This window comes from Pteronotus mesoamericanus, unplaced genomic scaffold, assembly GCF_021234165.1.
Source record: "Pteronotus mesoamericanus isolate MK-2021 breed Mesoamerican mustached bat unplaced genomic scaffold, CSHL_Meso_final contig_2, whole genome shotgun sequence".
In the NCBI taxonomy this organism is placed as follows: domain Eukaryota; kingdom Metazoa; phylum Chordata; class Mammalia; order Chiroptera; family Mormoopidae; genus Pteronotus; species Pteronotus mesoamericanus.
Genome location: NW_026555084.1, coordinates 14,153,584 through 14,224,801, shown reverse-complemented (window position 1 = coordinate 14,224,801; position 71,218 = coordinate 14,153,584). Strand labels below are relative to the sequence as shown.

The following is a 71,218-nucleotide window of genomic DNA, read 5'->3' as shown; positions in this document are numbered from 1 at the left end:
CTTTCCTTTCCTTTCCTTTCCTTTCCTTTCCTTTCCTTTCCTTTCCTTTCCTTTCCTTTCCTTTTCTTTTCTTGCCTTATATTAGCAAAGACTTCCAGTACAATGCTGAAAATCGGTGGTAAAAGGGGACATTCTTGTCTTGTTCCTGATCTTAGCAGGAAAGCTTCAGATTTCTCACCATTAAGTATGATGTTATTTTTAGGGTTTTATTTTTTTAAAGCTATTCTCTATCAAGTGAGAATGTTGCCCTCTATCCCTAGTTTACTGAACGTTTTTTATCATGAATGGTGTTGGATTTTGTCAAATGGTTTTTCTGCATCTACTGGCATGATCATGTGATTTTTCTGTTTTAGGCTATTGATGTGATGGATTACATCAGTTGATTTTCAAATGTCGAACCAGCTTTGCATACCCAGAATACACCCTGCTTGGTTCTGGTATACAAATCCAACTTTTAAACATGTTGGATATGATTTGCCAATATTTGGTTGAGGATCTGTCGCACTGCGTGGCGGCTATAGGGGGCACACGGCTATAGGGGGCACGCGGCTATAGGGGGCACGCTGTCTCCGGGGAGCATCATAGAGAGCACAGCGTCCCCTGAACCTGAGGGAAACCGGCTGGGGCCAGCTGAGGTGGGAGCAGGGCTCTGAATCCCGCAGAGCCCGTCCCGGGGTTGTCACGGATGAGGGGGATAAACACAAAATGTCGCAAACACTTCTCTGTTTGCCGGGAGAGCAGACAGGGACACTTCCCTCCTACTGGAGAAGGCCGTGGCACGTCCCCCTAGTCGGGAAGGCCCCGTTGCCCTCTGTTCCAAGTCTTTTATTAAAAAACTTATCAGTGGGCTAGGTAACAGGAATGCATACATACACTCATTACATTAGCATGTTAAGTTTCACAGAGAATAGATATTTTGAAGAAAACAAGTGACAGGAATTCACTGATTTGCATGGGTCTGAGAGGAGACCAGTCTAAACAAAAGAGAATGAAGATAAGGGCAAGCGCCTTAATGATAAAAGGTAAGGGGGGTAAATAACGTAAATGTCCTTCTCAGCATGAGCTGACCAGAGATCTGAGGGAGGAACAGAGCACACTCTAAAGAATTTACTTTTAGGCCTGATTTCCCGGGATCCGCCAGACTTGATTTAGGGCTGTTTCCTGCACTGCTTCAAGCCTGAGCCCGGCCGGGGGTGGGGGTGGGAGAGTTGGGGGGTGGGAGGGGACCACCAAGAGATAAGGAGACTGCTTCTTGGCTGCAATGAGGACTCTGGCCATGTCCAAGCCAAGCCGAGAGGTGTGGGGGCCTTTTTGCCCCTTCTCTGTGTCCCCCAATTTCTTGTCTGCTGCCAATACTGACCAGGGCCTGTCTTAGGTAATTTATCTCCGTGCGAGGCAACTTACCTGTCATTGGCCACCGGCCCTCCGTGGCAAAGCAGAGAGGCAGGGGCTATGCCCCTGCCGGTGGCAGGGGGGCGGGGGGACAGGCCAAGTCTCCTCAGAAGCCTGCTTTCCCAAGGCCTCCTGAATATTTCCCGCCTTGGAGCCCTCTAGCCTGTCGGCAGGGTTACAGCTCCTGAAACCAGGCCGGGCGTTTTCCCAACAAGGATCTTTGCAACAAAAATGTGGAGATTTCAGCAAGTCCAGGTTGCTCCTCCAGGCTTTATCCTTCAACCGCTCCCTAGGGCCCTTCCTACCATACCAATGGCTTTTCTGGCCTCTCTAATTACTAGGAATGTAGAGGGAACCACAGCTTCTGTTTAGACCAAAATAGGAGCCAGGTACCCACAAATGGCGGCCTCGTGAAGGCTATTTCCAAACTGGACCCTGGGAGGGGCAGTGATGGAGCAGAGCAGGGGCCGGGTCTGAAGTGGGATGTGGCCTGCCTGATAGTCCTTTTACAAAGTGGTAGGATTCAGATACCTTCTCAAAAATGTAAATAGAGTGCAGCTTTGATTGAGCACCAACTACCTGCTGTGTGCTTTATGCACATCACTTGTGAAGTAGATGCCATGAGAGGAAAAGCAACCAGCCCAGGTTCCCTCCGTTCAAGGACCCTGTGCTCTCTGGACTCAGTCTGGCTTTCCCACGCTGAGCCGGGAAACCAGGATGCGTGGATCCGTGGGGCGCAGAGCTGCCTGCCCTTTGCCATCAACAGGGCATCAACACTATCAAAAGGGCATCAACAAAGAGGCCAATGATGGTGGCTGGTGACTCCAGCCCTGTCCCTGAGGAAGGGCCGAGGAGGGAATTTGGGGTATTCCTTGTGGGGTAGAGGGGCAGAGGGGAGGGGACAGGGGAAGCAGGTTTTGCCTTTGAGGAACCCCCATGGGGAAGGGCTAGGGGGATGGCCTGCCTGTCGGCACAATCCCTGACTCCCTAAGAAGTGCCACGGAGACAAAGGTGGGGTTAGCACCAGAACTGTCCCTCACAGGGCTGCCCAGGGTAGAGCAAGTAGCTCCTGGGGCTCCTCCTCAGGAATGGCGTGCAGGCTGAGACTTGGGGCCACCGACAGTGGGGATGTGCGCGTCGGGCTGGATGACCAGCTAGGTCTTCTTGTTTCCTAAGATGCTGTGATACTAACGATAGCCACGCTGAGCACACACTGTCTCACTTCAGTCTAAGGAGGTATAGTTTACATCTGTACCTTCTTAGGTTTCTCATCAAATTTACAGATGAGAAAACACGACCCCGGATGGTTAAGCCACTTGCCCAAGCTCACACAGCTTGCCCAGCCCAAGTAAAGGGCTGGGCTGGGACTGACCCCCTCTGTCTGCAGCGCCTGCACCCTTATCCAAGATGCAGCCTGCTTCTCGCTGCCTGCGGATCTCTTATTCCAAAAGGATTAGGATGCTAGGAACCCATGATAAAGAGGCCAATGGGAGATAACATCCTTTTTCCCAGAGCCTTTGATGTTTTATTTCCAGGCTCCAGTCTGCAGTCACGAGATGTGTAGGCCTTCTCCCTTAGGAAGCGGATTAGGAAACTTCTCTGCTGAAACTCTGTGGCCACAGCCCCTGAAGACATGGAATCTAAAAGCAGCTCTGCCGGCCACACCCCAGAAATTACAGACTTGGGTTTTTTAAGAGGCTGCCACTAATTAAAGGAGAATGCCACAAAGCAGGCCACGTCCCCAACAACCGCCGCTCCCCTCCCACACTGTGTCGCGCTCAAGGCTCTGTTTTTATTTTTCATAGTTTGCCATGGTTGAAAGGATCTAGATCTGGATTTTTCAAATTTCAGTTTTCAAACTTCAAATTGTATTTGGTCCTGCCCAGGTAGCTCAGTTGATTAAAGTGTCGTTCCCATATGCCAAGGCTGCGGGTTTGATTGATCCTGGGTCAGGGCGGGTGCAAGAATCGACCAATGAATGCATAAATAAGTAGAACAGCAAATAAATGTTTCTCTCTCTCTCTCAATCAATACATTTTTTCAAAAGCTTTACTTGTGGGGTGCCATCGTCAAGTGTTAGGCATGTGATGGATCTTATAAGTCACAGTAGTCACCTGGAGTAGGTAGTATTATGATCCCCATTTTACAATTGAGGAAACTGAGTTGCACAAAAGAATCAGCAACTTTTCCAAGGTTGCGTCGTTATCCAGTCATGGAAGCAGAATTTCAATACAGACCTGCTGAGCTGGAACATGGCTTAATATTGGGCTTGTGGAATGGGCTACTCCACTGTCTCATGGGGACCAGATAGGATGGAATGAGATTAATGCAAGGGCATGATAGACAAGCGCTCCCCAAATGGCGGTTACTACACGTCCATCAAATATTGCCTTAGTGCCTGTTCCGTGCGCTGAGGGAATGGATGCCTGACTTGGTCCTTGAAGACGAGTAAGACATGTGGACCAAAAGCTTTGCCACAACATGGAAGCTGGTGGGACAAGTGCTGTGAGGGCCAAGAGGAGGAATAAATTACTTCCAGTTGTGGAGAGGCTTCGTGGAGGCTGTGCTATGCAAGGGAGGGAAAACAATCCGCGCGTGGAGACAGGCCGAGGTGGGAAGGCATGTGGAGGGAACCGTTCTGTACACAGAAGGACAGCTTGAGCAGAGGGAAGACACCGGGCAGACCGCAGGAGCTGGCTGGGAAAGGTGGGCTGGGTCCGGTGCTGGGGAAGCACACAGCTGCTCCCATCCCACCCCCGCAGAGGCCCTCGCTCTGCTGTGCGACCTCCGCTGCCCCACGCACCGCCAGCTGGGCTGCGGGCAGGCGCGGGAGCTTCCCCAGCTCTCCGGGGCCTCAGCCGGAAACCTGGATTCCAGAGGCGGAGGGTGGCACAGAGAAGAGCCAAAGCAAAGGAGCTCGGACTGCTCACCCCAAGAGGCATCAGTGTCTCAACCCTCAGGCGTTCCCGATGGGCCGGCCAGCCTAAATCAGGTCTCCTGTGGAAGCCAATGGAAAACCTCCTCAAGTTCATAGTCCCAGAGCCCACAGAAACAGACTCCTCCCATGATGGGTAAATCCAGAGGACACTGCCATCTTGTGGCCAAGAATCCCAGACACCATGAAGGCTGGGAGAGTCCCCGTGCCCCGGAGGGACCTCAAAGGCAGAAATGCCTGGACTTGTTTAATAATTTCATAATGGAACGAAAATTATGCTGGCACCCAGTTTCCCGTCAAAACCAAGTCTTATTTCTGGCTGCCACGTTCCCTGAGGTGCAGGTATTGTGTATTGTGCAGCTGAGGAGCTGCCCCTGGGGGACATTAGGTGGCTGGTCCAAGGTCAGAGGTGGCCAAGTACAGAGCCAGGTTTTACCCCAAGGTCCCCAGTCACTGCCCAATAAACGTTAAGGGTTAAAGCAGTGATTCTCAACACGTGGTTGCCAAGACCTTTCAGAAGGTACATGAGGTAAAAACTATTTTCATAAGATACTGTCCAATGAAATTTCCAGAATCAACTTGCTATGCAATGACCTCACCTGGTCCTGATGGCTGGCGTGGTGCACATCTGTGTGCTCTTGTTTCAAAAACCCATGTTTTAATTTCAAATATGGTATGGCTCATACGTAACCAAAAGCCCTTCAAGATGTTCAATAATTTTTAAGAGTGTAAATGGGTCTTAGGATGAAAAAGTTTGAGAACTGCTGGTTTAAAGGAATACTTTAAACAATAAAGTTGCACAAACTGAAACATTCCCTTTGTTTTGACATAGATGAATCAAGTCTGTGCTTGTGAGGCCCTAATTTTTAGGTTGGTTGGAATCCTCATTTTTAGGCTGACTGAAATTATAATCAACATCTTTGATTAATAAAAACACAAAAAAATATGTGAACAGAGTATTTACTGAATGATTTCTAACTGGCAAGCACTACTGTAAGTGATTTACATGAGTTGCCTCATCTAATCCCCACAAAGGCCACTTGCAAGAGGTTCTATTGTCGCATTTTATCCTGTGGACACGGAGAAGTGAACTGGCCCAGCGGAGAGGTACTTGTGCTTGGACTCTATCCCAGGCAGTCTGTCTTCCCTGCCTCTTCCCATTCTTCTGTCTTAAGATTTGACATTCACTTGATAGGACAAAAGTTTTTCAAAATATGGACTCTAAGAAAATCATGAAAAGAAATATCACCAATCTAACGCAACACCTTCACTTTATAGATGAGGAAAAGTGAGGCCCAGAGGGGTTAAGTGACTTGCAAAAGATCATACAGCAAATAATCAAAATCCACTGGGCTTCTTACTTCCAGCTGGGAGCTCTGAGAACTCCAACCCAAATAAGCATTGCAATTATCTCCTTCCTAGCAACGTGTGAGTATCACAGCATAGCACGTAAGCAACTACATCAAGACTACATAAGAGACAACATCTCCAACAAAAGCAGTTCGACTTTATTGCAGGAAAGCTAAGGAGGAGCAGGGCAAGTGAGGGGTCTCTGCAGAAACTGCCAACGTTGAGCAGGATTGCCAGGTACCCATCTGTCTGGAGGGCAGGAGAGGATCAGAGGCCTGGAAGAGATGAGATGTTAGGTGGAACAAAGACGCCATCTGCTGTGCATGTGGAAGCATTGCAGAAGCAAGGGCTCACTAAGAGGAAGTTGTAGCGGGTGAGCTGGGAAACCCAGGTGCTGGAGACCTAAAAGCCCAGTGTCTAGCCCTGCATGCTGCTCCCAAGTCTGTTATTCTCAGCTTGACTGGAACCCATTAACCTTGCTAAGCCAATCACTGCTGAGGGCCTCTTCTGGGGAGCTCCCAGGGCTAGTGGGACAGGACTCCCTCTCCTGTTTCAACTTACGCTTGAATAATGAACAAGATCACGAGCAAACAAATCTGCCATGAGCCAGATGATCAAGGTGACTTTATAACCAATAAACATTCTAGCTCTGGTTCCCAAAACTGGATTGAAATCAGTCATTGGTTAGGGGGGTTTAAAACAGACTCAAAGACGAGATGTCGCCTGGGTGTGTAGGGCAAAGTACTTGACTGGTGATTCTCGCCCAGTGCATGCATCCGAATTTCAGGGAGCCCTCCCACACTGCACGCAGTTACTAAGATATATGCAGATAAAATTATAGGATGTCTAGAATGTTCTGTGGAACAATGAGGGGGTGGGGCCATAGATAAAACAGTGATAGCAGTGACTGGACAATTATTGGAGCTGGGTGATGAGTACATGGGGAATCATCTTTACTACTCCAGTTGTAGATAGGTGAATATTCCTATGATTTAAAAAAAGCTAAAATACATAAAAACTAGTATGATAATTATCCAGCCATAAAAGGGAATGAAGTACTGACCCATGATACCGCTGAAATGAATCTTGAAAACAGGATGCTTAAGTGTAAGAAGCCAGACACAAAAAGTCACCTACTGTATGACTCCTTTTTTAAAATTATATTTTATTGATTATGCTATTACAGTTGTCTTGATTTTCCCCCCTTTGCTCCCCTCCACCCAGCACCGCCCCCCCTACTCCCTCAGGCAATCTCCGCACCATTGTTCATGTCCATGGTCATGCATATAAATTCTTTGGCTACTCCATTTCCTATGCTTTACATCCCTTTGGCTATTTGGTAACTACCTATTTGTACTTCTTAATCCCCTCCCATCTGGCAACTATCAAAACATTCTCCATAAACATGATTCTATCTCTGGTATTCTTGGTTGCTTAGTTTGATTTTCAGATTCATTTGCTGATAAATATGTATTTTTTTGCCATTTTATTGTTCATAGTTTTGATCTTCTTTTTCTTGAATAAGTCCCTTTAATATTTCAGATAATAATGGTTTGGTGATGACGAACTCCTTTAGTTTTTTCTTGTCTGGGAAGCTCTTTATCTGCTCTTTGATTCTACATGATAGCTTGGCTGCAGAGAGCAATCTTGGCTGTAGGTCCCTGTTTCATGACTTTTGACTATTTCTTGCCAATCCCTTCTAGCCTGAAAAGTTTCTTCTGAGAAATCAGCTGACAATCTCAAGGGAATTCCCCTGTAAATAATTTCCTTTCTCTTGCTGCTTTTAAGATTCTCTCTTTATCATTAACCTTTGGCATTTTAATTATGATGTGTCTTGGAGTGGGCCTCTTTGCATCCATCTTGTTTGGGACTATCTGTTCTTCTTGGACTTGTATGTCTAGTTCCTTCACCAAATTAGCAAAGTTTTCTTTCATTATTTTTTCCAAATAGATTTCCTATTTCTTGCTCTTTCTCTTCTCCTTCTGGCACCCCTGTTTTGCCTGGGGCACCCTGCCTAAGCTATAAAGCAACCTGAGATGGCTGCTACTTGTGCTGGGCTTGGAGATTCCCAGGGGAAGCCAAGCCTCGAATCTAAGCTGGCTGTTGCTAGAGCTGGGCCTGGGGCTCACTGAGGCCAACTGTTGTTTACTTGATAGAATTTAATGAGTTGTAAAGTGAGCCAAGACAAGCCACATGGAAAAGTAGCTTGGGTGGGCCCATAAGTTGGGTGGGGCAGAGTCTCTGGGGATCTCCAAAGCAGGTCCAACAGTGTTAGCCAGGTTGGTGGAGTCTCAGATATGGCACCACCTTGCTGGCTCTGTGGGGGGAGGGTTTAGAAAAGGGACGATGTCCTCTTTTCACCTTGATGCCAGGCACTTCATTTCCTCCCTGTATATCACTGGTGCCTTTCAAGCTGCTACCCTGGTGCTGGGGCTCAGAGGGAGTGAGTCTGGTTAGGTGAGTCCATGTGTGGGTTCTTTAAGAGGAACTGCTTGGGGCTCCCGCAGCTTCTTCCACCAACTCAATTGTTGATGGGTTTTGCAGCCAGAAAATGTGGGGACTTATCTTCCTGGCACTGGAACCCTGGGCTGGGGGGCTGGCGTGGGGCTGGGATTCCTTGCTCCAAAGATATCCCTCCCAAATTTTTATTCATGACACATGGGTGAGGGACCAGCCTGTTCTGCATCTGTGCCCCTCCTACCAGTTTGGATGGATGTGGTTTCTTTTAATTCTGTAGTTGTCAGACTTCCATTTAACTCAATTTCTGATAGTTCTGCGTGATGGTGGTTCTATATTTTAGTTGTAATTTTGATGTGGTTGTGCGAAGAAGCAAGCCATGTCTGTCTACACTGTTGTCCTGACTGCAAGTATGACTCCTTTTCTATGAAAAGTCCAGAATAAGTGAATCCAGAGAGGCAAAGAGTAGATGTGCATGGTGGCAGGGTGGGGGGGGGGTCCCTGGGGAGGGCTTAATGGGGGTACAGGGAATTTTTCTGACATGATGAAACTTTTGAAACTAGGGAGAGGTGGTGATTGTACAACATTGTGAATATACTAAGTGTCCACGAATGGCACACTAGATGGTGGTTAATTTCATGTTATGTGAATTTCACCTCAATTTTAAAAAATACTATGAGACAAACATGAAACCAAGCTTGGTTTACAACCAGCAGGTATTACATTGTTAGTTAAGCAAAATTCACATGCCTAGGCCAGGAGATTCCAATTCTCTGTCTACATGGGAGCTCACCCATGTGTATAACCAGCTCAGGCAGGTTTCTCTCTTCCCTCCCTCCATCCATCCCCTCTCACCAGAGGGCTTTCCCCTCATCCTCCCACAAAACCCTAGTGATGCAGGAGTAAGTGCGAGCACTGGTCTGCAACATGCTGGAGCCCTCAGCCTCTCTGAGACAACCCTTCATTTTCAGAGGGATTTCACGGGAACCCCTGCCAGGCAGGGAAGCAGGGGAGAGGGTGGAGCCCCGTTTTTGCCGACGGAGAGACTGAGTCTCCAGCATGTAAGCTCAGGCATGCAATGAGGGCAGGGCTGTGATTCTGATTATTCATCCTGTGCTCATCCTGAACTTGAGTTGCATCCATGGATGGAAAGGGGATGAGGAAAACAGACACATCTGACATCTCATGATTTGCACGTGAGGTCATTATATACTCAGTCCACTGCCCTGGCTCAGACTCCAGCGGAACCTGTAGGAAGGGGGCTGTGCTCGCAGGGGACTGACATGGCCCAGCAGTCAGTCGTAAGCTGGCTGCCTCTGCCTGGGGGCCCTCCGCGGGCCCAGTCAGGGGACACTGCCATCAGCCACTGCAGACCCCCGATTCCGGAGGCCTCTCACCCTGCCTCTGCCGGGCGCCTGTGTGGGGCGTTAGTCACACCACGTCCCCTCTCCAGGCCTCACTGTCCTCCATTAGAGTGAGACCACAGGGATGTGGCAATCGCTGCAATTCCCACATCAAATGCACTGTATGGGCAGCGACAGCTGGGGGGAGGGCGGGGCGTGAAGGAGCCCGGCACAGAGGGAACACTGGGTGGGTGAGCGAGGCCTGCCCCGGTGCCCTAGGGAAGAGTGCAGGCACAGGGCCACTTGTCTGCCTCCTGGATTATGTAAAATCAGCGGGAATAGCCAGCTTAGACACCTGACCGTTTTGCACCAGTCAGAATGAACTCACCTGGTTGGTGCCCACAGGCAAGAGGCCAGGGCACAGGTGTTAGCTCTGATGGGACAGTCAACTGACCAAAGCAAGAGACACACAGTTCAGGGTCATATGCCCCAAATGTAAACTTGGCTGGTCACAAAATGCACCCACGTGTCATAAAAGGGGTCCTGGGAGACATTCCATAGTGCAGTCTCTACTCACAAGGGCTGTGAGGGCTCCCTGGACATGGGATTTGCATTAGATAATCAGCTATTCTGCCGCAGTGCTGGGGCCTCACCCACCTGCCCACTTTGGTCCATCCTGCGGGCCGGAGGTCCAGGCCCTCGCTATTTGGGGCCGACGTAGGTAACAGTCTTCCCTGTTTTCTTCAGGGTCTCCAGCAGAGCATCCACGCTGTGCTCAGAGTCGATGCAAACCTTCTTGTTGGGCAGGTCGATCTCAAACTGAATACCTGCAGGAAGAGGAAGTGGAGTGAGGGTGTGGGCCTCGGGAACAGAGACCCTCACCGTTAGAGCGAGAAAGAGCTCAGGCTCTGAAGTCCTTATTCACAACTACTCTTCCGCTCTTCTCTGGCCCAGGGATCAGGAAACTTCCCCGTAAGACTGTAGTGTGCTGACCCCTGCTCTAGATTTGCAAAAGCAATAGAGACAAAGCATTGAAAAAAAAGGGCAAACATTTCCGATAAAGTTGAAGGTATTAAGGCCCCTACTCTCTTCACCTTCTAGAGATCACCCCAAATACTGTGGCATCTACCCAGTCTTTTTCCCGATCAGACAAATGGAAAATAACTCCCCTAAATGGCATCATACTGCAGAAACAGGTCCCGCAATATTTCACGTTCCAATGGCCAGGATATCTTGCCATTTTAGCATACACAGACTTACTATACTCTTTTTTTTTAACAGCTACGCCACGATCCATAATGTGGATGTGCCGTACGCCTACCCAGTCCCCTGCGGAAGGACACTGAGGTTGCTTCCAGTTTCTCCCTCTCACCACAACAATGACATGGTCAACGTACCTGAACATATCTTGTAAAACCTGTGAAAACATTTCTGTACCGTGAATTCACAGAATGCAAATTGGGGGGCAACAGACTGGCACCTTTTCAATGTTAATTGATATTGCAAAATTGTCCTCTTCAAGGGCTGTGCCATTAAAAGCCCCCCAGCGGCACAAGGGAATACGCTGACTGGGTCTTACTGAGACAGCAGAACGCACAGGGAAGGCTCTTCATAGGTTCTAGATGTGGCTTCACCACTGACTTCTGGGTCCTGCCCATTACAGGCCTCAGATTCCCCATCTGTACTGAAGGAGTTGGGGTTGGCCAGCCCCTATGGTCTTTCCAAGTTCAAGTACACCGTTAGTCTGTGATTCCTCTGGCCCAGGACTGCTCATCTAGGGCCACAAGCAACTCGAAGCCCTTCTGACCCTTTTCGAGTGGGGAGAGTAGTGAAAGGCAGGGAGAAACCTGCCCAAGTTCAGGGCAGATCCCCCTGCATCAGGCAAGGGGCCTTAAAAAGCACATGGCACAAGGTTTAATCATAATGGCTGAATTTGTAGTGAATGGATACCTGGAGTGGGTGGGTGTTACAATGTATCCGTGCTGCACTCTGCCTTTTAGTCTCTGGGTTCAGGAGTGTCTCCCTCCTCTGGCATCATAGAGCTGGAAGGGGCTCTGGGACTATCTAACACAGTGGATTTCAAATTGTGTTCCTTGCAGCCCAGGTTTCTGGGAAGGTGTCTTCGAGCTGTTAAAAAGCAGTCCCACCCTTGTTTCATCCAGACAGTGCCACTCTCTACGTGAGGGGCTTCTGAGCAGAAGTCCACTCCAAGTATCCACGGCAAAAGCCGAAACAGACTGACTTTCCCACATGATAGCCGGGGAGACTCGGGCCTGTGGGGGAGCGGCCACAGTCATGTGACACGTCAGCAGCCAGGATCTTTCCACAATATCCTCATTCCACAGATGGAACGTGCAGCTCAGAAAACTGGTTTAAATGCTAATAAGATCACACCTAATGGGAACCCCTTGAAAATTCAGGGTTATTATTATACAGGGTTTAAAAAATAAAAATCTGCCCTGGCTGGTGTGCCTTGGTGGATTGAATGCAGGCCTGCGAACCAAAAGGTCTCTGGGTTGACTCCCAGTCAGGGCACGTGCCTGGGTTGCGGGCCAGGTCCCCAGCTGGGGGCATGCGAGAAGCAACTGATGGATATATCTCTTGAACATGGAGGTTTCACTTCCTATCTATCTCCCTCCCTCCCCGTCTCTCTGAAAATAAATTAAAAAAAGAAAAAAGAAAAGAAAATCTTAGAAAACTGACTGGCCCAGCACTACGAGAATTCTGACTGCAGCTCAGTCATTACCTCATGGAGCACCAGGGCCAGACCACAGCCCTTTCAGGGCCTCAGTTTCCCCAGCTCAGAGTTGAGGCGGCTAGAAGAGAATAATTGTTTTCTTTTTCTTTTTAACAGGATTTTTATTTATTTATTTTTAGAGAGGGGAAGGGGAGGAGAGAGGGAGAGAAACATCAGTGTGTGGTTGCCTCTCATGCACTCCCTACTGGGGACCTGGCCAGCAACCCAGGCATGTGCCCTGACTGGGAATTGAACCAGCGACCCTTTGGTTCACAGGCCATCACTCAATTCACTGAACCACACCAGCCAGGGCTAGTTTTCTAAATATATCCAAAAGAGGTGCCTTAGGAGTTCTACACATGACTGATTCAAATTGTTACATTTAAAACATATTAATGGAGATAATGATGCTATATCTCTCTGGAGGTTATCAACATGCTAACTAGTACTGACAGAGCTCTGGAACTAGACGGGAAGGCCAAATCCCAGCTCTGCCACTTACTGGCTGTGTGACCTCAGTCAAGTTACTTCTCTGAACTTCAGTGCCCTCCTGCTATAGTGGAGACAGTCAAAGAAGCTACCTAAACGGTTTTGAAAAATAAATGAAAAAACCACCAAGCAGAGTAATTGGCACATGTGAAGTACTCAATGCATATTAGTTTTACTGTTATTATCAGCTTAAACTCAAGCTTCTCCTGCTTCATGTCTGCATGCATTTGAACCTGACACAAAGTTTTTCGGTCTCCCCCCCCGCCCCCCCACAACTGAGGGCCACCTACTCACCTCCTAGCTTGTTGAGGACCCGAGTGACTGCATTAGAGCAGCCTTCACAAGTCATGTCTACAGAGAACTCGTGCTTCTGAAACAAACAAAGGGGACTGTGAGTCAAGTCCTGCAGAGAGGCCCACACCCCCCACCAGCAGGCAGCCCACTCAAGGGCCAAGACAAGGGGCAGAGACGCAGGGCGACTCCTGGCGGTCACAAGACACACAAGCTGTTTGGGGCCCCACTCTCTTCATCGGTAAAGTGGAGTAACGAAGGATTTCTCTACCTCACAGGCTGTGGTGTTAAATGAGATAATCCCTATAACTCCTTTAGCAGAGTCTGGCACGCAGTGAGTTGAATCAGCTGGGGAGCTAGTTTATAATGTTGGTTTCTAGTCTCACCTTCCAAATCCTGATTCTTAGGCCATGCGGCTATCTCAGCACCATCAGCTCTGGCAAGGGTGGACGCCCATCCTCTGAGCCATACTGATCTGGTGGTTTAATGCCTCAGAAGATCGCTTTCTGTATTACAGTCTCCGAGGAGCTTGCAAAAACTATAAGTTCTGACCAGCAAGTGTGGGCTGGGGCGTCTAGGATGGCTAGAAAGCTTCCCTGGTGATCCTGATATATCGTGACTACTGTTCATTTTTTAAAACTTTTTAAATTTTTTTATTTTTAAGTCATGTTTATTCTATTACAGTTTCTCAATTTTTCCCTTTGCCCTCCTCCACCCTTCCCACTCTGTCCCCTGCTCCCGCAGTCAATTCTCACTCTGTTGTCCATGTCCATCGGTCATTCATACATGTTCCTTGTCTAGTCCCTTCTCCTTTCCACCATTGTCCCCTTTCCCCAGCCCCTCTGGTCACTTTTAGTCTGCTCCATGTTTCCATGCCTGTGGTTTATTTTGTTCGTTAGTTTATTTTGTTGAATAGATTCCACTTATAGGTGAGATCATATGGTGTTTGTCTTTCACCGACTGGCTTATGTCACTGAGCATAATAGTCTCCAGTTCCATCCATGCTGTCGCAAGAGGTAGGAGTTCCTTCTCTTTCTTTCTTTCTTTTTTTAAATGCAGATTGATTTTATTTATGTTTTTAAATGTCAAAACCCATTATAAAATATTAAAAAATTTAAATCCATTATAAAGTCTCAGCAATTAAAACATGACTCTAGCACAGAAATAATCAGGTAGATTGATGAAATAAAATGAGTATTCTAAAAACAAATGTATATATCTAACAATGTAATATATGAGTAAATTGATATTTCAAATCAATGGCGAAATAAGGCTTATTCAACAAATAAGGTGCATGAACCACTATTACTTGAAATAAAACAAATATAGAGCCCTATTTCACATATTATAAAAAAAAATCAGGTGAGTTAAAAATCAATATGCAAAATCTAAGGAGTTTTAGGAGAAAATACAAAATAATATTTTTCTTACCCTGAAGTAAAATATTCAAACCCAAGAGCTATAAAGTAAAATATTGACAATATGACTATATTAAACATTTAAGACTATACAGTGATATTCATGTAAAAAGAGTTAAAGGACAAGTAATAGAATAGGAAAGTATTTGCAACACATCTAAAAAGGGTTAATAATTTGGGTTTCTTTTTTAGGGTAAAAATTCTACATTTAGTCAAAAAATGGATAAAGAATACCAAAAAGTCATTTAAAGCTTTTTAAAAATAATAGAAATAGGCAAGAAATATACAAAAACAGGTTTGGTTTCAACAAATAATAAAATAACAATTAATATAACACATCACTGTCACAATCAGATTAGTAAGTATTAAAAATACTGGTAATATCAAGTATTGGTGACTGTGAAAGGAACTGGGTATTCATAGACTCTTTTCCTTCATCTCCTTAAAGTAGTCCCTTTAGCATATTTTGCAATGCTGGGTTGATGGAGATGTATTCTTTTAGCTTTCTTTTGTCTGGGAAATGCCATATTTCGCCTTCCATTTTAATTGAGAGCCTTGCTGGGTAGAGCAGTCTCGGTTGCAGGCCTTTGCTTTTCATTACTTGGAATATTTCTTGCCATTCTCTTCTGGCTTGTAGTGTTTCTGTTGAGAAGTCAGCTGCTAGCTGTACCAGGGCTCCCTTATGTTACTTTCTCTTTCTCCCTTGCTGCCTTTAGGATTCTCTGTTCGTCTTTGATATTTGCCATTTTAATTGTGATATGTCTTGGAGTTGGCCTCATTGGGTTTCTCTTGAATAGGACCCTCTGTGCTTCCTGGACTTGTGTGACTTTTTCTCTCCTCAAATTAGGGAAGTTTTCCATCACTGCTTTTTCAAACAGGTTCTCTATTCCTTTCTCCTCATCTTCTTCTTCTGGTATCCCTATTATATGGATATTGTTACGTTTTCAGGTTGTCCTGAATTTCCTTAAATGCCCATTCATTCTTTTTGAGTCTTTTTTCATTTTCTTGCTCTTTCTGGGAGGCTTTTTCTACCTTATCCTCCAGCTCGCTGATTCGATCCTCTGCTTCATCTAGCCTGCTTTTGATTCCGTCTACTGTGTTCTTCAATTCAGAAATTTTATTCTTCATTTCCTTTCTTCTCTTATTGATAGTTTCTAGGTCCTTTTCCATGCTGATGTAGTTTGCAATAATCTGCTCAGTTTTCTGTAGTGTTTTGTAATTCTCACTGAGCTCACTGAGCTTTGTTAGAATCATTATTTTGAACTCAGTATCTGATCATTTACTTCCCTCTATTTCATTTAGTTTTCTTTCTGGGATTTCCTCCCTTCCTTTTGACTGGGGGGTGTTTCTTTTTCTCCCCATTATTTGTGAGACTCTTGTTTTTTGCTTCTGCTTCTTAAATTGATGTCTTGATTTCCTGATTTTGTGGTGTGTACATCTATGGGAGGAGACCATTGTTTTTTCTTTTTGTATCTGCCTCTCATGATGACAGATGTTGAACAGACTTAGCAGTCTGTTCGAGACTTTCTGGAATCCACTGTCTGTGGCTGTCTCCTTCAGCTGTTAATCTAGTCACTCTGCACTCAGCAGGCCTGCATAGACACCATAGGGTGGGGCAGGGTCCCTTCTGGGGGTGGGGTAATTTGGTCCTCTCCTGTTGCTCCTACTCAGGAGAATGGTCTGCCTGAGCCAGATGGCTGCTGCTGTATGGGGGATGAGTCAGCACCGGGATCCTGCCAGCTACTCTCTGTTCTCTCCCCAAAACCTCCATCTCCAGTCTCTCCTCAAGTGCCTCTAGATCACTCTGTGCCCCCTTTAGCCAGGGATCTACTATCTGTAGCTGCCACTCTGTACTCAGCCGTCAGGCTTTAGCACCACTGGGCCCGGGCAGAGTCCCTCCTGGGGGCGGGGCTATTGTGTCCTCTCGCATTGCTCCCGTTCAGGGGTGTGGTCTGCCTGAACAAGATGGCTGCTGCTGTATGGGGGATGAGTCAGCACTGGGATCCTGCCAGCTACTCTCTCAGATCTCTCTCCAAAGCCTCCTTCCCCAGTCTCTCTTCAGGCATCTCTAGCCCACTCTGCCCCCACCTTTGCCGGAGACCATGGTAAGTGGCTGCAAATAAAAATTTATGTGTTGGCCCTTTAAAAGGCTCTTTGTGTCTCTGGCAGAGAGCAACCCTGCCACTTTTCACAGCTGGTTGTTATCTGTGTACTTTTTGGGCTCTGGTGCCGTAGGCTGGAGATCCCCACTTATGGTTTAGACCCTGCTCTTCTCAAAGGGATCCAACTGGCCATTTCAATATCCTTCTGGTGCTGCTGCCTGCCTTCTTGAGTCTCTACCACACTCCTTACCAGTTAGGTTGTGCTAAAGCTGATTCTTCTGTCTGTCCAAGGTTATAAGGCTCCTCTCTCACTACTGTTCAGTTGTTCATTCCAGGTGATCTCTCCACAATTTAGTTGTAATTCCAGATTGGTCCTGGAAGGAGGTCAGTGTGACTTCCACTCACTCCTCTGCCATCTTGATTTCTCTATTGTGGCCACTGTTCTCATCCAAATGCTAATTCTCAGAGGCATCACCTAACTGCTAGAAAGGGAGTGGATTTGCATGCACTCCCAGGGAGTTCAAGGACAGATCAATAAGGGAACCCAGGCTCCTGGACGCTTCATGCAGGCTTGACATGCTACAGCCTGCAAGATATCTAATAAACTAAGCTCCCAGGAGACAGGGGCTTTGTTCAGTTCATTGCTGTATCCTCAAGACAGGCACACTTCAGAGATATTGTGAGTCCGATTCCAGAGCACCGCAATATAGTGGGTTTCTCCATAAAGCAAGCTGGTGCTTTATCATCTTTTGCTGGTGGAGTGTTTTGCTTTTAATTTGTTTAAAAAAAAACAAACCCAACACCCCACCCCCATTTGTGGAGGGCAACAAAGCTAACTGCAGATAAAACCAGGTACATCTGTACTTGTAACAGACCACATGGTTAGCAAATTCTAAGGTATTACTATTGGTCCTTTAAGAAAGTCTACTGACTCCTGGTCTAGAACAAACAACAGATGGTCAAGATTTGTCAGTGGTTTGCAAATCTATACCCATTCTAAGGTTTAAAGGGTTTGCAAGACTGATGTAAGACCTACATCTACTGTGTACCCACTATGTACTCAATGTTCTTTATCTGGTACCTGAGAGTCCTCTCCCAGCCTGGAAAGGGAGCTAGACACCTTATTTCACTCAGGGGTTAATTAAAATGCCCATAGTCACATGGTGAGCATGTGCTGAGGCTGGGATGTGAACCCAGGCTTTCCTGGCTCCTGGGACACCCTGCTGGTTCTGGACCAGCAAGCAGCACTGCCACGCCTGCAACCCTGACTCTCAGCAAGACCTCTGAGAGTGGGAACACCTTGTGAAGTAGCATGAGTTTTTGCTGCCCAAGGACCTAAAGTCAACAGACATCTGAAGCTTCCTGCTGTGCAGACTATAGACAGCAGGTTTCCTTCCAACTTCCACAGCACACAGGTCAGAAGCCAGAAGGTGGCTTCTGGGTGGTAAACATGACACTTCAGTGTTCTCCTCCTCTACCTCTGAGTTGAAAAAGTAAAGTAGGGGGTGGTGGAAAACCTACTTAACCAACAGAGTAAGCCATGCTCCACAGGGAATCCCAAGACTAGCCCACCAATGAACGCTTGACCTTGTGCAGTTCCAGCCCCTCAGAGCCTCTGCTCTGGGACCTCTAAAAACGGGTCCTTTAAAGTTGATGAAAAAGTCTGATCAAAATTGCACTCTTCCTTCACAGACTCTCAGACTTGGCAAGGCAGGAATGGAGTGGAGTCACCCTGTCCAGCTCCTCTCAGTCAAGGAATTCTTTCTCAGCTATCCAGGACAGTCAGTCTTTGAATTCCCTGAATAAGGGAGAGTTTTACTACTAATAGCATTTGAGAGACTTCTCCGTGCCAGCCATTGTCCTAAGCACCTTCTATGAATTACATTGGTTAATCATTATAACCCCATGAGTAAGTCATTATTATTATCCTTTCTTAACAAATGAGGAAGTTGAGTTTCACAGGTTAGGTCACTAAACGTGGCACAGCCAGCGAGTGGCAGGGCCTAGACCGGACATAGTCTCAAAAGCCTGAACTCTTCACCACTGCAGTCCTTGTTAACATGGGGTTTGAAATCTGCTTGCTGTAGTTCTCCCTTACTTGTCCTAGGTCTACACAATGGCTCCTATTCCTTGTGGACTCCCTATGGCAGTGGCTGTGCCGAATAATTTCCTGGCATTTGCCCAGTTCAAACTAACAACAGTCCTGGCAGGTCAGTTTTTATCCCCATTCTACAGATGAGGAAATCAAGGCAGGGAGAAGTAAAGCAGCTTAATCAAGGTCACCTGGTAGGCAAGCAGGGGCACAGATTTCCAGAAAGGTTTACGAGATTCCACGCGTCTGAGAAACCTCTCAGGAGACAGTCTTCCCCTTCCAGTTCTGATGGCAGGCCCTCTCCTAAATCCTCCTTCCTTCAGCTGTTCGTCTCGTGACCTGGCACCCAGTGCCCTCCTCACACCGATCATCCCCTCTGGAGGGTCTTTTGTTTGTCTAAATCCCCAGAAGTGAACAGAGGATAGTGATCCTCAAGCTGGCCTTCCTCCACTGCCACCCTGCGCCCCCAACAAAAGCCTGGTGGCCTCCGCTATCCAGTCTCGGTGTGATGAATGCCATCCACTAACACTATCATGGGCAGATTTGTTGAACTGGGAGGGCCGGTGCTGTCAAGTTCTTAGTCCATACTTCATGTGTCTGAGGCTGTGTCCCAAGGCATTTGGCAAGATCCAAGGAAAATGACACCTGCAATGTTTGTGGCTTGGCCCAGGGGACCTCTGGCTCACCTGTCAGCTTCCCCAAAGCTAGGATGCTAAGACACAGGGCACCTGTGAGACACCTCTGAGTACTCACTTGGAGCAGAATGGTGAGCTAGCCCCCTGCCCCCCCAGGGGAAAGTGCTAAAGGCCAGGACCCAATTGGGATGCAGCTGGGATCACAACTTCCTCCCAAGCCAACTGACTACTTTTGTCAGCACTTACCACGGGGTGGCCAGGCCAGGAGAGGCTGGGAGTCTGAAGATAAGGGAATTAGTCCTGGTTCCATCCACCTCCCAACAAGACCTTGTGTAAATTATGGGCTTTGGGGTTTTTTTTAATTTGCAGAAAGCTTGCTTCCTTCCTTCCTCCCTCCCTCCTTTCCTTTTTTAAAATTATAAGAGAAAATTTATTTAGACAGTTACAGAGCTGAGCCAGCTGGGCTTCCAAAACAAGTTACAGAAGCAAAAGAAGGGCCCTAGGAGCTTAGAAGAGAGGACAAAGATAACAAGCCTGGGGTGGGGAGGTGAAGAGGTAGGGAAAGGCGGGGGTGTGCTCCTGAGAGGGAAAGTGCACCAAAAGGCCTTAATTTCTTATCTACCAGATATTTGCAGTGAGACTGAGTGAGCTGCAAAGACTGGTGAAGACCTGCTCAGTTCTCCCCAAACTCTGCCTCTGAGCAAAAGGAGACTTTGGGCAGGTCCCTGAACCTCTCTGGGGCTCCTGGGTTCAGGTTCAGAAAGTGACTGGTAACCCACTGTCTCCATTCAGTGTCGCCCAGTACTTACCTGAAAGTCGGCCACAGTGGGCAGGGGAAGGGAAGAAAAACAGGGACCTCTGAAAACCCTCCCGGTCCACTAGGCCCTAGCCACCCCTCCCCCGCCCCTCTTTCAAGGCCAGCTCCGCAGAAGTGCACCCAGGCGGAAGGCGCAGGGACTAGGGAGTCCTAGTTCCCACTCGCCATCCACTCCCTGTGTGATCGCGGGCTCCTCTCTGCCCTGCCCTGGGTCTCAGTTTCCCCGTCTATGCAGGGCAGATCTGGGCCAGTCATCGCTGGAGGCCTTGCAGTTCCGATGTTCCAAAGCCTGACTTTTACCTAAAACCCGCTTTCACTATAGACTTTCCGGAGCTTCGCAGAAGCAGGGGCTGGGGTGGGGAGGGCTGAGAAGGGGCAATAGCTCCCGGCGCGGCCTGTGCCCTGGAAGAGCGACATCTGGCCAGGTAACTGTGCAGCCGAGGCTCAACCAGGGGGCCGCAGACCTACGCGGGGCAGGGGCGGTGTCCGGGCGGACACTTACCGGCATGGCTGAAGGGACCGTGGGTGGCGACGGTAGCGACGCTTCTCCTGGTTCTGAGCAGTGGCGCTGCCGGGTTTCCAGGCTTGCGCGCCCTGGGGAGCCGCCCCCGCAGGCCACGCCCCGCCCCCTCCGCCCAGCCGGGAGTGGGCCCCACCCACCCGACCCTAGGGCCGCCCGGTCACTCTGCCTTTTCCGGTGGGCGTGGCCTGGGACACACTCGCTTCCGAGCGAGGTGGTGCAACCTGCTGGGCTGGCCTGTACCTCCGGTCGGCACCTTGTGGACTGCAGGCTCTGTTTCAGGCTCGTATTAGGGGCTTTGGGAATACAAGGGCCCCTTAGTGAATAGGACAGGCTCCGTCCCACCCTAAAAGGACAACCTCTTGTGTTCACTCAGTCACTATTGAATCCCAACCATTAGCTAGAACTGTACTAGGCATCCAAAAGGCAGTAATGGAAAAGACAGAGCCCTGTAGGGAGCCAACGAAGCATGGCATGATATTGCAGTGTTAAAGGAAATGTGTCATGGGAGCAGAGAAAGGATCTCTAACTCAGGCTGGAGTGTGTGTGTGTGTGTGTGTTGAGGGAAAGGGGAGGGGACAGGACAGGACAGGCAGTCGAAGAGGAGATTTTGGCCGGAGGTAATAAATGAGTTAAGGAGAAGAGTACAGGTTTTTCTGATGCTGGAGTAGGAAGAAACTTTCCTCCACCTGCCAAGATTCTTTCTCTATCTAATAATTAAGTTGCCATGACACAGATTAATGGGAGAAAATAACCCAATTTAATAACATGTGGGAACCCCCCATACATGAGCCAGAGACCCCACGTACAGAATCGGTCCTGAGTTAGAAAGGGGAAATAAATACATGACATTGTGCGCTAAGGATGAGGTCAGGTGCTTGGAATTTCAGAGGGAAGGAAGATCATTCTCAGAATAAGAGCAGAAGTTCAGTAATGAGAAGTTTGCCCTGACATAGATAGGTCATCGAAAGTTATTTTTGGTGATAAACCTTATGGGCAAGACCCCTAATTTAAATTCTTCTAGTAGTTGGGAGTGGGTGTACAGAAGTTTCTGTTGAGTGCAATGGAGCTCAGTTGCCTTTAGCTCAAAATAATCCACATATCACAGAGGTTCATCTTGGGGTGACTCATTATGAACCTCTCCATGATGAAGGAAGATGAGCAATTTGGGAAGGAAGGAAGCAGAATGAATAGCAAGTACAAATGTTGGAAGACAAGAATGAGCATGGTTTGAGAGGTAGAGATATTCAGATTGAGAGGCAGGCATAGAAAGAGACGGAAAAGTGAAGCTACAAAGGCGTGAGCCCCATAGCCGTGGGTGAAGACAGATGGAGGCAGAGAGGGCCTAGAACACTTCCAGAGAAACAGGCGTACCAACGTTTGGAACTTCAGACAGATACACACCCACACACATGCACATACCCCTCTATACATACACACAGTACCAAGGCAGTTCTGTCCTTGGAATACCCAAGGATTCTGCCAAAGGGGCTCATTCTAAGTAGTTCCAAAGATCTCTCCATCAACAGAGTGCTTGGAGAGCTTATTAAAAACTCAGATTTCTAGCCCTGACTGGTGTGGCTCAGTGGATCGAGTACTGGCCTGCAGACCAAAAGGTTGCAGGGTTTGATTCCCAGTCACATGCCTGAGTTGCAGGCCAGGTCCCCTGTTGGGGGGTTGGGAGTATGTGAGAGGCAACCACACATCGATGTTTCTCTCCCTCCCTTCCCCTCTCTCTAAAAATAAATACATAAAATCTTTTTAAAAAACCCCACAGATTTCTAGACCTCACCTTGGATACATTGCTTCTTAGTTCTCCTCTTTCTGACTTGGGGAACCACTGGTTGAGGAAAACTGTAGTCTAAATATATGAACCGTTCTGAGAAACTGTGCTGTTTATTGTCTCTTGGCTCCAATCCATCCCTTTTGCCTGCTCTGTGAAAATGGATCTGGACCTTTAAATATTTTTCCTTTGCCCACTGGCAGCATGGTAAGCTTCCTCAGTCAGGTTTCTGTAGAGACACTGGAAGGGGCAAGGGAAAGGTTTTTCCATCTTGTTTCCACTGTGCTCACTCTCTAGGCCTTGCAGCATGCGTGGCTGCCCCATGCCCGGCTGCCGAGGATGGCTTCTCCAGCAGCAGGCTCCTGTGCACACGGGGACCAGCAGCACCTGGCTGCTCCCCGGCGTCAGCCCCTCCCCATTGTGTGCTTTCCTAGTGGAGTGCTTGCAGTGAGAGGCCTCTTTCTGGGAGGAGATTTTTTCAGCATCCTAGCGGGTGGTTTTCCAGCTGAGAGGGTGGATTTCTAGCAAGTTCCACCAGCAGAGCATTCAGTGGACCAAGCCTGGGTCTCAGCCTAAGGGAGGTGATGGGGTAGGGGTGGGGGATGCTTTTCAGGGGCTCTGTCTTTCTGTCTTGGCTACATAGTGTTATATCATTCAGTTGTTCCATAGTTTATTTAACCAGCCCCTATGGCAGAAACCATTGGTTGGCTGATCCAAAACTCATTCCCAAATCTTTTTATGCTTGCAACTATCGTGTAGGCTGGATCCCTAAATACTTGCCTTCCCATCTTCCCTTGCAGCCAGTTTGCCCATATGATGCAGCTCTGGATGATAAGTTCAAAGCAGAAGTCTGCTAGGAGTCTTTTGGGAAAACTCTTGATTTCCTCATAAAGAGAACAGATACCACTGCCTAGAATACTGATGTTATATCTACAGTACAAGTGCACTTTCTTGCAACTCTGAGGGAAATGCCAAGGGAATTAGAGAGGCTGGCTCTGACGGAGCTCACTGAGCCAATGCCAGCCGCAGCTTGCTCCGGGCTTGTTACATGAGAAATGTTAGCCCCTCTTTATGTCAGCTACTGCTGCTTGGACTTCCTGTTACTTGCTCTGGACACATTCTTCATATAGTCCCCCACTGATGGCCATATAGGTTGCTTCCAAACTTTTAATGTTAATGATGATATAATGACAATTTATATACATACATCGTTGCTTAAAACTTTATGTAGAATAAATTCCTAGATGTGGAATTACTTATGGATTCTCAATTTTGGTATAGCCAGATTGCCTAAGTTTTATCCACCACATTTTTTTTGTTTCTCCTGATCTTTGTGTACTACCCTCAGCCATTCCAGTTTTATAGGTGACTTTTACATTTCAGTTTCTCTGGTTTACTTTGCCATATTTTCTATAATTTAGTGTGATATTAACCTTATTTTGAATATCAGCTCTGTCACTTTCAAGCTCTGTGACCTTGGAACAGTCACTTAACTTTTCTGAGCCATAGTTTCTACTTCGGTAAAACTGAGTTAGGACAGGTTAGGTCAAAAGGAGGTTTACCATTGTTTGCATGGAAAATAATACAGTAGTTAATAAATAATAATATAAGAATAAACTCTGTGTTTTATTCACATGCTCATAACTGTAAACTTACTTTTGCCCACCTTGCATGCCAGCGTATTTGTGAGGAGAAATGGAAAAACCATGCCAAGCACTGTGCCTGTCACATTGTAGGTGTGTGATGCATGCTGTATGATTTGGACTTCAAATGTTGTCCTACTTCTAAGCCACAGCAAGTGAGGACTCCTAGGTCTGTATAGAGAGTGTATAGAGTGTGCTGCAAAAATCCTCTTGCGAAGAGATTTGGCTGCAGGTGACCACAATTTGCCATGGATTCCAAAACTCTCAAATTACCTGGAAAGCTGTCTATACAGCATTGCCTGGCGGCAGACCTGAGAGAATGAAAGAAAGTCCCAAGGTTTCTGAGGAGGGCATGCCCCCTTTCCCTACTTGGGGCTATATCCTCCTTCCTTCGGCAGTGGGTAAAAGAGCCTGGACTTGAAATCAGGGAGTCCTGGCTCCTAGCCCTAGCTGTGTGACCTTGGGCAAGTTGTTTTACCTCTCTGAGCTTGTTTCTGAGAAGTGGGGACTAATGTCGCTGTGAACATTGAACAAGATCATCTTTGCAGAGAGTGTTAGCAAGGCCCCAGGACCACGGTTGGTACTCCATAGAACTTGAAGGGGTGTTGTGCTTGCAGTCAGTGCCAAGGGAGGGAGAAATCCAATTAGGCTTGCTTTTCTAAGCCAGGAAAGGGTCTCTTTGGATCTTTGTATGATTTTTGTATGGTAAGGAGCAAAAGGAAAAGACGCTAGCAATATGGGAGGAAGAGAGATTAAAACTGCCTCATTTTCAAAATCCCTTGTATATCTAAAGGGACAATATAGTATATCATCCTGCTTCAAAGACCAAAGTTGCCATATTAGTAGTTCTTCATATTGTTAATGGTGAACAGCACCAGATGTTAGACCTCAGCCCTTGAGTTTTGGCTAAGAAATAGTTCATAGTCAAGATTCAAATACAAGCAAAAGTTTATGTAGAAGGTCACAGTTGAAGAAGTGAGCAGTGGAGGAAGGGAGCCAGCTGGGCTGTGTGGACTCAGGAAACAAGTTACAGAAGCAAAAGAAGGGCCCTTGGAGATCAGGAGAAAGAAAGCAAAGGTACACACTTGGGGGAGGGAGAGGGGGAAAGGCTCAGGGGAGAGGAGGGGGGGGAGAGAGAGAGAGAGAGAGAGAGAGAACTAGAGAAAACTGGGCCCTTGGTCTGAAGAACTTTTCTCTGGAGGTCTGGGGATAGGATCTCAATAGAATAGTTACCAGCTTTCCAGCTGTGTCTCCTCAGGGTCATGGTCTCCACTGACTGGCACCAGGATAGGGGGTCACTAGGCATTGAAGCTGGTCCTGCTGTCAGCCATGGCGTCACGTGTCTGGTTTTGCTGCATTTCTGGGCCTGGAGCTGAAACACAACTGAGGCCTAGATATTATCTCTAGTTTGACGAAAACTCTGCCTCTGTGGTCATCATACCCGAGGCTTTGTTCTTAAGATTATTTGATGGGCCCTGACTGGTGTGGCTCAGTGGATTGGAAGCTGACTTGCAGACTGAAGGGTCATCAGTTTGATTCTGGGTCAGGGGACATGCCTGGACTGCAGGCCAGATCCCTGGCTGGGGGCGTGCTTTCTTCCTCCCTTCACATTTTTTCTAAAAACAAACAAACAAACAAACAAATAAATTTTTAAAGAAAGATTTGATGGAACTCAGAACCTCATTGTCCTGAGAGCTTAATGCTTAAGGGGGTGGTTGTGCGAGGCACTATATGGGAGAAATAAGAGACATTCTCGGGCCCCTTTTGTTCCTCCTCTAAGGGACCAGTGACATGCCAGAGGAGGGGCCGGCCGCATAACTAGCAGTATGAGAGTTCAGGAGGTCTAAACCTCATGGCCCATGATATGCTAGGGGGTGAGGTCCTGCCCCACAATTGACTGTTGCTAGTCACCCTGGGCTTTCCACCTGGTGACCTTCTGAACCTGGCCTATGTTCCTACTCTGCTCATGTCTGTCTAAATGCCTGCTATATGAATATCACTATTAAAATCTGTATTTAACATTGAACACTGTTTGGAAAATCATACAGTATCAAAGAGTACAGAATGAAAACTAAGTCTTTCTCCTACTGTGGCCCAAGTTCAGCTCCCTGTTAGTAATCATTAACAGTTTGTTTTGAACTCCTTCCAGACATAACCAATGTATGCACACCAAAACCATGCAGGAATGTGTATAGATAACTATAGCAATGCTGTATATCTTTTTTAAAATTATATTTTATTGATTAGGCTATTACAGATGTCCTGATGTTTCCCCCTTTGCCTCCCTCCACCTGGCCCCCCCTTTCATGCAATCCCCAGGCCATTGTTCATGTCCATGAGTCATGCGTGTAAGTTCTTTGGCTACTCCATTTCCTATGCTGCACTTTACATCCTCATGGCTATTCTGTGACTACCTATTTGTACTTATTAATCCCCTCACCTCTTCACCCCTTCTCCCACAACGCCTTCCCTTCTGGCAACATCAATTTTCTTAAATAAGTCCCTTTAACATTTCAAATTATATTGGTTTGGTGTTGATGAACTCCTTTAGTTTTTTCTTGTCCAGGAAGCTCTTTATCTGTCCTTCAATTCTAAATGATAGCTTTGCTGGGTAGAGCCATCTTGGCTGTAAGTCCCTGTTTTTCATGACTTTGAATATTTCTAGCCAACCCCCTTCTGGCCTGCAAAGTTTCCTTTGAGAAATCAGCAGACAGTCTTATGGAAACTCCCTTGTAAGTAACTAACTTCCTTTTTCTTGCTGCTTTTAAGATTTTCTATTTATCTTTAACCTTTGGCATTTTAAGTATGATGTGTCTTGGAATGGGCCTTTTTGCATCTACCTTGTTTGGGACTCTTTGTGCTTCCTGGACTTGTATGTCCATTTCCTTCACCAAATTAGGGAAGTTTTCTTTCATTATTTTTTCAAATAGATTTCCTATTTCTTTCTCTTGCTCTTTTCCTTCTGGTACCCCTATTATGCACACATTGGAACTCTTGAAGTTGTCCCAGAGGTTGCTTATACTATCCTCATTTTGGGGGGATTCTTTTTTTCCTTGTTGTTCTGACTGGTTGTTTTTTGCTTCCTTATGTTCCAAATCATTGGTTTGATTCTTGGCTTCATCTATGCTACTGTTGTTTCCCTGTAAATTGTCCTTTATTCCAATCAGTGTACCTTTTGTTTCTGACTGGACCATTTCTATACTGTTGAGGTCCTCACTAAGTTCCTTGAGCTTCCTTATAACCAGAGTTTTGAACTCCGTGTCTGATAGATAAGCTTATTTCCATTTGTTTAGCTCTTTTTCTGGCGCTTTTATCTGTTTTTTCATCTGGGCCATGTTTTTTGTCTCCACGTTTTTGCAGCCTCCTTGTGTTTGTTTCTATGTATTAGGTAGAGCTGCTTTGACTCTGTGTCTTGGTAGTGTGGCTGTAGGGTGAGTGGAGGCAGTCTGGCTTCCTCACCCAGGTGTCTGGTTAACTAAGGGGAGCAGTTTCTCACAACCTTAAAGGTGTCAGATAAACTAGTGTTCTCATAGCCTTGAGGCTGGGTCTCACAGCCTTGAGTCTGGGTCCAATAAACGGTTTCCATAATATGAAGTTGGCTCGCATGCGCAGCTCATGCTATGGTACCTAACCATTTGGCTTGTAGCTGGCTTTGTTCCTTCTAGTACTTAGGAAGGTAGGGGCTTCTTAGCGTGTGCGCAGACATAGACATGGGCTTGTGGCCTGTGTGGCTCCCTCGAATAAAGGCATGTCAAGCATCCCCATGGCTCTGTGCATTTTCTTCTATCTACCTGAGTCTCGAGTAGACTTGCCTGGCCTAGATATGCTGCAACACAGTGGTTTAATGTAGTAAATGTCCTATAGAGTCCAGTGGCACAGCCTCCCCTATCACCTAAGCTGGGTACTTGAGGTACGTCCTTCATGTGGGCTGACTATACTCTCCTCTTGTAGTTGAGCCTTGATGCTATTGACAGGTCAATGGGAGGGATTTACCCAGGCCAGTCAGCTGCAAGGACGGGCTGTGACCACTGACCACAACCCTCTGCCCTCCATCGAGGATCAGCTGTGCAGGGGCCAGGTGGTGGTGTTCTGTCCTGGTCTGTAGCTGCCCACTGGGTGCTTATACTCTGGGGTTTCCTGGGTGGTGCAGGCCAAGAACAGCCCCAGCCTGTGTTTTGCTCAGGGCAGCTTGCCGGAGCTATAAAGCAGTCTGAGGTGGCTGCTGCTTGTGTTAGGCTTGGAGATTCCCAAGCAAAGCCAAGCCGCTACTTGTGCCATGCCTGGGGCTCACTGAGGCCAGCTGCTGCTTGTTTGATAGGATTTAGGAAGTTGTGAGGCATGAGCCAAGACAAGCCATTCATATGGAAAAGCAGATTGGGTAGGTCCATAAGTTGATTGGGATGGAGTCTTAGGGGATCTCCAGGGCCAGGCAAACAGTGTTAGCCAGGTTGATGGAGTCTCAGATATGGCATCACCTTGCTGGTTCTGTGGGGGAAGGGTTTAGAAAGGGACAATGGCCTCTGCTCTCCCTGATGCCAGACACTTCAGTCTCTCCCTGAATGCCACTGGTGGCTTTCAAGCTGCTACACTGGTGCTGGAGCTCAGAGGGAGTGAGTCTGGTTAGGTGAGTCCATGTGTGGGTTCTTTAAGAGGAACTGCTTGGGGCTTCAGCACTTTCTTCCACTGACTCAATCTCTGCTGATTTTTGCAGCCAGAAAATGCGGGGACTTATCTTCCTGGCACTGGAACCTTGGGCTGGGGGGCTGGGACTCCTCCCTCCCAAGATATCCCTCCAGGATTTTTATCTATGATTGGATATGTGACCAGCCTGTTCTGTGTCTGCGCCCCTCCTGCCAGTCTGGATGCATGTGGTTTCTTTAATTCCATGGTTGTCAGACTTCCATATAACTCGATTTGTGATGGTTCTGAGTGATGGCTGTTCTATATTTTAGTTGTAATTTTGATGTGGTTATGGAAGGAGGCGAGCCATGTCTGCCTATGCTGCCATCTTGACTGGAAATCTGCCCCACAATACACTATATCTTAATACAAATAGTCACCCCAAGGTATCCCTTTCCCTTTTTTTACTCTTCCCATAATTCTACACTTTGCTTTCTTCATTTATCAGTATTTCTTGGAGATTGCTCTATAACTGTACACACAGATCTGCCTCATTTCCTCTATTGTTACATGACAGTCCACTGTAAGTGTGCACTGTGTCATAGTGTTTTATCTAACCAGTCCCATATAGTTGGACAGCTGGGCTGTTTCCTGTCTCTATTATAAGCAGTACTGCAATGAATATTGTTATACTATGTCTTTGTTCACAGGTGAGAGTTTAAGTTATATCCAGGCACATACCTGTATTTTTAATCATCCTTCATGAATGATTAGCTATGTTTGGGAAACTGATCTAATTGATATCCGTAGGATCACTCCTTACCAAACATTTCCCACTAACCTTACACTCCTCCCACTAAATTGTATTTTCTGGGGTCTTACCTATGTCTTCCCACTCTGATTTTCAGAATTTGAGAAGTATTGGAAGACAGAGAAGGGTAGTGTACTGGAGGGGTTTGTTTGGCAGTGAAAAGACCTGTAGGAGGCTGGGTGGGACTCTTTCTTAGATGACTAAAATAACTAGACCAGGGCTTCTCTACTAACTTTTTGGCTAGATAATTGTTTGTCATGGGAGGCTCTCCTGTCCTTCCCTGAGCTCTGCCCACGAGATGCTAGTGGCCTCTCTACCAGGTTGTGACAAGGCCATGTGTCTCTTAGGGGCAACATCTCCTATGCCACCCCCACTCTGAGAGTCAGTGCTCCAGATAATTCATTGGTGGTAAATTACTCATTTAACTTGTTACTAAGTATCCAGCATCTGGGTTCTGAGGGTTTATGATGTGAGTAGGGAAACTACCACAGAAACAGGCAACTTGCTCTTCTGTGGAAGACAGCAACAGCTATCTGAGGTCTTGTCCACATTTTCCCTCTGGTAATCCATTTTTCCCTTCCTTCCTTCCTTCACACAGTACACAAACACAATCTCATTATAAAACTTTCACATAATACATTACCCTCATCACTTCCAACCTTGGGGATTCCCTAGGGGAGAAATGACCATTGTTTTATCTATTTTTTTTGAAGATTTTATTTTTTCATTTCTAGAGAGAAGGGAAGGGAAGGAGAAAGAGAGGGAGAGAAACATTGATCAGTTGCCCCTCGCATGCCCCCAACCAGGGACCTGACCCACAACCCAGGCATATGCCTTGACTGGGAATCGAACCTGACCTTTCAGCTAACAGGCTGGTGCTCTAGCTATTGAGCCACTCCAGCCAGGGCTATGCTCTTGGATACATATTTTAACATACAGAAATCAGGAATTATATTTTATTTTGTTTTTATCATGAGACTCCACTATGTTTTGTTGAACTTGATTTTTTTCAATTAAAGTCCAATTAATTGGAGACCGATCCACATCTGTATAATTCTATCTCATTCTTTTCTATAAAGTGCTGCATAGTATTCTATATTATGTGCATATCAACAATTATTAATAGTTTGCAAACTGATGGGCAATCACTTTTTCCGTTTAAATAGTCTAACAAGCTGACAATACTGTAATGTCGATATGCTCCTTTGTAAAAAAAGATGTGGCTATCAACCAAGTGGGATATACACAATTTAATAAGACTGCCAAATTAGCTTTACAAAAAGAACTGTAATCACTTAAAATTCCCTCAGAATGAAATTAAGAATAGCCTTGACCCCTATCACAGGCTTCTTGGATTAAATTACCAATCTGTGGTTTAAAGTTTCGCCAATTTGCTCTCATCAGCGGTTCAATTTGGAGGGTCATCTTGTAAAATGCAAATATGTTAGTCCCACTTTAAGAAATCCTCCAGGAGCTCTCTCCACTCCTTGTAGAATAAAGTCTGAATTTCTTTAGCATGGCTAACACGATCCTGGAGTGGAGGTTCCTTACTCCCGAAAACCTTCAGCAGCTTCTCTCCTCCGGGCTGAGTTCCCTCTGGTGTCTTCATAGCCTCAAACACCTGTTCCCCCGTTCTGGGAGCTTCTGGCCAAGGGCGGCGCTGTGGTCTGTTGAATGAGGGACAGTGAGCAGGGACAGCGCCTTGATCATCCCTGATTCCAGCCCTTGGAGTTCACGATAAATGATGAAAGAACAAGGCAGCTGCCGGAGCGAGGCATGGCGGGGGTGGAGAGGGGTGGGCGGAGGGGACGTCTCACTTTGCTCCTGGGGCCAGGTCCGCGCTGGGAGGCTGTCAGGATGCGCCCGGATGCCACCAAGCGGCTGCCTGCGCCCCTTTCTCTCCCAACAGAGACGCTCCACGTGCTTCATTTCTAAATTTCTCTGCAAAACTTAACGGGAGCCCCTCCCGCAGGGTCACAAGCCTGGAATGAGAAAGGACCCCAGGTGTGTCTTTGTATTTCCCTAGAAAATGCTTTTGGTCACCAAGAGGACCCAGCTATACACTTAGAGATGTGGGCAGGACTAGGCTGGAGCGCTAATTCGCCCTTGAACTCTTTCAGGAAATCTTCAGGATCTCCATACAGGAGTTTGACAAGTTACCTTTTAAAGATGGACTGACCTAGAGAAATAAGCCCTCACACCCACAGCGATTAGAAAACTGAATGAAAATGGTAGTGGCGCACAGGATGTTTGAGGCCCAAGCAGATCAGAGAATTTAAAAACTACCATCCTCGGCAACAACAAAAAGGGAAAACCTCAGTGAACACCCAGGAGTCAACCTTCGGGCCGACCTGCAGCAGCACTTGCTAAAAAAACAAAAACCAAAACCCCCCACAAAAACAGGGCAGAAATTTGTGTTCTCCAACGCAACAGCAGTGTTCATGTGTGATTTTTTTTTTTTTTTTTAACAAGATCTCAGATACACGGGAATTATCTTCTCTTTTGGCTTTCCCTTAATAGTTGTCTAGCGATAGTGCTGACTAATGGTGAGAGCCCGCAAGTGCCCTTAGGCATGGAAATAAGTTATAAGAGGAAACAAACAACGGGAAACTTTACCACTTGGTTACCCTGGTACCAATCTGCGGAAAAGGCGGTAGAGGGGCCTCAGAAGTCGGAGCCAACAAGTGAGGAAAAGAAAAGAAAAAGAACACAGCCCTGGACAGGACAGCCTCAGAACCGCCCCAGGAGCACCGCGGCCCAAGAGCTCGGTCTCCTTGGTGCAGTTCAACCCCCACGTCAATCAGCTCCTTCTGTGTTGCGATTGGCCGAGGATCTCCTTTCCCTCCTTAGCTCCCACCTCCTAGTTGCTTGGGGTTTACTTCCCCAAAGTACAAGGGCCCCACCTTGTGGAGCAACCGCTCCTGCACTGGAAAATGGATCTCCACCCAGGGGAAGCCATTTTAACGAATTGGAGCGGCTCCACACATATATTGGCTAATATTGGTATCAGTCAAAGAAGCTCCCACCCACCTTCCCACCATACTTTTAAGTAATTGGCCTCTCTCTGTGCCAATCCGTTACTAGGGAAACGAGATCTTCACAGTCTCATAGGTATGAGTCAAAGCCAATCAAGAGTCACGCCTTCATCCTGAGTCAATACCCAATTGCTGCTCGAGGAGCCCAGAGGACGCATTTGGGATTGGTCATCAGGCTCCCCGACCTGGCCGCAACAAGTTAGGCTGAGTCGCAGTTATATAGACCGGCGGCGGAGCACGCGTGTGTGCGGACGCAGTTGCGTGAGGGTTTTTTTCGTTCCTCCGAGCTGTGGAGCAAAGCTTGTTCCTCTCCCGCTCAGCCGCGCAGGTACACCGGGGGTATGGGCGGGGCTGGGCGGCCTGGGGTCCAGTACCAGCTGCAGCGGTTGTGAGAAGAGTCAGCGGCTCTCGCGCGAGGCGCACCCCCCTTCAACGGCCGCAGGCGGGCGCCCGGGCGAGCGGAGGCCCTCCGTTCCCCGCCACCCCCCCTCCACCGCCGGCGCGTGTGGCCGTGTTCCCCGCGTGCGCGTGCCGCGCCCAACTGCCACGCGGGGCGAGAGCGAGCTGCGGCCGCCGCCCGGGCCCCAGGGCGATCTCGGGGGCCTGGGGCCCCGTGCATCCAGCTCGCTAGCATTTCCCGCCTGCGTCCCCACGCGCCAGCAGTCTTTCCTCCGCTGGCATGGTGCTCTAGCTTACCCTGGGCCAGAGGAGGCTTTTATTTAGGGATGGGAGCGACGCGAAATTGCGCTGAGGATTTCTCGACCCTGGGAATCAGAAGTGCTTGATCTTTGGTTTTACAGGGAGTAAAGAGGGAGCAACGAGCGCATGGGTAATCAGTGATAATAACTAATACTTTTTCTAAGCCCTCATTGTGTGCCAGGCACTGTATTGAGCAACTTGTGTGCCTCTCATTTACTCCCACAACGACTGATGAGGTAGGTTCGATGATTTTCCTCATTTTACAGCGGACTCAGAGGTCCAGAGGTGGAGTGACATGGTCAAAGGCATACGGACGGTAAGGGGCAGGTATTTGAATCCAGGTCCCCGACTCCTAGGTCCCGAGCCCATTTTATTCTTTGTTCCAGCGCTCTATGTGGCCCCAGGGCAACAGTAGTCCCTGGGGACAACATCAGCCTCGAAAGTCCAACTGCTGCAGCCTTGCAGCGGCATTTGTACTTGAGCCAGTTCTGGGCTTCCAGGGAAACTACGGTTGGATTGGGCTTAAGACAAAGGAAAAGAAAGCGTTTGTGTTTCCTTTCTATATGTATTCGCATGGAAAGCTGATAGATGTGCTGCCCTAAAAGCTTCTGGAAAAAGCATAGAATAAAATGAAGTGAGTGCAAGTGAACATGGACAGCGGTCCTCGTCAGGTTTGAAACTCGAAGCATGATGATGGGAACTTCCCGCCAGCAGGAAGTTAGGCTCTGCTACTAAACCCTGAATCATTGCTTTTTTTTTTTTTCTTTTTTAAAAAAATGCGAGCACACTTTTGAGAAAAACCTTTGAGAACATAATTTAACTTCCTCGTTTTATATTGGAAGAACATGAGGTTCAGAGCGATGACTTTCAGATCTCGCTAGCACGTATAGGTTAAAATTTGAAATTGGAATGGAAAGAAAAGATGGAGCTCAGTTACAGTGTAAATGTAACCTGTGTGGAGCTTATGCTGGGTGAACTCCGGGCGGTTGAGGTGTGTTGGAAATCTTACCCTTGCAGGTAGTTGGGGTCGTCTGGATGACAGGCTGTCTGCGTTTAGTTCATTATTTAGCGTTTACTGCTAGGCTCCTGTGTAAACGTCGGAGACACTTACAAAAGACTTGAGTTTATATTTTTCTAGGAGAGGTATATTTTAGTTTTGTAAAATCCATTATATTTCCTGGCTTAATAGTAAATGTTCCTGTGTTGCTGGTCCAAGTCATGCTTAAATTACAGATGTCTCTACAGGAGATACAACTACAATAAAAGTTTTGATTGGAAAAAGTTAATCCTTCTGAATTAGTATTGATTGGAATGGCTTTCAGCCTTTATTTTTTAATTTATTTTGTTTGTACAGACACTTTTTAGGATTGGTCTTGATTTTTTGCAGCAGAGAGAACACATAATTTAACCCTCCTAAGTAAATTTAAAAACTATGAGGAAGCCTAATAGTTTGTGTTTCCATTTACCCAAAACTTTCAATGTTTCTTAACAGAGAGTAGCAAGAGATACATGAATGAAATTTTGTATTGACAAGTTGTACCTATGTTGGTGTTGCCATAAATAACAGATTGCTTTGGAATATAACATTGTTTTACCTGGAACTTGCCTTTCTGTAGCAATTGCACTTAGTACTCTTACTGGTTAACTATTGGATTAATATTTTAAGTTATCATATGTTAAAGTACCATAATGTTTTACGTTAAACTGTTAAATTTGAATCTGATTTTATGACTGCTTGAGGTAAAATGTATCAGTGAAATTATCTTAGTGCATTAATGGAGGGAAAATTTTGTTACTTTTCCCATCAAATACTTCTTTTAAAAAAAAAAACACACCAGAACAGCAAACCAGTTCTTGGCCTCAGGCAAGTGGTTATCAGTTGGGCAGGAAGATGGAAACTGCTATTTCACAAACTGGTGGCCTGGCTGTCCTCTCCTGCGTTCATTTATCAAGAACAAATGAAAGAAAGAAAAATTATGCTAATACAAGACTTGGGTGCCATCCTGATTCCTAGCCAAGTCAGAGGTTACTTTTGTTGTTAAATCCTTTCAATCTAAGCTTTTGTACCTCTTAACTGGTAGAAAAGTAGGCAGTTCTTTGTTCTTTCTTGAATTCAGTTTGCTGTTCTCAGCTGACAGTTTGCTAAGGAAACAATCAGGAGATTTGGTAATGTTTGTTAGTGACCTACTTTGCAGCAGGTTTTTTGTAATTTACATTATTTTATTTTATTTTTTTTACTTTAACTTGTTTTAGTAATTTGCATAGAATATAAAGGGCAGAGGTTCATTTTAAATTTTTATAGTTTTGTAAATTGCATATGGTTCTTAGGAGGGGCGATGTTTAATTAAGAGACGAAATTTAATATAAAGCTTAATTTCTGACCTAAATCAAGTTTTTCTTTTTGTCAGTTTAATAAAATTACTCACTTGACCTTTCAACAAATACTGTTTTTTAAAAAATAATCCAGAATTTATATATGCATTTTATGTTCATTTAACTGTGCTTTAATACTGCTTTGGACAAAAATTTAATTGACATTACAAAGGGAAATGTCAGAATAGGTAGGTTAAAAAAACTGCTCTTCCCTCCCCCCCACCCCCTGCCCCGCCCCAAGCAGTTAACCTCGAGAAGGCAAAAACCTGTAGTGTGCTACTGCCCTTCCAGCCATGGAGTTAAATTTAGATTCAGCAACTGTAATCTCACTTGTAGTTGCTGATCACACTGTGGCAGTTAACTAGGTTTATGGTTTGAAATCTCAAAAATAAACTTTCTGTTTACTTAAATTTTTTTTTTGTCTTGTTTTACCTGTTCTTGGACACCTTGTCTGGCCTTGATTGGGAAAGCTACATTATTAGCTGGGTGATAATGGTGAAGAGCTAAGAATAATTGGTATGTGAAGAGTGGCTTTTATAAGTAGAAAGAAAATATGAAAAAAGTTTCACAAGTTGTGGCTTTAGTAAATAAGGTCTTTTCATGATAGATTTCCCCTTCTGTCCTCTGACCAGTCTCATATTGCTTAGCTTTTTAGTCTGTGTGTGATATTTCATGTATTTAATAAAAAGTAAATACTAGATTGTTCAGAGAAAGAAAGCTGGCTTCCTGGATAGGACACATTTTATAGGGATGTCATCCTTGGTGACTGTTAAGTGGTCATATAACAGTATTATTTTATATTTGTGTGGCCTTTAACATATTTTAAAAGTGCTTTCACATATTTTAGGTTTTCTCATGTTTTTACTTAAAAGAGGACTGATAATCTGATATCCAGATAGCTGTCCTAAACTATTTTATAAAGCATGTTGTGTACCCAGTAGGGAACCATAGATCGATACAGGCTAGCTATTCAAAAATATTGAAGAATTCCAAATCTGGAAGGCATTAGTGTGACACCTACCTTTCCTGGGCTGTGCCTCAAATACCATGTTTGTGAACTGTGAGCTCTTAGGGTTTCCTGGAGTGTGTCCACCTATGCTATATGAGGTCTAAAGGAGAGGAAATAATGTTTTTAAGAATTTTAGTATTTTTTTATCTTGATGAGAACGAACAGATTGTTGCTTAATTATAAACCCAGTTGACTTTTTAAAACTGATTAGAGGGAGGGAAGGAGGGGGAGAGAGAGAGATTTGTTGTTCCACTTACTTATGCATGCATCGGTTGATTCTTTTATGTACCTTGACTGGGGAATGAACCCACAATTTGGCATATTGAGATGATGCTCTACCCAACTGAACTACACAACCTGGGCTAACTTCATTTTGGAAGGGAAAGGGATACTAAAAACCAAGAAAAGACTTCTGAATTGTTGTTTTCTAATTCCTGTCTTGAAGCTTTTATGTTTTGGGAAAAGTTGTTTTTGAGATGAATTTTAGATTTATAGAAGAGTTGAAATGCAGAGACATTTTATATAGCCCTCACTCTGCTTCCCTAATGTTAACGTCTTAACTAACTGTGGTATGTTTATCAAAACCAAGAAATTGACATTGATAAAATACTACTATGTGATTGATCTTATTTGGATTTTCTTACTTTTTCCTCTAATGTCCTCTTTCCCAGGTCCAGCCGAGGATACCACATTGCACCTGGTCCTCCTGTCGCCTTAGTTTCTCTTCTCTGGTCTGTGACAGTTCCTGTCTTTCCTTTGTCTTTTATGACCCTAACACTTTAGATCTCAGTTTGGGTGTGTCTGGTGTTATGAGTAGACTGAGTTTATGGATTTGGGGGAAGAATACCACAGAGGTGACTTAGTCTTTTACATCAGAGGGTACATAAGATCTTTACTGGCTGAATTTAACTTTGATCACTTGATTAAGGTGGTGTCTACCAGGTTAGAATTTTTCCCCTTCACATAGTCTTTTCATTAGAAGCTAGTCTAAGAGTGAGGAGAATCTGAATTTGTGGACATACATGAAAGCTGCCACTGTAATTACTAGACACCTTGAAGCTGTGTGAATATTCTGTTTCTCTGAAGTTTCCCCCTTAATCTTCACACTTATTAGTGGGTCTTGCCTGCAGCTATTGCATTGTTCTCATGGTGATTCTTTATTCCCCCCTTTCTGCATTTGCAGTGAGGAAGAATTGTTTCTTTTCCCCCATTTATTTACTTTTTATTAAGACTTTATTTTCTTATCCATTAATTTTTTCGCGTGTATTTTATTCTTTGGGTTATAATCTAGTGTTACCCTAAATTTATTTTTGCTTTTTTACTTACTTTATTGATCAAATTGTTTCAGTTTTTGCACTTGTGCTCCCCTGCTTTTTAAAAAAGATTTTAATGATTTTTAGAGAGAAGGGCAGGGAGGGGTAAAGAGGAGGAGAGAAACATCAATCGGTCACCTGTCATACATGCCTCTACCAGGGACCGAACCTGCAACCCAGGCACGTGCCCTGGCTGGGAATCAGATCAGTGACCAGAACCTGACGGTCAACTAACTCGAGCCACACAGGTCAGGGCTCCTATGCCCTTTTGATGGACATGTTCCCCAATGCTTTTTTTTTTTTTTTTTTAAACAACAAAAACATTTTCTTTCTTTACCAGGTGCTTTAGGCTCGTCTTGTATTTTCCTATTCTGCCCTAGAATCAACCAGTGCTCCAAGGAGCTGCCAGGAAGACTGTTGAAGGGAGGCGGCAGGTGGTGAATGTGAGGAGTTTGGAAAATAGATGGAGCAGCAGGCCTTGCGGTGGTGACCCTGCCCTTCCTCTGAGCACGGACGGCGGCCCCTGTGGGAAAGGCCTTAGGCTCGGGGAAAGCTCTTCTGCTTCTCCAGAAGCTGAAACTTAAGATGTTTGAATATATAGCAGCATCTTGCAACAAAACGTATGACAATTCGTGTTCATGTTAGTACACACAAACCCTTGTTAATTTTTCCTGAGCATTTTTGATAAGTAATTAAAATAGAGTAAGAAGATGCCACTTATATCACATAGTACTCAGAACTGACATTTAACTTGTGGTATCACCCTTTCATGTTTGACTTCTTTTTTTTCCTGTACAGGTTTCCATCCTATGTCTTCCCCTGAGAGGACCTTTCATCTTTCCAGGCTATTTTATTGGTGGATTAAATGAAAAACCAAAACAACTTTATTGAGATATATTGACATACAATAAACTGCACATTTGTCAAGTGTACAATGTGATAATTTTTGGCATCACTTATACCCATGAAACCACACCACAATCAAGAACATACCCAGTGCCCCTCAAAGTCTGCCCAGACCCCTCTGCATTTATTCTTTTCTATCCATTCCCGTACCTTGTCTGCCCTCAGAAATTCCTTAACTGCTTTCTGTCACTGAAGATTAGATTGCATTTTATAAAATGTTTATGTAAATTGAATCATACAATAATATGTGCTTTATTATTTTAATGGCTGAGTAGTACTATTCTGTAAGTATACTGCATTTTGTTTATCTGTTTGTTTATCTGTTCACCTGTTGATGGACATTTGGTTTGTTTCCATCTTTTGTCTGTTACAAATAAAGCTCTCAAGAAACTACCTAACATTTCTGATGTGGTTGTACCCACCACATCCCCACCAGCAATATTTGAGGATTGCATTTCCACGATATCCTGGCCAATGCTGTATGGTCAGCCTTTTAAATTTTAGTCATTCTGTCAGGCGGATAGTGGTAGGTAAGTCACTGTTGTTTTAATTTGCATTTCTGTAATTACTAATGATGCTTAGCATTTTTCTTGTGCTTATTTGTCTTTATGGGTTGTTAACCCAATTTTGAGAGTTCTTTATTCTGTCAGATAAACGCTTTGTAAATATTTGCTCTCAGTCTGGCTTGCCTTTGCATTCTTTAGTGTCTTGCAGAGCAGGAGGTTTTAATATTGGTGGAGTTTGTTTTCTCTTCTCTTACAGACTATATTTTTGGTGTTGTATGTACAATATTTGCTTAACCTAAGGTCATGCAGATTTTCTCTCAAAGTTTTATACTTTTAGGTTTTATCAGAAACTATTTCAAGTTAAATTTTAATACGTGAGGCATGAACTGAGGTTCTTTTTTCGATAGGTCGATACGCAGTTGTTCTAGCTCTGTTTGTGGAAGAGTGTCCATTTTTCACTGAATTGTCTGCACTTCTGGGTATATTTCTTAACTCTGTTCTAGTCCATGGATCTATTTTTTGTCCAAATTATTTAAAAATTAAGTTTACGTATGTGTCTGAACAATACTTGGTATTGTTTGGTGTATACTAAACTACTTTTAAACACTTAAGGCTATCATACAGTACATATTTGGCTACCACCTTTACAATTAACATTGTGTTTGAGATCTCCTCCACCCTGACTTTATGACTGCTATAAATAGGGTGACTTTATGTTTTGGTTTCCCAGGGACAGTCCTAATTCACTCCACTTAACTGGGCATAATTATTAATAGTACTGCTTTTCAGTCTTATTTATAAGTGCCCTGTATGATTATCTTAGATATAGAGGTTTCCAGTGTGGATAAACCATAACTGAATCCATAGCCAGTTTTTACCAGTCTTATATTTTAGAACTAGAGTGGCAGTTGAGGATTCTTTATGTTTTGTGCAAATAGGTGAGCTTCTCTTATATATATAGAAGAGAATTGCTAGATTTATCAGAAGCTTTTTAAAATAACTGTAAAATAGACCTCAGCTGTGATTGTACCAGTTGTACAGTTTTTGCAGGTTCTTTTTTCCCGACTTCCTTGCCAGTGTTTGGTATTATTTTAGTACTTTGAGAGAAATCTCCTCTGAAAAGTGATAGGTTTGATTTGCATTTTACTGGTTACTTAATCTTTTGTTTGTTGCTCATTTACTTCTCTGAGAATTTCCTATTCCATTTCGTTGGCCTGTTTTTCTATTGCTTAGTTGTGTGTGTGTTTTTTCAAGTGATTTGTATAGGAGTTCTATACACATGCTGCATAGTAACCTTTTATTGTATTATGCTGCATGTTTTTCGTAACAAACCTGTCATTTACATATCATGAGCTATTAAGGCATTTTGCTATTTTGATTTTGTTAAGAGTAAGCTCTAATATTAGAAGTAGTTTAGGTGGATTGTGGTTGGTCTTCATTGTGCCTCCTGGCTTTTGGAACATAAATGCTCACAGCTCTTCAGAGGAAGCACATTTAACATTTCTCTGTAAACTTGGTGCCAAATTATTGATGGGGAATTTCTTTAAATTTGCCTTGTAATCTAGTAATTTGGGATTAAGCGGACATTTGAAAGTTAAGGCAGTATTCTATATCAGGGTCAATTTAGCAAAAAGGAATCGGTGATTATGTTAATCTGTGAGACATCTTCAGCATTTCCATGTCTTTATGTTTTTCTAGAATAGGATAGCACTTCTTGATACTGTTTTTCAAGTTAGGTAAGAAAAGTATAAAAATTACACTCTTCAGTCCTTGTAGGTAACTAGTAACCAATTCTATTGCCTCAGACCTTTTTTCTTGTATTGTAAACTACCTTAATCATGCTCTCCTTGTTCGCTTTGAAGGATCCGAAAGCAAGCACAGAGCAATACTGTTGGAAAAATTATGGTATCATAAGCCAAAAAGCAAATTCCTAAAATTGGAAAACTTCATCAGAAAATATTCTGATAAAGTCCTTTAAAAAAGCAAAGTACATAGGTATCTTGTTTTAAGACAGATGTAAAGGTGAAAAAAATTTTAAGTGTTTTTAGGAGAATGCTTAGCTCTTAGATGTTTGCTCTGAGAGTTGGAGAAAGTAACCAGACAGAAAACTTCCTCCACTGTGCAAAGTTGAAACTGGGCCCTGACCAGAAGGCCATGTTAACTGTCTGTCTCTCCCTAAGGGTTTCTAAATGGTCAGTATCTTCTTCAGCTCTTGAGGTCAAGAACTCCCTTTCCCTAACCTAGCCCCTTTGCAGTATTTCTAGTAACCGTTTTTAAGGGAGAGTATAATTATTTAAATATATATTTTCCTGTCCTCTTTCATAGAATACAATTTTGGGATATTATGAAAAAATATCCACGCTTTAGTGAAAAATGCGTGATTCTCCTCTCTTTATTCTTCCCATCTCTGATCTTTCTAGACTATAATGACTTTAGTTTATGTCATTGTTAGGGATATTATTTTTAAAAATTTTATTGAATTTATTGGGGTAGCATTGGCTAATAAAATTATATAGGTTTTAAGGGTACAGTTCTACAATACATCATCTGTACACTGTATTGTGTGTGCATCCAAAGGCAAGTCTCCCTCCATCACCATTTATTCCCCCCATTACCCTCCTCTGCCTCCCCCGCCCCCCTGTCTCTCTGGTAGTTGCCATACTGTTGTGTGTGTCTGTGAGTTTTTTGTTGTTCTTTTTGCCTAACCCCTTCACCTTTTTCACCCAGCCCCCCAGGAATATTATTTTTGAGTGATTTTTAAATACAAACACCTAAAGGTTTATCCTGTTGCTCTGAAAGCAGTGCAATAAGGGAGTGATCTCCAAATTGGAATTATTTGCAATGTTTGTTTAATGAACTTTGTCTTGGGAGTGGCTTCTTTTATGAATTCTTCACATCAGCGTGGGGATTGAAATAATAAAACTAGTTTCCTACTTTCGATTTTTGTATTTACGTGCTTCATAGTCTGACCAATAATGTATCCATTGGCGTATGCTGTTATATTGGAAACAGCTGGACTCCATGGTTGTGTAAATTTGTAAACTTTTAAAAAGGACGCAGTGTTCCAGGAGTGTTAGTGAATGAGGGAGAATGTGTTGGAACTTTTTAGCATGGGTTTTCATTGATGTTCATAGTTTATAGTTGTCACAGTGCATCAGTAACTGGCAAAACACTAGTTTTGTGGAGATGAATCTATTTGCATTTGTTTACTTTTGTTATTTTATATTTGATAAAATTGAGAGTTCTGATGAACAGGAGTGAAATTAAAAATTTATTCTTAGGAGGTATGACAGTAGTCACATATTTCTCATAGCTTGTCTTTTATTTTTGGGCCAGAAAGGAAGAGGAATGTTTCAGAGAGATGATTGACCAAATAAAATTTTTTAAATTAGGATTGAGTGTGTCTGTATATACTCAGATCTGTTGGGCTCAAATTGCCAAGATTTTCTTTTTGACTGAGACCGGTTATTAAATAGACAAGCATATTTACAAAATTTGCATTGTATGGTCTCAGATTACCCAAGAACTTCCCTGGACATTTTACAGTGACTGATGCTGTGTGGAAGTTCGGGTAGTACAGTGATTTTAACTATATCAGTACATTTTATGATGTCTTCAGGATTTTTTAGAAATGTGGAAGCATGTTTTATTTAGAATTTTTGAGGCATAATTTACAAACTAGACTATAGGACATACAGGTTCAGTTTGAAAAGCTTTTCAGTTGTATGTGGGCAGCTGCCCTAACACGTGCATTTCTCTTGCCCTGACCGGTTGGTTCCTCTGTGATCGTTCTCTGTCAGTTCTCTCTCTGGCAAGTAGTCCTCACACCTTACCTTCGTTTTCTCTTTGGCTTTTTCTTAATCATTAAAGACGCAGTATTGTACCTGTTGTTTTACCCTGAATTCTGCAAACCCTGACAGTTCAGCCCAAGGGATGGATGGATGGTCAGAAATGCATTTGGCTTGTATAATTTTTTAACCTCCTCCTTTTGTGTGAGAATGTTGAATGAAAGCAAACTTTTACTTCGTCTCGTGTCAGATAGTTTTAGAACTAGAAAGTTTGTAAGAAATGACCTCTACTTTCAAGAAATGTAGTATTTAGGGAGGAACTTTCATTCTTCCTAATGTAGAATTCTTGAAGCTTTTGGCATTCTAAATTGTGGAATCTGTCCTTCCTTCCTTCCTCTCTGTCCTCCCTCCCTCTCTTTCTTCCTTCCTTCCTTTCTTTCACTCTTTCTTTCAACAGTGAATCTGTATAGTTCCTTTTTACTAAAATGCTATATATATTCAGTCACATTGGAATATTACTTTTCTCTTTTTCCGAGTTTTATTGCAACGTAATTGATAAGAATATTATTTTTAAATACTGTTACATTTCCCTTGAGCTCATTGGTCAGTGTTTATTATAGAAGAGCTTAAAGGAGAGATTTAAGAGCCAGAGCTTCCATTTTAGTGGAACCATATAGTTTTGGTAGTGTAAATATAAGCTTTGGAGGCTGCTTAGGTATTTGAGTAACCCTGACCACTGACATTAAAACTTGTAACTTTAATGCCAGAGTTTTGGAAACTTGGTTTCAATGTAGCTATATTACATGTTCCTGAAGTTGAAAATTGCAACCCTAAATAAAGTACCATCTGTTTGGGAAATTCAGAAATGATCACTGAGAACAGAGCTTCCAAACTATTCAATTATATTAAACTGTTAAACTAATAAAGAAAATTAATGTTTGGAAACTTGGTGAATGATACAGATTTCTCTGACAAGCTTTAGGATAATAGCAGTTAACGACAATCCACAAATGAGATGAAGATAACTTTAGCATATAAATGTTTAACTTACTTGGCTTTGTGACAATGACCTGAGATAAAATAATGATGGTAAGGGTGTAATCAAACCAATAATGAGCTTTTAAAATTCTTTTAATTTGAATTATCTGGGCAGTCTCAAAGAAAGGGAAAAGAGAAATTCTAGAGGTGGTCTACAGGTTTTAATTTTTCTTACCTTTGATATACAGCTTAAAGGACCTTCCTCATTTTTGCAAAGGAAATTTGGTTGTGAGCAATAGTATTTGATACATGTTTTTTAGAAATTTATGTTATAATGAGACTGTTTGGCAGTATTAAAGGATGAAGTCAGGTTGATGTCACTAAGTGCGGTAATGATGGCATGTGTGATACTGACCAGGGAGTAAGCAGACGGCGCTGGAGAGAAGCGAGTGCAATTAAAGTAGAAAGATAGGAGTTTCCTTAACGTGCACTGTTTACCTGGCCTGTCACAACAGAAAAACATTCTTTTTATATTGTGGCTGTATTGCATGTTTTGGATTGGACAGGGAAAGCAGAACTGTCTGTCCAGCCTCAATATATTAGGAAATATGAAAATACAACTTAATGGAATGGAAATTATACTAACTTTACCAGTTTCTGTGAGGAATTGGGAAACCTGTTTTCCATTTTTGAAATTCATTGTGAGATCTGAGGACGTCGTGGAATCACATTGGATTTTTCCTTTTATCTGAGGTTGGGTCAGATGTTAGTGATGTTTGCATAGGGTAGTAGCTAAGCCCTTCTAAGAAGGGAAAATCTGAACACAGATGAACGACTCACGGACATGGACAGGACAGCGGTCCGGGGAATGACCGGGAGTGCTGGGCGGAGGAGGGCAAAGGGGGAAGAATGGGGCAACTGGGTTAGCATAAACAAGAACGCTTCTTTTAAAAAAGGAAAACCTACTTGGGAACTTGAACATATAAAAAGCGTAGTTGCTCTGGTTTAAGTAATGGGAAATCTTAAAACTCAGAAATCCCAGGAAGAATCAGAGAAGGACAAACACCATATAATTTCACGCATGTGGCCTCTAATGAACAAAATGAACTAACAAGGAAAACAGAGACAGACTCAGAGAGAGAGAGAGCAGGCTGTGATAGCCGAGGGCTGGGAGGCCAGGTGGAGGGATTGAGCAAAAAACAAAATCTCATGGACACCAACAACAGGGTGGTGGCTGTGGGGTGCGTGGGATGGCAGGGGCGGAGGGAAGGTGTGGGGGCTTAAATGGCGGTGGGCCGAGACTTGGCTGGGGGTGGTGAGCACACGCTACAGTGTACAGATGCTATGTTACAGAACTGTGCACCCGTAACCTGTACAATTTTGTTAGTCAGTGTCACCCCAATAAATTAAATTAAAAAAAAATAAAGGAAATCAAAGGCCAGATGACTATTAAGAACCTTTAATGTTCAGCTGTAATCTTTAAGTTCTGAAGAATCTAGGTTCAGGAAGAACATCTGAACATCTGAAATTATCTTTTTCTGGACCAAGAACTAGGGGAAAAAATACAGCAATTTCTAATTTTGTTTCAGGTTAGTCTACTTAAAGTATATTAGTTTAAGACTGGGGATCTAAGTTCTTGTTACTGGTACCTCATAACCCTGCCTGCAGGCAAACCTCTCTCCAGAATAACTGGGAAGCTATTCCATAGTGGCTGTAATTTGGGGAAAATGAAGAACAGGCCTTCAACTAATTTCTTAGATTTTGGTGAAACAAGTCGTAGGTGGGACAGATATTTAAGAATAATGAGTAAATGCATTTAATGAGGGTAAACATAACTTCACAAATTGCTTGTGCAGGAGGTGACCGACGAAATTCAGTTTCTTTTGCCTGTCCTTTAAGAAAATGGAAATAAAATTTGTCTCCTTTTTTTAATAGTGTACTTAATCTGTATATATTGCTCTGTTTGCTTTTAAATTCAATTTTATCTCTTTAAATGAAAAGTTGAGATTATCTCATGTCAAATATCTTTTCAGAGTTTTTTTCCTACTTTTTTTGTTTGAATTAAAAAAATTTAATTTTCAATTACAGTTTACATTTACTATTACTTCGCATTAGTTTCTGGAGTATAGCAGAACGGTTAGAAAAATCACATCCTTAAAAAGTTTCTTTTAAAATAATAACTGACAATAACTGAGGATTTAGTATTTGTCAGGTGCTTTTCTTAACACTCCAAGGTACTGACTTTAAATCATCATGATAATTTTCACGTGGCAGGGATTATTTTGTTGAGTACAAATTATTTTGTTTGTTAACTTTTGTCCATATTTTCAGATTATTTTTGGTCCTAGTATAGAATAAATTAAGCATATCTAAAACTCCTAGTTTTTGTGGTTTTGTTTGTAAAGATACAAATACTTCTTTCAGTTTGACTAGGAATGTGATAGTGTGCGCCTGTGTGTTTGAACCGTAGGGAATGTTTGACGTTTATCAGCCTCTAGTGAAATAATACCATGAGTAAGAATACGTTTATGCTCCTACAACTGGAACACTTAATTGGGTTTAATAACATAGGAAAATTGTGATAGGATATGTTAGAAATACGTACCTTTGAGGTGCTTAAATTTAGTGTTAAGAAAATAGAATATTGGGAATAATGATGAATTAATTCTCCGTAGTGCTTTTTTTCCCCTCCCAGTATTTAGCTGATTGTAATAAATTTGGATATATGAAGTCTCTCCTGGCCTGTGGGTTTTCTTTTTATAATAATTATTTCTTTTTAAAACCAAGAATTTCTGAAGTGATCTTGACTTACTTTGATTCGGTTTTAGCTAAATGATTATCTTCTCCCCTGCCACTTTTTTCCTTTGTATAAGACTTGATCTTTCTGGTTGAACATATTTGATTTTTTTTTGCAGGTTGAATTGACCAAAGCAATGGTTATGGAGAAGCCTAGTCCCCTGCTGGTCGGGCGGGAATTCGTGAGACAGTACTACACGCTGCTGAACCAGGCCCCGGACATGCTCCACAGGTAAAAGGGTTTCTCCCTGCCGTGTTACTTGCTGCTTTTTAGGATGTGGGTGCTAATCCTTCAGAGTCTCCTACTCTTTCTGCACCTTGTTGAGTTGTGGCACAATAGTGCTTTGTGTCAGTACCAGTAAATTATGGTTGTTAAAATGAGATCATTTCAAATAGAGTATGCAAATACAATTTAAAACTTAGACTTAAGTTACCAAAACTTTATTATCAGAAAAATAATTCCTGAAAATGTAAAGGTATAATATTCATGCTTTTGTTTTTGTTTTTTGTTTTGCTGTTTTTGGTGAGTCATGAATTATTTAGTAGGAATGTATTGAATATTGAAGAGTGTTTTTGTATTAATATACTTTTGTGTTTTAAAAAATTGGGGTTATTTTTTTTTTAGTGGAATCAATACACATTTGTTATAAATTTAAACATAATGAAGTAAACATGGAACTAAATCCATGCTAGCAGTTTTTCTGTGTATATGCACACATTTTACTGTATTATCTTTTAGCTTATTTGATAATCTGGGGTCTTTTTACAGGGGTTTCACATTAATTTTAGTATCCACAGGGTTTTTGTTTTATAGTGATGTAGCATCCTTTAATCCCCTGGTGAATTGCTTTCATTATTTCCCCTTACAAACAGTGCTTTATTATACGTAACTTTTAAGTATATGTGGACGTGTTAAAATTCTTAGAAATTCCAAAATGTGTGTCTGCTGGACAAGAACTAGTTTTCTTCTATACTTTGACCAGCTTGCATATTGGATAACACATGATTATTAGATGCAAAAGAAAGTTTATAAATTTATTCTTTTTACTGTAATCAGTTTTCCAAAATTAAATTTGTTGGGGTAATGTTGGTAAATAACATTATATACATTTCAGGTGTAGAACTTTATCATACACCTGTGTACTCCATTGTGTGCCTACCACCCAGAGTCTCCTTTGTTGTTGTGTATCTGACCCCCTTGACCACTTTGCCTTCTTCATCCTCCCCCACCCTTACCCTCTGGTAACCACCATTGTGCTTGTTTTTATGAGTTTTTTTGTTTGTTTGTTTGTTTATTGCTTCCTGTTTTATATCCTACATATGAGTGAAATTATAGTTCTTGTCCTTTTCCATCTGACTTATTTCACCTACCGTGATACTTTCAAGACCCATCCATGTTGTTGTAAGTGGCAATATTTTATCTTTTTTACATCTGAGTAGTATTGCATTGTATGTACGTATCACCCCTATTCAATTAGCCATCAAAGGACACTTAGGTTGTTTCTAAGTCTTGGCTATTGTGAATAATGCTACAGTGAACTCAGGTACATACATCTTTACAAATAACATGTTTTCAAGTTACTGGGTCATATGGTAGGTCTGTTCTTAATTTTTTGAGGAACCTCCTTACTGTTCCCATAGTGACTGTACCAATTTTACATTCCCACCAACAGTGTGGGAGGATTCCCTTATAAATTTATTTTGAGTCTTTACTGTGAAAGTGGAAAATCTCTGTCTCTCTCTTAAGACTTTACAATTTCCAAAATACTTTCACCTATTTCCTCGTGATCTTTTCCAAAATTTTTAGTAAAGCATTGTGGGGGAGTTAACCTCATTTTGCAGATAAAGATGTTAAGGAGTTAAAAATTTGCTGGTATTCATATGACTATTAGTGATAGAAAGTTTCCAAACGTTTTTTCTTTTTTGTTTTAGGTCAAAATTTTATTCTGTGCCCATAGAAGTTAGGTAAATTTGAATTTAAAAAGGAGCTGGAGTTGAGAGAAACTAACCAGAGTACTGTATTTTGCAGAGTATAATGAGCACTTTTTTGCCCAAATTTTTGAGGGGAAAAATAAGATGTGCATTTTACATGGGTAGTACTAATTCTGTATCTATGTAAGTGTTTTAAATTCTTTTATTTATGCTTATGCATTAAAAGTGTAACTCTAGAAAGCAATAATGGTATCTGTATGCAAAATAATACCCAGGAATATGATAATTGGTTTTGTTTCTAAATATAAATAAATAAAAAATTAAAATGAAAAATTTTTTCCTAAAAGTTTGGGCCAAAAACATAGGTGTGCATTATACATGGCAAAATATGATATATTCATATGTATTTCTTGTCAATATTGCTATTGATTCTAAGGCATTCTTTTTTTCACATTTCATCTCTGAGGTACATCTGAGATATAATGAGAAGTAGCTTAGCCAGCAGTGACCTGATTCACTGGCTAATGAGCAGCCTTTTAATAACTTTAACAATTAAAGGGTGTACTTTTTTTTTTTTTTCCTCGAGAGAGAAAAAAGCTGAAGTTTATTCAGAACTTTTTTGTCCCCTGTGGGTGCAAAGTGTGGGGCAGTTGGGGCAGGAAGGCAGTACCTTTGGCCTCTGGGGACATTCCTGATTGCTGACCTTGTCTGTGTGACTTTTGGGCTGCCCAGGTGACCCTCTGATCCATGGGGACCGGCTGCAGCCCTCAGCTCGAGTCCAGAAAGAGAGACCAATCCAGCATCTAGGTGGCCCTGTCCTCTCCAGGCATTAAGGAGCAGATGGCTGGGAACAGTTTGACTCATCATAAAAGCAACGAAGCTTGGATCTTGTGGGCCCACAATTCCCCCCTTTGGGGAGTGTGGGGGAGGCGGAGTCAGGATGTTGAATGACATGTATGGCCTTATTTGTGAGAAGTTGTTTATCTGAAATACAGACATCAAACCCTTATAGTGTGGTTAACCCTACTTGGCTCCCCTGATCCAGTATATATTATAATGAAAACAAAGCAGTTGAATAGAAAAATGAAAGCTATAGGTATTAAAGCCTACAGCTTGTAATGCATCAGCAAAAATTATTAAAAACAACTAAAACCCACCTGCATGATGAGTTACTGGGTTTTAATGGGTATTTTTTATGTGTATTCTTAGGTACAAAAGGACTCTCCAAGTCTGGAGAGTACAGATGCCCTCATCTCTATGAAAACTGCCTGTTTCCTTCTTGATTGAACACAGGAACTTTTGTTTTATTTTTAGTGGCCTTCCTGACATGAACTTACAAGATCCTTCCCAACATGATCATCCTACCCTGAAACCTTGGAAGTTTTGACTTGTGAAATAAGTGTTCTGCCTCATTGACCACAGTCTGTCCCCATTCAGCAAAGTTTACTGGCACGTAAGGGAGGAATCTGTGAAGGCAAAAAAGCAAACACATTCCTGCTTCCAAGAATCTGCCATTGAGGCAGTTAGGCACCAAACATGAAAATTAAATGCCTGGTCTTAGGATATTTGAAGATGACAAATTATATTTCTGTCTCACAGATTTTATGGAAAGAACTCTTCTTATGTCCATGGGGGGCTGGATTCAAATGGAAAACCAGCGGATGCAGTTTATGGACAGAAAGTAAGCATGCCAAGCTTCATGTGGGCTGTTAAGCAACTAGGAAATAACCTTGAAATTGAAGTAGATGCATGAGTAATAGATTTGCTGATATTTAAAGATCTAATTTCTCTTTGTAACTTTGTAGAAATTTACATATTCAGTAATTTTGGTTAATATAGTTATTGAATGCTTATGATGTCACATTTGTTCATTTTGTATGATATGTGCTGAAGGTTTTTTATATTAGATAATTGGTTTTAGCATGGGGATCATCTGTTGGAAACATGTTTTTGGTATGTTAGGGCAGTATTTTAAAAGGCTCCGGGATGGTGATGAGGCATATACCATGTTAAGACAAATTACAGGAGCATGTGAGATCTTGCTCCCTGGCACATGTATATATAAAGACAAATCAGAATAGGGTTTGTGCAGTTTGTAATTTGTTTTAAACATGCAGACTCTCTTTACCTGTGTTTGTGTTGGAAAGTTTTTGTTGTCGTTGTTGTTGGAGATTGTGTAAAATGTAAGGCTTTAACCCATCCCTTGGTTCCTTAGGAAATCCACAGGAAAGTGATGTCACAGAACTTCACCAATTGCCACACCAAGATTCGCCATGTTGATGCTCATGCCACTCTGAATGACGGTGTGGTGGTCCAGGTGATGGGGTTGCTCTCTAATAACAACCAGGCTTTGAGAAGATTTATGCAGACATTTGTCCTTGCTCCTGAGGTATGAAAAAAGAAACAATAAGTGGTTGAGCATCTCTTTAAAAACCATTCATTTTGAAGTTTTGAATTTACAGAAACACTGTAATAATGGTACAGTAACTTCCACATACTCTTTACTTAGAGCCACTGTCAACACTTGTCCACACATTTATAATTTTTTTTCTATTAACCTGTCATTTTAAATTCTAAACCATTTGATAGTAAGTTGGAGATATTATGCCTAGTCAACCTCAAATACTTGAGCATTTTCTGAAACTAAGGAATTCTCTTCCACACTGTAGTACAAATGCATGAAGTATTGATGTAATACAGTTACCAATCTGTAGTCCATATTTAAATTTTGGTTCTCTTCCCAAAAATGTCCTTTATAGTAATCCCCAGCCCCCTGCTCCCGACCCCCCGCCCCAGCCCGTCCATGATTGGGTCTAGGATTATACATTGTGTATAGCCATGATGTCTCTTTAGTCACCTTTTATCATTAATCATTTAGTCTTTCGTTTTTTTGTGGCATCGATACTTTGAAAGCATGATCAAGTTATGCTGGGGGTACCCTGTTCCCGCAGAGTCCCCCTGGGTTGCAGCAGAAGGTGAAAATAAAATAAGTTGTTCTGAACGCTTCATGGTCTGCCAGGAAAAAGGGGGTGGCAATTCTCTGTAGTGGAGAATGCCCTAGCCCTTCTCTTGAAGTGGTTTTTATTGAGAACCAAATACGCAGGGGTATACAGCAGGAATGCTAAGCTCATTAGTCATTGTCAAAAGGCTCTGTTTACAGAAAACAAATAGAGATCATAGATAACAATTGAAGGAACACAGAGATTTGCCTCAGGTCAGGGTCTGGTAGACAGGGTGGTGCCCATTCAGCCTGAAACCTGGGCAACTGCTCACATTCTATGGTTGACGTCAAACATCAGTACTCTTAACTCTTGGGGCATTCTTAGCAAAGTTTCATAGGATTTAATGCATTCTTTTTCCAGGCCTAATCTTTCCGGGAACTGCCAGATCCAGTTTTAGGGCTATACCTGCCTTTAGTATTGTTTCAAGCCTGAGGCAGGAGGGTGGAGCAGAGCCGCCAAGAGATAAGGAGACTTCTTTCAGACAGAATGTGGACTCGGGCCATGGCAAAGCCGAGGGTTGAGGGTCTTTTGCCCCTTCTCTGTGTCCCCCAAGTCCTTCCCTGATGGCCCCTAAGACTGTGCTTGTCTTAGGTTGCCCCTGCCATTGAGGAGTCTTACCCATCACTGACTAACCAGCCATCCGCCGGGGCCAAGCAGGGCGATGTGAGGGAGGCAGGGACTGTCCCCCTGCCAGGGGGACAGGTTTTGTCTCCTCAGTGCCCTGTTTTCCCAGGGCCTCCTTGCTTAGCTCCAGCCTCGGGGCCCTTTTGCCTGTCTTTGAAGCTACAGTCCCTGAAGTCAGGCAGGAAGGTTCCCAACAAAGTTACACTTTGTAGAATGCCTCAGTGTGAATTGTCTGTTACCTGTGATTAGAGTTAGGTTACAGTAATACATGTCTTTTAGTGCTTTACGTTAGGGAGGCTCTTGATTAATTTAGTCTTTTCTTTAAAAAATTTTTTTACTGATTTGATTTGAGAGAGAGAGACAGAGAGAGAGAGAGAAGCATTGCTTTGTTCCCCTTATTTATGCATTCATTGGTTTTTTTTTTTTATGTGTCCCTGGCTGGGGATCGAGCCTGCAGCCTTGGCCTGTTGGGACAATGCTCTAACCAACTGAGCTAGCTGGCCAGACTTTACCATTAGTGATGTTAACTTTGATTACTTAGTTAAGGTGGTGGTCAACGGGTTTTGCCACTGTGCAGTTAATGTTTTTGCTTATCTCTTTAGTAAGTAAATTGTGGGTGATTCTTTGAGACTCTACAAGTACCCTGTTCTTCACCAAACTTATGTACTAGATTTTGCATTCATTGATGATTCTTGCAGAGACCAACTACTACTCCGATGGTTACAAACGATGATTATCTGATTCTCTCATTCTGTGTTTATTAGTTGGTATTCTACTGTAAAGAACTTTGCCTTTTCTCCTATCTGTTATCACTCCTGGAGTCTTTGTTTATATAATGAATTTAATCCATTGCAAACTTTATATTGATACCAAAAATGTCCCAGACATGGTAAGTGTGATCCTCTTTAAGGTGGCTTGTGTGTGTGTGTACATAAATATATATGAACACTTTGTAACTTTGTGGCACAAGATGTTTGAGGCTCACCTAGCACTGTCTCAGCCCCAGCGCTGGAATCAGCCGTTTTCTTCAAGGAGCTCTGGTTCTTTTTAGTTATCATGCTTATCATGAAAGGGACCAGAGGTTTATGTTAAATAATTGCATTTGTACTGTTTTCCCAACTGGTGCAGACTGAACCATGGCAGGAGGCCTGTGTACATAAGCACGTGGAAGTGGTTCAATTAGGACTTGCTGATTAAATGTTTTCTCTAGCATTACTCTTATGTAATACTCTGTTCAGGATAATAGTGAATCTAAAACCCCTATGACTTCACTGTTTGAATATAAAATAACTCTGTTGTCTTTGAAAATTACATGAGGTCATTTTAGTTGTGATTTTTAGAGGAAGGCTTAGAGTGTCTTCAGTGTACAACTGTTGATGGACTTCTAAATGTGCATTGGGTTATATGGGATACGAAAGAGGAAGAATCTAACATTACCTTCGTATATAGTGCATTGTTACATAAACTATCTCATTTAATACTCAGCTCTAAAGATAGGGTGGTATCTCTTTTTACAGATTAGGAAACAACCTTAGAAGTTGAATAATTAACTAGTAGTTGACATAATTGGATTTAGAGTCAAGAGTGTCCTAATCTAGTGTATACAGACCTTTTCAGCTACACCACCCTTGAGTGCTTGTATCAATAGTCTTGGCTACAGATTTAGGGAATTTAAAATCTGTCACAGTTGGAAGTAGGTATTTATTGTTCAAGAAATTATGTGAGGTGTGGGCTGTGGCGCTTACATACTTAAAGCTTTGTCAGTTTTTGGGTATCCATCTGGTGGTATTTAAAGCAAGTCATATATTTGAGTGTAGTTTTTAACAGCCATAATGTGGAGCAGGGCTTTTTAGCCTTGGCACTATTAATATTTTGGGCTGAAGAAGTCTTTGTTGTGACTGGCTGTGCATTGAAGGATGTTTAGCAGCATCCTTGCCCTCTACTCAGTAGCTATCCATTGCCGCACTCCTCGTTGCAAAACTGAAATGCCCGCAGATGTTGCCGAGTGGCTCCTGGGGGGTGGGGGACAATAATGCCCTCAGTGGAGAATTGCAGGTGTGGGGTAACTTTGGTTTGTTAAAAGTCTGCTGAGTAAGCAAAACTCTCTGTGGGCATTGCAGGGCTCTGTGGCAAATAAGTTCTACGTTCACAACGACATCTTCAGGTACCAAGATGAAGTCTTTGGTGGCTTCGTCACTGAGCCTCAGGAGGGTAAGTTACTTACCAAAATTTTTTTGATGGCATCAGTTGACTCAAAGAGAATATGGGATCCTTGAATGTTTCCATTATAGTCTGTATACTTCGTTAATAACTTCTACCTGTCAAGACACATGAAGGGCCTGAGTTTTTAACCTGAGTTGATGCTAATAAGTTAGTCTATTTCATGGACATTGCTAGAAGACAGAAACCCCTAAATCAGAAGTAGACAGGTTATTACAGCATAAAGTAGTAGTGTTTTTTGTTACAGTTTCCATAGGACATCAAAGTCCAAATGATACTTGTATGGCAACAGGGTTCATTACAAGAATGGAACCTTAAGTTTAGGAAACCCAAATCTTTTAGAATAGGCAGTAAACATGCCCACCCTTGATTCTGGAGGGATGTACAATTTTCCGAGGGTGTTTGCTCTCTAAATGTTCTTAAAAGATAGTGTGGAACAAAGGGTGCCATTGCCCCAAGTGAAGATGTGAAGAAACACAAGAGACCCATAAATAATTGTCTCAGAACAATTTTTGTGTGGCTGAGATGATTCTAAGCGTTTTATATTTATCATGTAATACAACAGCCTTATAGTTAAGTATGTTAGGTACTATTGCTCCCATTTAGTGGATTAGGACACTGCAATACAGAGAATTTGCCTGATGTCATCATACAGCTAGTTAGGTGGTGGAGCCTGTGTTGGATTATTCGCAGTATGACTTCACATTCCATGCTCTTAATCTGACGCTACAACCACCTTTATTCTATTCTTAAAGGCTGTGCCATCAGCCTTTAACTATATATCTGCTTTTCTTATTTATTGCCTTCTTTTCATCATGGTGAATGAACATGGTGAATTACATAAGCACAAATTACTTCAAATTCTCTTTTCTCACTTAAGAGTCTGAAGAAGAAGTAGAGGAACCTGAGGAAAGACAGCAGACACCTGAGGTGGTACCTGATGATCCTGGAACTTTCTACGATCAGCCTGTCAGGTAAGGAAAACTGTTCGTCTGTCCAGAGCTGCATGAGAGTTTGGGTTGTCTAGTCCTTCTCTTTCTTGGAGTGCAGTCATGTATTCTCAGAATTATCTCAGAAAATAATGGTAATTTCTCAAAAGGAAGGTTTCACTTTGGGTATCTTTGAGCTTCAAAAATCTGTAATGTGTTTAATATAGTTTGCACTATGAGGACTATTTAAATAGTATCAGTTGCTTTTTGGTTTAGTTTTTTCTGAGTGGTAAATGAAAAAGAGTTGGGATTTCTTACTGAGTAATTAACACATCAAGTAACTGCATTACATTCTCTGAGGGGATATAAAGTGTACAAGGACCTATTTAGGGATCAGGCATAAATTGATAGACATTCAGACATGATTTGCAGCACTAAAGAATTTCATTAATTAACTCAGACAATAAATGCATGACTGTACCTTAGGTGCTTTTTGTTTTAATCTGCAACTGGAATAGAAATATGTTTGATAGGAATGGAAATGAATAAACTATTGTTGCCATGTGATACCAGTAATGTTAATATTCAGTACTTAAAGGACATATTCAAATGTTTCTCAAGGTGTACTGATGAACTAATCCCAGTACGTACCTGGACTGCTGGTTGAAAATGATTTATTCTTGCACTATAAACTCACCAAATTAGAATTTCAGAGGGGAAGACATCTGCAGCTTTAACAAACTGATTTATGCGGAAATTTAAGAACTATTCTGAATCATAAGTAGTGTCTTTTTTCCTCCTTTTTATTATGAGAGGTTTTTTTCTTTTGCGGTAAACCAAATAAAATTTACCTTGTTAACCGTTTTTAAGTGTACTGTATAGTAGTGTTAACTATCTGCACATGGTTGTACAATACAACTCTAGAACTTTTCATCCTGCAAAACTGAAACTGTACCTACTGAACAGCTCAATTGCCCTTCTCCCTCATCATAGCCTGGTAGAGTTTTGTGATGTGTGAGAGGTAAATTGTAATAGTTTTGGGATTCTAACTTAGAAACTGGTTTGGTTCATTTTGATCTATTTTGATGCATTCATTTATGAGAACCGAGCTGATATAACTGTAGTTAAGATTTGCTCATATTCAGACATGTATTTTTTAGATCTTTTTTGGGTTCCAGTCTCTATTAACTATAGATACTTGGGGATTTCTTGCTAAATCAATAGGGGCAGAATGATATTTCTCAAATTTTCCTTATAAAGCAATGACTTGGAAGAACATTTAGAGGAACCTGTTGCTGAAACAGAACCTGAACCAGAACCGGAACCGGAGCAAGAACCTGTATCTGAAATCCAAGAGGAAAAGTGTGAGCCAGTATTGGAAGAAACTGCTCCCGAGGATGCTCAGAAGAGTTCTTCCCCAGCACCTGCAGACATAGCTCAGACGGTACAGGAAGACTTGAGGGTATGCAACATGTCTCCATTTAAATTTTTTTTAGTTTATTTTTTAAATCTCTCTTTTCCTTTATTGCTTGGTTGACTTTTGTAAGTGCATTTTCATATTGGTGGTTCAGGGAAATTTCTTACCTATTGAGCCGTGCTTCAGGGAAGAAGATGCACATTGCTTTATAAAATGAAAAGTAAAATTTTTCCCCCTCTAAGGAAACTTGAATACATTTTAGACCAGAAATGTCAGGTGCTAGTTTATTAGCCTATCAACAGTCCCTCATCTTTTAAATTGCAAGTTATTACATGCTTTTTATAACAAAGTGGGTAATTTATCTTTAAAAAATAATATGAGACAACAGACTTTCCTGCCTTTTTCTATGAAATGAAATTAAGGACAACTTTATAGTAGGAGTAGAAGCAAACTGCTGAAATATAACTACTTTTCTAATTAGAAAACCTGATTTCAAAATTTTGAAGCTTTTCAGTTACCTGTAGGTCACATCAGGGTGACGTTAACTAACTCACAGAACCTTTACATTTGAAACTCTGTGAAGGACTATTTTTCAGTTCTGTATTTATGGGGTCAGAGTTCTTTTAATACCATCTATGTGTATCTGACAGTTAATTCAGGTGCCCCGTGATGGGCATTGTTTGAAGAAAGGGAAACGGTCTGTGAAAGGGAGGGATAGGGTTCTTGGTCTCTCCTTTAGCTAGTGAGTGAGTTGGGAAGAAGCGGTGAGGTGCTTTAGCTTACAAGTAGAAAGAAAAGTAGTTGGCTGGATAGAGAATGGATGAGTAATAGTTGTTAGGTGGCTATTATAGTAATTCTGGAGAGAGAGAAAACTTTTGGATTAGGGTCCTGGCAGTGGAGATTGGAAAGAAGATAATTAAGATTTAAAGATTTTGTGATTTTGATAATGGATCCAAGGTGTTTAAGATAATTCTAAAGTTGGTGTAATTGGATCAATGTTTGCATCATAGCAGTCCTAAGAAATTTTAGTACTAAATTTGTAAATGGGGGAGGATGGAATGTCAGGATACTTCCAAACTGTCCTGCCTATGAAAATGTAATGCGTATATCATGTACAAGAAATCAGGAGCTAATAGCTTTTATATATGGTGTAATTAGCTGGTGTTGGTGTTTTGTTACCTTAGACGTTTTCCTGGGCATCTGTGACCAGTAAGAACCTTCCACCCAGTGGGGCTGTTCCAGTTACTGGGATACCACCTCATGTTGTTAAAGTACCAGCTTCCCAGGTGAGTTTCTAATTAAGCTTGTGTTAAGACAAATTTTCTAGTACTTTGAGTAATGCAGTTTCATAGAGATTTAGACAATGTGGAAACTGATGTATAGGACAGAAGAGTAAAAGATGATTTTTAATGATTTTTGTGTGTGTGAGAGAGAGAATTGTCATTTTCTAGTTTAAACCTTATTGTTTGCTAAGAAACTTCACAAGAAAAAAGCGAGCTAGCTTTGTTTTCACACAAAAGTTAACGTGCACATTTTTCAGCCTCGCCCGGAGTCTAAGCCTGAATCTCAGGCTCCACCGCAGAGGCCTCAGAGGGATCAAAGGGTTAGAGAACAGCGGATAAATATTCCTCCCCAGAGGGGACCTAGACCAGGTAAGAGTGCAGAAGGGTGACTTTTCTAGTTTGGGGGATTATGAGGTGAGGACTTGTTTTTTTGGGGGAGAGGTGCTTGATACTTGCTTACTTAAAAAATTGTGGAGTTGGTGGAATTATCTGTATTTAGGGTAGAGAGAAAGTGATTGGATAGAATAGTCACTGAAAGGTCTTTCATCTTTCATTTTTGTTTTCTGTTAGTCCGTGAGGCTGGTGAGCAAGGTGATGCTGAGCCCCGGAGAGTTGTGAGACACCCTGACAGTCACCAGCTCTTCATTGGCAATCTGCCTCATGAGGTGGATAAATCAGAGCTCAAAGACTTCTTTCAAAGTAGGTGATCAATCTTTAAACCCTAAATTCATCTAATGCAGCACTCTCCAGTAGAAATAGAAGATGAGTCACATATGTAATCATTTAACACAGTGTGTCTAAACTGTCATTTCAGCATGTAAAAATATGAGGATATTTTTTTCTATACTCAGTTTTCAAAATCATGTGTTTTTTACACTTAATGACAATGACTAATTACAATTTCAAATGCTCTGTAGCTATGTCATGTTGGGTAGTGTGCATGTAATATTTAAGAGAAATGTTCTAATGAGGTATCTGAGAATTTGTATTTTACTTGCAGATTACGGGAATGTGGTGGAGCTGCGCATTAACAGCGGTGGGAAATTACCCAATTTTGGTTTCGTTGTGTTTGATGATTCTGAGCCTGTTCAAAAGGTCCTTAGCAACAGGGTAAGCAGTTTCTCATCTTGATTTTTTTTTCAAGTAAGCAGGTATGTTGGCTCTTTGAATCTTCATCCTTACCAACTATGTCTTCTATGTAAAGTGTAATTTATTCCAGCGTGTTTGGGTAATACATTCTATCACGTTCAATCATCAGTATCAAAAGAACTGCCTGGGAGTTTAGAACAAAGCTTCTGTTGTAATAACTTAGTTTTTGAAAAAGTGAATATTGAGAAATAAACAACCAATAGTTAACTAGTGCACTGAGATTTATGCAAATTCTGTTTCTTGGTGATGGCTTCTGGTGTACAAGGTGAAATACAATGTTACATTTAGCTAAAATAATTTAAGAGCCTATTTGCCCAGGGCAGTCTTCGTATAAAATTGCTGGCTGGGCTGTAACTATGAGGAACTTCTCTTTTTATTCTATAAATTATCTAGCTTTGGAGTCACCCATCTTGGAACCATTTCTGTTAATGTAACTGTTAGTTTAATTATAGAGAGATTTATAGAATCGGAATTGTTTTATTGTGTGGTTCCTGAAGAACTCTTCCCTTTCCCCACGTGTTTCATTAGTAAACAACACTTTCATAGCACTAGTGGTAAAGAAGAACAAAGGTTCTTCCATTAAATAATGGTTAATTTACTGAGATTGGTGTGGGATCTTAAAAATCTTGTTTTTTTAAAAAATTTATGTAAAACTTGCATAAAAGTAACCATCTTAATTTTACTTTTAATTTTTTTGTAATCCTCACCTGAGGACATGGTTATTGGTTTTAGAGAGGCGGAAAGAGAGGGGGAAAGAGAGGGAGAGAGAGAGGGAGAGAAACATTGATGTGAGAGAGAAACGTTGATCCGGTTGCCTCCTGTACATTCCTGGACTGGGGATAGTGCGTGCCCGGGCCGGGAACTGAGCCCGCAACGTAGGTATGTGCCCTGGCCAGGGATCAAACCCGAGACCTTTCACTTTTCCAAGCTATGCTCCAACCGACTTAGTCACACTGGCCAGGACTATTTTTATATTTAAAAGAAAAAAAAAGGTTCTGTTTCTTTTTAAAATTTTTTCAATTATAGGTGATATTCAGCATTATAAAGCATACAGCATAGTGCTTAGACATTTGTATAATTTATGAGGTGCTTCTGTCCCAATATGTCTAGTACAGTACAGTGGCATTTATTAACACACATCGTTGTGCAACTGTTGCCTATCTTGTCACAAGTGTTTTCATCAAAAGTAAGTACCTTCCCCATTAAGCAGTCTCTTCCCATATCCTCTCTCTCCAGCCCCTGGCAACCATTAATCTGCTTTCAATCTCTGTAAATTAAAACTACACATTTTTTAACCACATAATAAAAATATTGTAGATCATTATTTCCCAGATGTTCTCTTGAACCTCTCATGTTCTCCACAGTGTTACAGCTGTACTGCAAAGTTTAATGTTGTGGTCATAACATTACGTGAGCCTTAGCCTGCACATGTGCATGATCCTGCGTGCCAGTGAGGTGTGTACACTGAAGTCGCTATTTTTGTGAAGCACCTCCTGCACAACACTGAGAAATGAGGAGGGAACAGTGACTTATCTCACCGAAGCCCCAGAGCACGGAACCCGGAAATCTCCGGCAGGCTTGGTGGATACCCCCCTCCCTGGGCAGGCCGCGGGCACAGTGGCCGGCCCGCCTTTTTGGTGCAGCCTTGAATTCTTCGTTTCCTTACAGAGTGTGACATTCTCAGTGGGCTAAAGGAGATCAGACTTGGTAATTGGCTTCTTAGGAAATTGTCCAAGATAACAGGTTGGTTTCTTTTAATGAATGTAGGTAAGCCGTGGCATCTTTATCTGTAAGAAATGTTTGAGGTAAATTTCCTCAGAAGAGGAGGGGCTGTGAGCGTGTCTGATACCTTTTCATTCAGATTGCTTCTACCCTCGTGGTCACTCCTCCGCGATGTCTTCCATAGCTATGTTTAAAACGTCCTCAGCCCCAGCCTCTCTGGCCTTAATCTTTCAGGCTTTAGTATGATTTTATTTTTCCTATTGTATCTAGAACAATTGCCTGGAACAGCGCTTCAAATTGTGTGTGAAGTGATTTGTAGACTATGTGTATAAAAATATCTGTATTATTTATGTTAAGTGTTAATTAAAATATGTAAGTGTATAAATATAGATTTAATCAGAATTTAAAATATAAATTCGAGTTAAGAGTTCTAAGAAGACTCTCCTAAATGTATATGAAGGAGTGATTTCAGATCACTCCTTTGTATTTTGGGAACTTTAAATGTAGCTTGATTTTTTTTTCCCCCTTATTTCACTGTATTGGTAGCAGTCCCTTCGGTAATTTTTTATGAGTACAGAAGTTGTTTGCATAAGCCTGATGTCCATAGTGTTTGACATGCACAGCATAATGGTTCAGAGCTTATACTTTCCGGTCAGGATGGTTCAGTTTCAATTCCTCCTTCATCACTCACTACTGTTGTGACCCTTGAGCTGAGTTCCTTAACCTCCTTTGGCCCTCAGTTTGCCAGTCTCTGAAATGGGTATGATAACAATCTTCAGAAGGTTCTTGTGAAGATTAAATGAGATAATAAACATGAAGCATATAGAATACTTACCTGCATAGTAAGTACTGTTAGCTATTTATTGTAAACAATATTTCAGTTAGAAAACCCATGAGTGCCAGTGAAGTGTGTATATTGAATTCATTGGAATCTGGAGTAACACTTCGTTTCCTACCCTAGCTCCGCAGGGCAAAAAAGAAGACCAAAGACTTACTGTGTGGGTGTATTGTATCTTCTTTTTTTTTTTTTCTTTTCAGTAAGATAATGTTATCTTTACTGTCTTCAGTATTTTTCAAGATTGTATTAAGACCAACAGCATTGTATAAGTTATATTTAGATGAAATTAGTGATGTTTTTGAGATGTATATGTACTTTCCATAAATATGTGCAATGCAATCTTTTCACATTAGGTGATGATGGGTTTTTGTTCTGAGCCTTGCAATCCACAGAGAAGGTGGCAATTCTTATATTCTATTTATGTAATTCTATGGGAAAATAATATTTACTTTAATAAGTAAATGAGAATTACTTGTTTCTGTGTTGTTGAAACTGACTTTTTTGAACTAGGCCGCTTACCTAACCACCTTTCCATATATTTGTTAATGGGAGCATTATGCGCTCTGAATCTGAAACAAAAATTTAATTGTGAAAAGTATGTGATTTATATGCTGCTGGTTCTTTATAATAGCCTTGTTTTTACTTTGATAGTTGGTAGCCCATTGGCACTGTGTGTAAGTCTTTTCAACTTGATTCTTACAGCCCATCATGTTCAGAGGTGAGGTCCGTCTGAATGTGGAAGAGAAGAAGACTCGAGCTGCCCGAGAAGGGGACCGGCGAGACACCCGCCTGCGGGGACCCGGAGGCCCTCGAGGTGGGCTGGGCAGTGGAATGAGAGGCCCTCCCCGCGGAGGCATGGTGCAGAAACCGGGATTTGGAGTGGGAAGGGCGATTGCTCCAAGGCAGTGAATTGTTCTTCATTGGTCTTCATGCAGCAGTACCAACTTCCGCTCCTGCAGAATGGTGAATTTCTTCAGCCACCCTTTGGTGTCTTGCAGTATGACCCCAGTCTCTTATAAACTGCTTAAGTTTGTACAATTTTACCTTCTGTGTTAATGGTGTGTCCCTCCCTCCCCCCCCCTCACCTTTTAGTCCTTCACTTCCAATTTTGTGGAATGATATTTTAGGAAAAATGGATTTTAAAAGAAGAAAAAAAAAAAGACTGGATTTCCTGCTTTACTTTTGCATATATAGACTGGAATTTTTTTTTTTTAACAAACAGCCATTTCCCCAAAGTAATGTGTCTTGCTTATTACTGACATTTGGTATGTTTTATTCATTGGGCTATTTCTTATTTCCTACGTGTTTCAAAGCCTTTGAGAAATACAAGATTGGGTGAACATTCTGAAGGCAGGAAAAAGCCCAATTGTTTCTTCTTAGGAGAGTCATGACTACCTTCTGTGTGGAAAAGCTACCATTGGAAAAATTGACAATTTTGATTCTCTCTGGTATGGTTAAAAACTGAATAAATGGTGTTAGTGAAGTTTTTTTCTTTTAATATATGATCACAAAACAATTCTAAAATCCACTGTTTTTACCTTGAAATTTAAATTGAGGTAGGTTTTAAATGTCTAGCATGCAACACATGACACTGTTCTTGAGTTGTTATGTTTTTCTGAAGTAGAGTTTTTTTCATGTTTAATTTGTATTTGTAAAAACAAACAAAATACCAAAACCACAGTCTGAATAACACAAAACCAGAGCAAAACTGTTGTGCCTTCTATTTATCTTTGATTCCAGCCTTGGCAATTGTTTTAAAGAAGAATAATTAAAAAAGTTTAGATTTGTTTTTTTTTTCCAGGTTCAGAATATGTTGGGAATTGTAGAATCCCTCTTTTCACTTTGTATGTCCTCTTTTCATTTGTTATGTATGCCTTATTCTGAAATTGAGTCTCAAACTGGAATGCCTTTGAGGACAGATGCTTCTATAGAGGTCCTTTGACTTAAATAGTTCGCATTTTATTTCGATATCTTCAGAATTCTAATCAGCCCATAAGAAGGAATATGATTTTAATATTGGACTTTGCTGATGTGCTTGAGTGTTTGCTAGTCATTTTTCTTTAAATCATAGCCATATGGTAAATTTTCTATTTTGTTAATGGTTCTCTTTTATTGATGGGCATGCAGTGGGTGCTTTTTGGAAATGGCCAATTTTTATTAAAATATTTCTGGAAGAAAATTTAACCTGGCAATATAGAGTAATACTCGTTTTACATAGTATGTTGTTTGTTGAATGCTGTGTGTGAGGTGGGTGAAGGTTTTGTTTACACATTTGTGAAGCAAGCCTTTGTGTGATATCTTGTCATTACTAATTGAAGGGCAACGAGGTTGTCAAATTTAACTTATTTATTTTCTTCTTCACAGTGTTCATCTTTTGGGCTGTTGTTTCAGGATAGTATGAGTAGGCTTAGGAATATTTGTTTGTCTTTCTGTTACTGGGAAACTAGGCTTGCTGAAGGGCGTAGTCTTAAAATAAAATGAAATTTGATGTTATCAGTTGGTCCTCAGTACCTCAAATATTTGAAAATTGGCAGCATCTCTTGCATATAAAGAAACTTATAAAACTGAGTCACATGGCTGTTTTGGGGGTTAGTTTAAATTATTATTTGGTAACCACTTACTTTGGCCCAGTCTAGTGATAATTAAAAGAAATTTCAGCTTGTACTTCTGTAGCTTATATTAAGCTTGGGGTGGAAAGAAGAAGAACTTAGCCTGAGTTATTTTTGCAGTAATTGTAGGGTCATAAATTATGGATAACCTAGAAATCATTTTTTACAAGTGAAATACTAAACCATACATTTCAGAACAGAAGTTCTTCCTACTCAAAAGTTTAAGGGCCCTAACTAGATACAGTGGTACTCAGTTTGGGGCTGTTGTATCCTAGAGGACATTTGGAAATGTGTGAGGTTATGGGATGTTTGAAGGGGGGTGCTGCATCTGTCAATTAGTGGGTGGGGCCAACAATGCCGTATGTTGTGTAAAAATGAAGCAACTACATTGAAAACGCGGAGAACCCTCCTCCTGTGATGCACGGTGGGCGGGGCGGTGGGTTACTACAACCAGAGCTGAAGACTCATTCCTTTGAAATAAATCCTCAGATAAATAAAAATAAATGAATTAGCAAATAGATCTCTCTTCAGGAATTATAGTAACATTGACTGTAAGTAATATTGTTTTCCTTCATTTGTATTAACTGTGGTTTAAAAAAATTTTGTAATAGAATTACAATAAAATATTTAATAAATTTTTTTTGACAGGTAGCAGTATGCTAGATGCTGCTTGTAACTTGTGGCAGGGAGTTAATGCATAATCTCAGAAAACAAGTTTGCCTCAGTAATTTCGACTAATCAGAACTTGGGTGATTATGGAGTTTTGACTAGCATTGGACTTTTATAAATATGATTTGGCATCATGGTTAACACTATTAAAAATGCTGATATTGGTTATGTCATTGCTGATGGAATAAACATGATACCATAGAGATACATATATTCACACAGGTAGAAAGTAAAGATAAAATGGGTTAGGGCAAGATTTTTCTATACGCAGCATCAGCTCATCACATTCAACCTTTCAGGTTTTAAAATACAATTTTCATCTGAAGGAATGGCCCAATGTGTGCATAGTTCTTTTCTACTGAGCTTAATGCCCTTCACCAGTTTATTTATCTCATATCTTACTGGGTAAGGTTAGTTTGATTCAATGTGCATCTTAGTCTTAAGACCTGTTGGAAATAAATACATCTTGAGACATTAAAAAAACACTTGTTTGCTTTTATGGTGAGGTTGGGCTTTACTTGTGTACTCCTTTGCTCTCAACTTTTTGAGCTATCGCTGGGAACTGTGAAATGGATAATCCAAAAATTTTTTTGACTTTGAGTAGGTTACTGCCACAGCGTTATTAGTTGAATTGCACTTTAGTTTTAGGTTGGAAAATTAATTTTCACAATGACTCTGTTGAGATAGGTACTGTTTTCCCCAAAGTAATAGATGAACAAGAAATGGCATCAGAGCAGTTAGATGACCAGGTCTCCAAGCCGTCCGTTTAGCAAGGAACAGATTGGCTTCTGAAACAGATGCTTTCTCTCCAGAACAAAAATGCCTACCAATTTACATTTGAATGACATATTAATAGGACATGACCATGGAATTACTATAGTATAGAGACCAGAGTCTATAAAATGTTCTTAACTAAGTTAGTGTTTTTGTTCTCCATTTCCTTTATGGTAGATATAGATGCAAACACTGATTTTATTTTTTTAATAGGACTTCCTTTGATTTGTGGATTATTTGGTAACAGCATAATAGTGACTTGTTCTTAGATTCTTTTCTGGTTTAATATTACATTTAGTACAATCTTGAAATCTGATGTGGATAACTTCTTTATTAGAGCATAATCCAGGTGAGTTTGTAGCAGTTGTGTTTTATGCTTGTAATTGCCATCCTCTGATATTTGCCTTCATCCTTTTATTTGAAAACCCTTGTTGATTTTAATGAGTTAGTGGAAAACGAGGCACTTTATAGAAAACATTTTGTTAAGAGTCTCTGTGGAAATCATCTTTTTATGAGATTTAAATTTGTAGACCGTTGTTTATGCTGAGTGGCCTATTTTATGTAAATGGTTGCATTTGTCAAATCTACTGATCTAAAGATATCTTATATTGAAGTTTTATTTTTGTGTTACTTAAAAAGAATCTCTGCAGGAACTGCACAGAAATGACCTTTTAGTTCAGCAGTTTTGAACCTTGTAAAAGAAGCGCCTTCAACATTTATTTGAATATGGAATTCTAGCTAACTGCCCAATATACCCAAAATGGGCATTGGGCACTTAAGGTAGTCTTCCACAAATGTTTTAGAAACCTTAAGAGATAATATTAGCATCTTAGCAATGTCTTGTGTGGGATGAAGTTGTAGATTCAAGTTGCTGATCAAGTAATTGGCCATGTGGTACTAGATAATTATGTAAGGATTTCTGGTTGTAAGAGAGTAATAACATTTTGGGATTTCTATTTGTATACTGTGATATAAAAGTTCTGGGGACCATAGGCTGGCTTGTGAACCCTTACTAGACTAAAGGAAAATGGCATATGTGAGATACAACTTTTATTTACATTCTTTTTGGTGAATATGTACCTAGCTCAGGGTAATGCTGAAATTAGCCTGCTTTGTTCATGCTTTCCCGAAATAGCCTCTTGTGGCCTGAGTGAATAAGGGGTTGATTAGAAATGGCCTAACAGCCACTGTCATGTTTTAGTTTTGACTTTTGCTCATGTATGGCTTAGAATTAGGGTGGTTTGTTTTTAGATTATGTGACATGTTTTGAAAACCTTGGACAGTCTGCCTTGCTCTGATTTCCATTTGAACTTGGTAGTGGGTTTTGTTTTGTTTCGTTTTCATTTTTGTTTTCATTTTTAAACAATAGTTTCCTGTGAGAAGAAAATAATATTAAAAGTCAGTTCCACTCTTACTTCTATAACATGTGACCTGGCCAACTAGAGAAACCCACACATGTTTAGTACTTTGAAATGTGGCCAGTGTCACAGATTGCCTAAGAGACTTGTGTCTGTCCGATGTGTCTTATTTTCTTAAAAAAAAAAAAAAAAAAAGGAAATTAAGGGATGTGTACCAAAAATTCACTATTGAATTTCTTTAACAAGTAAATTTTCCACAACTCACTTATGGGAAGTTTGCTTATACTTTTGGTAGTAATTACAGGGACGATCATACCTCATTTAACCTGGATATAAGCGGTTTTAACTATTGTCATAATTAACCATTTTGGTTGCTAAAACTTTCCCCAAGCTTTGATGTCACCTATTTCACTTTGGATTTGGTTTAAAGTATTAAATGTTTTTGTGATACACACACACATACTCACTCACTCACTCACTCACTCATCACTCACTCGGATTTGGCCCTTTTAAGTGAAGACCTACCAAGAAGTTGGCAGAAGGAAGTAGGGAGAAGAAAAGGACTTCCTTTCTTTAAAGATTCATTGCACACTTAAGTAGATTATATAGAACATATCTTGTTAAAAATAAATTCATATCGCTATGAAGATGTTAGAATTTGAAGAAGAGTAGGGTGGAGGCAGAACTTAGCTGATGGTATAGGAATCATTTGCAATTTATATGGAAAAATCAATTTTAAATGAGAAACAATAAAATGTTTCCTTAATCCCCATTCTGATGATTACCACAAGAGACAGAAGGCTCCTTGAATTCTTTGAAACATAGAAAGTTAGTGCTGGAAAGGACTGAAATGATTTGTACAACCCCTTCATTTTTCAAAAGATAATAGGTGGCTCAGAGAATTGATTATTAGTACAGCGTCCCAAATCGGCTTGTAGAAGTAACAGGAAATACCCTCAGAGACTATGAGTCTGCCCTAGGGTCTCTCCCGGAAGCCAGAGCTGGTAAAGGCGAGGATGTGGGAGAAAGGGAGGAGCCACATTTTATGTGCTCACCCAGTTGCTTCTGTATAGCTCAGCTGTCATACCTAGGTTTTCTCTATTTTCTAAGAACTGTCTTAATGCCCACTTCTACCAGGGCCTGTTGTCTAAGGACATTAACATGTGCTCCCCTCAGGGATGGGTTTACTACTAGCTGTCAGAAAGCTATTGGGTATCCTAATGTGTTAATAGCTGAAACTCAGCTGTAATTTTCTCCTAAATCTGTCAGCATTTTACATTCCGTACATTGTGGTGCTTTTTCCACCTTGTATTGTTATGACTGTAAGCTCCTAAGGGGCAGCAATCCGGTCTTCGGCATGTACCCTGCTCAGTGCCTGGCAGTGCCATGTAGTATCAGGGTCCTGATCTTCCTTTCCAGTGATTTCTCCCGTTCTTCGTGGTAATGATGCTCTGGCCATTCTGAACTACTTCTGGTTCCTTTAATAAGCCAGCGTTGCTGACTCCATGGCTTCAAGTGCCTCTCTCTCTTTCTTCCCTAAGGTAGACTTACATCTGCTCTGCCCCTGTACAAATTCCTTGCCATCGAAATCCTTTTTTTTGAAGACCCAGTTCAATAACTAATTTTTTGCCCCCTAAGAGAGAAGAGATTGCAACAGGAGTGGGGAACTCTGGTGGTTGATCTGGCCAGAATTTGAAGTGAGGAACAAATTTCATTCTCAGCTTCTTCCCTTTCACATTGTTCCTCCTGTTTGATAGTCTGTCCCAATCTTCATTTTTAAGAAAACACGTGTTCCTAGAGCACTTTATGCCTTTCTCCTAGCTGAAAACTTCAGGCTAGAATTAGAACGGCCTGTGTCTGTTCTACATTATTAGAACGGAAGCTCCTAGAGGACAAGGACCGAGGGAGTTAATCCCTGGGCTGCACCGGAAGGTACAGTGACTCGCATGAGAGGCCTTAAATGATGACTCATTTAGTGAATGAATTAATGAATTTCTGTTTTCATTTTCCCAGGGGAGGCATGCCTAGAGATAGGGCTTAACTGAGTGAAGTTTAGACACTACGACATTTCATAGTGGAGGGACTTGTTGGGAAATTCTGAGGGGTGGGCAGAGGAGGGAGGAAGTCAATGGTCATTTTGAGGTACTTCCACTCCTGGTCTGAGTAGGCATTTCTTTCTGACTGTGCCCAGTGTATCCCAGGCACTGTGTTTCTGTGCAGAAGAATTTTATGTGCCAATTTTTATTTCTTTCCACAAACCGACTCCATTGTCCTTTCAGTTCATGTCGTCACCCATGCCCCAAGTCTAAGCTATCTGCTTCCCTTTTTCTTACTCCCCACATCCAGTGTCCAGCTAAGTCCTGTCAGTTCTACCTCAACAGCCTTTCACATCTCCTTCCTCCTCACCTGGGCGATTTCAGTGGCCTCTCAGCTTCCTTCCTCTCTTCTTCCCCCTGCCTACTTTATGCCCAACACCAGATTCATCTTACTGAGACATAGCTCTGACTGTGTATCCCACGTATATGTTCTTTCTCCCCTCCTAGACTGTAAGCTCCGATGGGCAGGATCTGTGTCTGAGACATCTTTGTATCTCCCGTAGCACACGTATCAATAAATATTTCTTGAATGAATAATATAAAGCCTTGTCTTAAGTGAAGTTATGTTTTCCAGATTATATGTAGGTTTCTTCCTGGGGTAATTGCAAAACATTAAAAGTTCTACGTAAAAAGTCGGTTGAATAACTACTATGGATTAACCACAGAGAAAATTACAGAAAACTTTAATTTTTTTTTCCATTGGAATCAGCATGGATATGTATGTATGGATGGTTCAATAAATACATTTTTATATACATGTATCACAGAAATTTTACATTCCATCTTCAAACTGCAGAAATAGGTTTTTTTTTTACAAGCCAAAAAATAACTGCCATAAACTTTTATGACTTCATGCAAAAAAGGGAAGAGTAAGGGGCAAAAGGGAATTGATTGGTCAAGGTTAAGTGTCCTGTAAGAAGTAAAAATTACATTAAGGAAGCGATTGCTTAACACGCTGCTTAAGGTGGTAGCCAAACAAACCCTTAACGGCAGCATTAAGGCCATACCAAGTTTATACATATATACAAAGAAGTTTCCATATAAAAGACATACTATCACATTTTCTTCTGGGAAAGGATGAGGAGCTTTGTGAGTAATTCTGACCCAGTTTTCCAGGCCAATTAAGATTTCCCCAGGCTACTTGGAACTCGCTCTTACTTTGGCTAGCTGTCAGTTACTGCTCTGTGGGCTTGTGACTTCTGTAGTCTTTAACGTGGAAGTACGGTCTTGAAACTCTTCCATTTTAGATGCTCAAGCACTTTGCAGCTTCACTAACTCGCTCTGCCTAGCCCAGCACATACTTCACATCTCCCTAAAGTGTTGGAGTCACTGGATTTTAACCTCCCGTTGTCTTACCTGTAATGGATGTCGCAGCCAGTGCTGGTTTTGTGACCCGGAGAGTTACACAGTACCCTTCCTCTGTTCTTTAGGGTTAAAAAATAACTTTTTGAATAGTTACACTGTAATGAAACTGAATTTTCGGGCAATATCCCCTGGAGCTGATGAAGCTTAATCTTTCACCCCCTGTGGGTGACGACGTTAAGTTGGCAGCTACCTTTTTGGAAAAAATGTCAAATCACTTGCAGAAGAATCATAACATGGGATTTACTCTTCTGCCTAAACATCAAATCAGGTAACTTCTAAGACAAAGGGTAGGTCTTTTGTGCAAATATTTGAATAAATGAAGCGGGGAAAACCTGAAGGAGGGTAGTCCTTTGGAGGTGACTGCCAGTTACGCAGAAATCATTTGCTTTGTCA

The 71,218-nt window shown here is 42.1% G+C and overlaps 2 protein-coding genes and 1 long non-coding RNA gene across 3 annotated transcripts; 1 reads left to right on the top strand and 2 right to left on the bottom strand.

The window, feature by feature from the left end:
- Window positions 1-5,816: 5,816 nt before the first annotated feature.
- ATOX1 (antioxidant 1 copper chaperone) lies at window positions 5,817-20,677 on the bottom strand. Its single transcript, XM_054567912.1, has 4 exons — window positions 20,561-20,677; window positions 12,998-13,073; window positions 10,135-10,304; window positions 5,817-5,952 (listed from the first exon to the last, which is right to left on the bottom strand). The coding sequence occupies exons 1-3, from the start codon at window positions 20,564-20,566 to the stop codon at window positions 10,180-10,182; spliced, it is 207 nt and encodes a 68-aa protein (XP_054423887.1). The 5' UTR covers window positions 20,567-20,677; the 3' UTR covers window positions 5,817-5,952; window positions 10,135-10,179.
- Window positions 20,678-30,678: 10,001 nt separating this feature from the next.
- Window positions 30,679-32,196, bottom strand: LOC129066374 (uncharacterized). Its single transcript, XR_008528699.1, has 3 exons — window positions 32,052-32,196; window positions 31,253-31,417; window positions 30,679-31,102 (listed from the first exon to the last, which is right to left on the bottom strand). It is a non-coding gene; the product is annotated as an uncharacterized LOC129066374 (long non-coding RNA).
- Window positions 32,197-32,682: 486 nt separating this feature from the next.
- Window positions 32,683-64,133, top strand: G3BP1 (G3BP stress granule assembly factor 1). The gene is made up of 12 exons (XM_054568143.1): window positions 32,683-32,798; window positions 46,958-47,070; window positions 50,370-50,451; window positions 50,986-51,159; window positions 54,517-54,607; window positions 55,497-55,590; window positions 56,806-57,007; window positions 58,147-58,248; window positions 58,503-58,614; window positions 58,816-58,944; window positions 59,246-59,355; window positions 62,657-64,133. Exons 2-12 carry the CDS (start codon window positions 46,976-46,978, stop codon window positions 62,861-62,863), a joined length of 1,398 nt encoding a protein of 465 aa, XP_054424118.1. The 5' UTR covers window positions 32,683-32,798; window positions 46,958-46,975; the 3' UTR covers window positions 62,864-64,133.
- Window positions 64,134-71,218: the final 7,085 nt, after the last annotated feature.

Coding starts and splice junctions, on each gene's coding strand:
- ATOX1 (XM_054567912.1), bottom strand. Junction 10,305..12,997: donor GGTCCTCAACAAGCTAGGAG/GTGAGTAGGTGG, acceptor CTCTTCCTGCAG/GTATTCAGTTTGAGATCGAC.
- G3BP1 (XM_054568143.1), top strand. CDS start 46,976: ATGGTTATGGAGAAGCCTAGTCCCCTGCTGGTCGGGCGGGAATTCGTG. Junction 54,608..55,496: donor CGTCACTGAGCCTCAGGAGG/GTAAGTTACTTA, acceptor TTCTCACTTAAG/AGTCTGAAGAAGAAGTAGAG. Junction 58,945..59,245: donor GCTCAAAGACTTCTTTCAAA/GTAGGTGATCAA, acceptor TTTTACTTGCAG/ATTACGGGAATGTGGTGGAG.